This window comes from Gastrolobium bilobum, unplaced genomic scaffold (assembly GCF_033153095.1).
Source record: "Gastrolobium bilobum isolate Gb01-03AN ecotype WA unplaced genomic scaffold, APGP_CSIRO_Gbil_v1 utg27505, whole genome shotgun sequence".
In the NCBI taxonomy this organism is placed as follows: Eukaryota; Viridiplantae; Streptophyta; class Magnoliopsida; order Fabales; family Fabaceae; genus Gastrolobium; species Gastrolobium bilobum.
Genome location: NW_026898864.1, coordinates 452452 through 523681, shown reverse-complemented (window position 1 = coordinate 523681; position 71230 = coordinate 452452). Strand labels below are relative to the sequence as shown.

Genomic DNA, 71230 nt, shown 5'->3' with positions numbered 1-71230 from the left:
AGAACTTGAATTGCTTAGAGAGGAAATTTGTTGTGTCAATTAGGTAGTTTGTGCTGACTTTGTGCAAGTGGATATGGAACCATAAGTTTTGACAGTATGGATGAAGAATTGGTTGATGAGGGGACCAGATTGGGGGTTGATGAGGGTGTGCAATATCAGAACAAAGATGAAGAATATTCACTAAACCCTGAATGCCACAAAATATTAAAACCCCAAGAAATACATAATGACTACTCTCAGATCCCACAAGGTAAGAATGTAGTTGAAGCCGCCACAGGCCATGTCGCAGCGTCAGAACATCTGCGTCCAAGTCATTTTTTGGATGATGCTGGTACCATGGTTGAAGAGTTAACAGTGAAAAGTTATAATGGTTCAAGCCTAGATATTGGTACATCGAACATTCGAGAGCCTATGTATAATAGCCAGAGTCAATGGCGGCACCTTTATCAGCTAGCTGGTGATTCAGCAATGGGAAATTCACTAAGTGATGGTGGGTACAGAAATAGTGTTCAAGCTACATCTAGTGTTCGGGAAGATATTGGGCCGACATCTTTCCCAGAGAGATTAGCTAGAAAATCACTCAGTGATGATCAGAGCAATGTCATGGAACACTTGACAACTGTTGAACATAAAGCTGAGCACAAGGAGGATGCAGGTGATGCTTGTGGAGGAATACGAACGAAAATTATATCCAAATCAGGATTTGCCGAGTATTTTATTAAAAATACATTGAAGGGAAAGGGTATTGTGTGTAAAGGTCCATCTTCTAATGGCTCATGTGTTGAGTCTAGAGATCAGAATCTGATAAAGGCTGGCATTGGCACTCAGATTGATTCTAATGTATCACTGAGCTCTGGTTCAAAGACTGCAAAGTCTCCTCATAATGCTACAGCACCAAGATCTGGTGGGTCTGACTGTGATGGTGTGACTTTGAGAGAATGGTTGAAAGCTGGGCGCCGCAAAGGAAGCAAAACAGAGCATTTAATTATATTTAGAAAGATTGTGGATTTGGTGGATGACTCTCACTCTCAGGGATTTGTGCTGCACAACCTGTGCCCATCTTATATTAAATTGTTACCTTCAAACCAGGTTATGTACCTCGGGTTGCCAATTCAGAAACAGACATTAGATAGTGTTGCGAATTCTGAAGTTCTTCAGTTAAAGAATTCTTTTAATAGAAAAGGGCAGTCAGAGCATGTAATATCTCCCTCTCTTGATATGCGGTCGAAGAAACAAAAATTTAATGAGAATGTGAGAGTTGTCCGTGATTGGAGTCAGTGCCCTCTGAGGTCTGACTTGCATCTTCAAATTGCTAATGATATCAAGGTTAATGCATTTGGATCACAAGATTATTGCAATGAATATAAGGAAGATATCCAATTTTCTAAGCATAATAATTGGAGAATGTCTAGCATCCCTCACATATCTAATGCAGGTCAATTGCCGTTGGCTTCTTTAAATGAAAGATTGGAAGATAAGTGGTATACAAGTCCAGAGGGAGGTTGCACTACATCATCAAATATCTACTGTCTGGGAGTCCTCTTTTTTGAGGTGTGTAGCCTAGAAATTAATTAAATGCAATGTTCATGCGCTCTGTTATATTGTTGATTCCTCAAAATGGATGTGTTTTTGAATATGATGTACATATGTTGGAAACATGCTTCTGTCCGTATGTTGGGGCCCAATTAGCATTAGAGTTGATGATGAAACTTATAAAATTGATAATTGGTCTTTAGGGTTTTCATGTTTTCCTGTTTTAACAGTTAGCTTATACACATCTTTGCAATGGGATTTAAAAGCAGTATCTCACTCTCTAACCTTCCTCTAAAAGAACAGAGAGATGTTTCTGGATCTGAAGTTCATTGAATATTTTAATCTGATTCCAACTTGAAATAACTTCTGGAAGAGATTACTTATGTTTGTTTAGTATATTTAGTGTCAAACATGCTTCTTTGGCATCTTCAAAATTAAATAAATACTGAGAAAATCAATCTTTAATTTACTGTTTCTTTGGCTGATTTCAAACTGTCTTTTGAACATTTGAAGTGGATTGAATGAACTTTGGAAATATTTTTTATTCATTGGTCAAAATTAGAGGTTTGCTAGATAAAATTGGTTATGTTTTGTGTGGACTTAAGTAAAGCAACTATAATAGTTTTTATTGTGATACATCTATATTCCATATTTGTATTGTCCATTTCTCAATCATACATAAATCTTGCCCCCTCATCTGTGTCAGCTATCATTTTTGTGAATAAGCTTTCCCATAATAAAATCTGGATATCTTTATAATGTTTTGTCATGGTTTGAACTGGATGCGGAATCTTGAGTTAGCTAGATAATAAAATAGGACACCCCTCTCTCTCTCTTTTTTTTTTTTCATAACTACACCGGGAGTATTGGTGTTTACCTCAAATCTTTCCAATCAAGAAAATTAAATGTTTGTTATAATTGAAAGAAACTTAATCCATTATATGTTTTGAAAGACCTATTTTATATTTTTTCATTAAATACTAATTCTCAATTAATTCTTACTGATTATATTTAGGTCATTTCTTTCAGTTACTTAGCCATTTCAACTCAGAAAGAGCGCATATTTCAGCAATGTCTGATCTTCGTCATAGGATTCTTCCTTCAGTTTTCCTATCAGAAAATCCTAAGGAGGCTGGATTTTGTCTTTGGATGCTGCATCCTGAAGCATCATCACGTCCGACAATAAGGTAATGCTGAAATCCTGTGTATCATAGTTATCAGATTCACTTCAATTTAAATTTAATATATGTAAAAATGATTTCACAAACATCTGTTATAGAGATCTCATTTGTTTCTTTGATAAATGTTATAAATGCGGAAGAATGTATAATGAAATCATGGCATATCCTCTGGGATGATGTTCAAAGAGCTATGTGTTCGCAGTTTGAATTCTACTGTTCATATATGCATATATATTTTTTAAGGGACTCATTTTACTAAAAACGGAGTCAACAAATTTCACTTCTAGATGCAAAGAAAGGGGAGAGGGGGAGGGGAGGGGGGGGGGGGGTGTTATTTCCCACTGTGAGCTCACATATATTCCAGTTGAGTCGGCAAAAATTAACTAGGCAACTGTCCACTTGCCATACTCCTTCCAAGAGTTCTCAAACTTTTCTGAGTCAGTATCATCATTGGGTTCATCAATCATCTCTTGTATTAATCAGAAACACTTCTATTATATTTTTCTGGGTACTTTTTTCATTCTGGCACCATCCTACTATTAATGATAATAGAATTCATACTTCCTCCATCCCATAAACATTTTGCCATCATCTGTTTATAAGTGCATAATTGTGTATTGTAGAGGAGAAAGAGAGAAGAGAAGGAAGAAGGAAATAAAAATAGAAAAAAATAGGAAGAAGGTTGTAATTGCTTGTTTTTCCAGTAATCAGTTGAATTTTATAGCCGAGTACACATATTCTTCCTGCTTATTGATTGAATCAAATTGATGGCTATCCTTAATTCATGCCAATCACATAATTTGAAATATATCTATTGATTGAGATAAACTAATTGACAATCTCTTATTTGAAATATAGCTAATTGAGATAAATCAATCTCTTATGAGATAACATTTCTTTTATCTTATCATTATTATTATTTGTAAAAAAAAGTGTACTTCTGGAAAGCTATTGCGGATAGAGTTGAATTTTTTGTTCTCAGAGATGTCAAACTTCTTTATTTGATGTTACTTACTACTGACTATAAAAATGGGTGTCTCTCTCTCTCTCTCTCTATATATATATATATATATATCTCTGTGTATTTCAAGTGGATCTGTTCTAAAAAATATAGCATATTGATCTGATGGTTTAGTGAATTTTGAAATTTAATATTCTTCGCTTTCCGTCCTTAAATACAGATTTAGAAAAGTTTCAATTAAACATTCTACTAGTCCTTGAATTATAGACCTCAAGTATAAGTTCTACACTGATAGGCCCCCAATAACATGGGTGTATAATAGAGAAAGGCTGGGAGAAAACTGTTCAGAGAGGTCATGCCAAAAGAACAGGCAGTTAGTGAGGAGGGAAAGGAGAGGGGATAAGAAGACTCTGTATACATGCAAGGAATAGGGGATAAGATGGGAGAATAAGGGGGAGAGAGAAGGGAGGAGGCATGGAAATTGAGTATTAAGAGGAAGGTCACCTTGGGCTCAGATTTTTCTGATCTTTCTGTTTATGTTCTAGATCAATTTTTCTGGTCTTGTAAGGAGGTTTCCTCCATTATTTTCTGTTTCTGTAAGGAGGATTTCCTCCATTCTCTTGTCAGTTCAAGTTCTATGTCTATCACATTCTATTATGATTTCTTAAAGTTATAACTTATTTTGCTTAACAGGGAGATCCTACAGTCTGAAGTGATTAATGGAATGCAGGAGGTATATAGTGAGGAATTATTATCAAGTCTTGACCAAGATGATGCAGAATCAGAATTGTTATTGCATTTCCTCAACCCACTAAAAGAGCAGAAGCACAAAGATGCCTACAAATTGGTAGAAGAAATCCAATGCTTGGAATCAGATATACAGGAGGTGGAGAGGAGACATGACTTAAGAAAATCCTTGGTTTCCTATAGCTTGCAGAATGATTCCTCTTGTCAAATAGAGAGTGCGTCTATTAATGAAGAACCTTCAAGTTCAGAAACATTACTGCCAATATCCACAATTTCTAATGCAAATGAACTGCGATTGACCAGAAACATATGCCAGCTTGAAAATGCTTACTTTTCCATGAGATCCAAAATTAAGCTTCCTGAAACAGATGCTGCAACTCACCCAGATAAAGATATACTGAGAAATTGTGAGAACTGGTATGTGGCCCAAAAAGACAAGGAACAACGTGAAATGACAGATACTTTAGGAGCCTTCTTTGATGGTTTGTGCAAGTATGCACGTTATAGCAAGTTTGAAGTGCGGGGTGTACTAAGAAATGCTGATTTTAACAATCCTGCTGCAAATGTAATCTGTTCTCTGGGTTTTGATAGGGATGAAGACTACTTTGCTGCTGCTGGGATATCAAAGAAAATAAAAATTTTCGAGTTTAATGCACTTCTCAATGACTCTGTTAATATCCATTATCCTGTAGTTGAGATGTCAAACAGATCAAGGCTCAGTTGTGTTTGCTGGAATAACTACATTAAGAACTATCTTGCCACTACAGACTATGATGGTATAGTTAAGGTTTGTATGGCTTGCACATGAGACACCATTGTAATTATTGCTTGTATCATTGGCAGACATTCTTTGCATTATCCATCAGTTAGTTTTGTGGAATATGCGATTCTGACTCAAAATGTAATGGTATACCTTGGAGGGTCTACTAAAATTTCCCCTCGTCTATTGGGCTAAAACTGCCCCTAAGGGTGAGTTTGTTATACCCTTAAAAATGGGGGTGAAACATCAGGAATGAAATTTATAAGAAAAATTGTATTGAAAGCTCATCACTTAGGGTACGTTTGATTTGTTTTTTGTTTTCATTTTCAGTTGATATGTTTTCACTAATAATTACAAAAAGGCCACCTTGTTTTTTGTTTTCAATAATTTGCAAAGGAAATGGTGAAAACAAGATTTTTGTTGTTTTCACCATGTCCTTTGCAAATTATTGATAATAGGAAACAAGGTGCTATAGTGAAAACATATTAATTGAAAAAGAAAAGAAAATACAAACCAAACACTCCCGTAATTTTTCACTCCCATTATTAAGAATATATCAAACTAGCCCTTAGTGGAGAAAACACCTCTAATTTTATCCAGATTGGCAGCCAAGTTTGAATGAGCTGATTAGTAAATTTTAGTACCTTGGCTTTGCCAATTTGTTTACATGATTATCTAAGTTGCACTTAAGATTATTTTTCAACATGAAGATTTTAGGGATGTCCATGTCTAGCCGGGGTGGTTTTATTTTTGGTTCAAGGGTGGGTCGGTCTTTTTACCTCTTTAAAGTAGTACTCTAGGAAGCATAGAAAATTGTACTGAACATGAGTATGTTATGATACATTGGGTCCTATCATGTAGAGTTTGTCAAATCAACTGGATACTCTTACTGGTCTTGTTCACTAACTGAAAATGCATCATGTCTACCCATATATGATTCTATGATTATTTAATATCAAAATAGTGAGGTTGTGAGCACAATAACATCAATACTATCCCCCCGCAAAACACACACACCTGAAAAGAAAGAAATCCTTTGAAAATTTGTGTTTTAGTCTAAAAAACACAACCATTGCATGATGATTGGTATGCTCTGATTTCCGCCATTATTCATAGCTTTGCCTTTGGATGCATTTTCAGCTATGGGATGCTAGTACAGGTCAAGGGTTTTCTCAATTCACCGAACATGAAAAGAGGGCTTGGTCTGTTGATTTCTCTCGGTTATGCCCTACAAAATTTGCCAGTGGTAGTGATGATTGTTCTGTGAAGCTGTGGAGTATCAGTGAGGTAAGCTCTTTAGCACACACATACATGCTTACACTATGGATGTGCAGAATTTGCTTGACTGAAAATCAATAATAAGAAACTGGGGTTACAGTGTAATTGATTGTTGCTTTCTGTCTTTCTCTCGAGTTGTTAATAGCATCTATGTATCTGAATAATAAAATCAAAAGTTTGGTAGTAACTTTTCATAAGCATCATAATCATGATTTACAAATTTTGTCCCTCAAAATCAGGAAGATATTGAATGTAGAAAGGTTCAGATTTTGTATTTCCAATAATATGGTGAAAACCACCTGGTTAAATATTTGAGCTTTCTTTTGCAAAATTATAATGTGCCAGTAGAAACCATCTTGTCTATGAGCCAGGTAGACTGATACAAATGGTCATGACTTTCTAGATTGTAAAGACAGGTTTTCTATCACATTGTCACTTTACTTTAGCTCTAGCTACAGCAAAAAAATATATGATAGTTTATTATTGATCAAGAGCTAATAAAATGAAAAATTATTTTGCAGAGAAACTGTTTAGGAACAATCAAGAATGTTGCTAATGTCTGCTGCGTTCAGTTCTCTTCTCATTCCTCTCATTTGCTGGCCTTTGGATCTGCGGATTACTCAACTTATTGTTATGATCTACGCAATCTTAGAAGCCCCTGGTGTGTTTTGGCTGGCCATCGTAAAGCTGTAAGCTATGTCAAATTCTTGGACTCTGAAACACTTGTTTCTGCATCAACCGATAATACATTAAAGATCTGGGATCTCAACAAAACCTCTCCTGTGGGTCCATCTTCTAGTGCTTGCAGCTTAACCCTGTCAGGACATACTAATGAGAAGGTTTGATTTCAAGTTGTATAGCATTGATCAGAATTTGTTTGTGGAATCTTTAATGGTCTTTTGTGACAGCCTTCTATTTTTTTTAAAAAAGAAAAGAAAAGATCTACACTTTTTTGAGTGTTAGATGGAGCATCAGAATTTGATTGGTGGTCTGGGTAGTGAAAACAAACTTACAAACTCCAAATTGACTTTGCCCGAAATTATTTTGTTAACTGCTGTGTTGAGCAACTCCTAAGGCCGTCTGTTAGAAATTTGACCTGTTTTTGTCATTATGCCGACCCATTTATGTTTATGTTTACTTAATTTAGTTAGCTGAAATCTTCCACCTCGTGCTTTGACAGAATTTTGTGGGTTTATCAGTTGCTGATGGATATATTGCATGTGGTTCAGAAACAAATGAGGTATATATTACTTTCCATTATAATATAACATTTGTTTGATTGGCTTTAACTTGCCAAATACAAAAATGCTAATTCAATTAGTGATTTAGCCATTTAGGTTATTTTGATTGCACTTATGGTGTAATATTGTAAATATTCACAAGCCTCTCTGAAATGAGAGTATACACACACACACACACACTATTATGACTTGTATATGCACAAATTGTGTTATGATATCTGTGATTTGCGAAGCTGCAATACCATAATATATAATACTGAAAATCTTTCAAGGATGATTATGACATAGATAGGGAAGAGAGCAGTCCGGAGTTTTATTTATAAGTTTATATTACATCTATGTGCTTTTCCTTTGGCATGATACCTATATTATCTTGCAGGTTTATGCCTACTACAGATCTCTTCCCATGCCAGTCACTTCGCACAAGTTTGGGTCCACTGATCCCATTTCTGGTAAAGAGACTGATGATGACAATGGCCAGTTTGTTTCAAGTGTTTGCTGGAGAGGGAAATCAGACATGATTATTGCGGCCAATTCAAGTGGATGTATAAAAGTTTTACAGATGGTTTGAGATAAAGTTAGCCCTTGATGACGACTCTGTTAGAGTTTGTGCAATCCTGCAGTTTTACCCTTGCCACTCAGGTCAATCCCATCAATTTGCTCCGAGTGTATCTAAAATTCTTTTTACAACTTGAGCTCTGGCTCTTATTTTGATGTAGAAAGGATTGGGTTTCAGCCGTAATTGGATGGAGAAACAGATTCAAAATTGAAATCCAGATCTTCTAATTTGAAGGTTGGATTCAACATGATGGAGAAGCTTAGGCTTTAAACCAGAATTTCAAGTCGTCATTTGTAGAAAAGGCCTGTTATATAAAGTCTGGACCATCAATTTGAAATCAGGGAAGCAGACTCAGTGTGAAAAAAAAAAAAAAAACTAACAATTCAGAATGGACGTACGTGGCAGGAGTTTCTTACTTAGTCCAAGAATATACCCGGCATATATCTGTAAAGTGCATGTCTGAGCCAACGTAAATTGTGTTGCAGTCCTTTTGAAAAATTTTGCATTATAAAAGGACTAGCAATTGTGAGCTTGTTTGTATTAATAGATGCTTTGTAACGTAAAACATGAAGCAGGTTGTTAACACCTCGAAAGTTTCTATTGTAATATTCCCCGATAGTTGTGTACATTAATTAAAGTGTTATTACAGTCTGACGATGTTAATGTTTTGTCTCTATATAAATGGCCTCCCATTGCTGCCATTTTGCGCAAGATTGTTCTAGACGTGAGGCTAATGACTTGGATTTTATATTGAATTTTAAGTGCAACGCAGAAATTTTATAATAATCTGTATTAAATAACAATTATAGTAGAGTAGCGCACATGATAACTAGAATGAACTCGAGCTCATAGGAACAAAAACTCATGAATGGGGATAGTGGTGGGGCAGCATATGGTGCCAAAAGAAATGGCGTGGCAGTCTGATTGGGAAATGGGAATCCAGATTGAAAACCAGTGGGCAATCACATGGGTTACCGAAACATACGGCGGGACAATGGACCCCATTCCCACATCAAATTGGCATTTTGTTAACCGGCTTCACCGGTTACCTCTCTCCTCCTTTCTCTCTCCCACGCACAGCGCCAACTGACAACTGTAACCACCTTTTAAACCTCTCTCCGCCGTCCCTCACCTCAGCATACGCGCATTCGTTCATTCGTTCCTTCCTCTGAGTTTTGAACCTTCGCTTCTCTCTCTCTGCACGCCTCTTCTGCCACGAGAGAGAGAGAGAGAGACGCTGCAGAGAGAAATAGAATCAATCAATTTAGGCCTTAACAGTTATAGTTTTAGATATGGCGTATCCCAAAAATTCATTCGGATTCGGAGTTGTGGCCATGCTTGCCACTCTCATATTTGCTCTTTCCGTGCCCGCTGCTGTTCATGCTCAAACTCCAGCCCCTGCACCTGCCCCTACCAGCGACGGTATTTACTATTTAACTATTCCTCCATGTTTTTCTTCCCAGATCTAAAGATCAACTTGCACATCCCAGATTCAATTTGACGGATCTGGATATATCTAGTTCTAATTCGATATTTCCTTTTTCTTAAAAAAAAAATAAAAATAAAAAACTGCAAGGATTATCACATCGAAGATTAAGTAATATAAATTCAATATACGAATATTTACTAATAATAATAATTCTTTATTATTCAGGGTCGTCTGTTGATCAAGGCATAGCGTATGTGCTGATGTTGTTGGCGCTGGTACTCACGTACCTCGTCCACTCTGCAGACATTTCCTCCAGCTTCTGAATTTCAAGCAAAATGGCATATGCGTGCTAGCCAGAGGGTATTATGTTTGTTGTTATGATTAAGATGTTGGTGTAATATTGGTATGAAACTGATGTATGATTTATAGGTGGTGTTATGTTTGTTCGTGCCATATATCGGCTAGTGGTTGTGTAGTTGTGGTTGGTACCAATGTCACATTCATTTAAGTGACAAACTTAAATATTCTTGTCAATATTTTTTCTCTTAGCAATATAATGATTATCTTGTTTTCGGCTTTATGAGCGTATCGCTATATTGATTAACAATTAGGCATGAACTGTTGCATCGTAAAAAGTGGGATTTTTTTTTATTATTATTTTTTTTTTTTTATGGTTACAACGTGAGACGTGTGTAAATGTTTCCTCTTGGAAGAATCGGGGATATTTTGCAACTCTGAAATTCTGAATGATGTTAACTATACGATCATTCCCAAAAAAGAAAGAAAGTTGACTATAATGATCAATTAACCATCAGTCGAGGAAAATGACATATCATCAGGCAAACATGAATGTTTTTTCTTCTCCCATAACGATCCAATTATCATTTAAAGCCAGATTTCTATCCGTTATAATGCTAAAGGTTCCATTCATAGTTTAACTAGAAACACATGTATTGTTACGGATCACAAATTCCATACCATCTTCGAAAAGGGTTCTGAATGTTTAAGCTGAACAAGGTAACTGCAAACCTTTGGCTATATTAGCCCCAGGTCACCAACTATGATTTAACGTGTGTAAGAACGCAAACAACTAGCATAACATCCATTGATGAAGGATGCCAGGGAACAGAATTATCAAAAAATTGTCAAAATCAGAATTATTTGTGGATATATGAAATTCATATTTGAAAGTGAACAGCTTCTGCACATCAAAACAGAGAAAAATTGGTCAAAATGGATGAGAGTAATGGGAGGGGATGGTCCACGAAACTTGAATTAGAAGAGACTTGGGAAGCAGTGATACCAATGCATAATTAAGCCTTCTTGCTACTCGATTTAGTTTCCTGTTGTTCCTGTCCAGCTAGGGAAAACTTTTTCACTTTCTGTTGAGGCAGAAAATTAAACCAACTTAATGAAAGCACAAAAAAGGCACAACTATGTTTGAACATCTGTATGCATAAACTCAAATATATCCAGTAACCAGTAATTAAGTCAGAAGATAAAGGCAAAGCCATAAACAATCAACTATGACGTGCATAATTATGTTGCATCCGGTGAGGAAAACACCACCAAATATGCATTCTGATTAAGGTGTTTCATATCATGTTTGAAATGCCAGATCAAGTGCAACTCACATAATGCCATAACTGTACTGCTTTCATATTCTGTTGTTGTGATCACCTAGCTTTATAATAGAAGGCTGATGTGAAAAAAGGAAAATCCAGTACTTATATAAACTTCCATTCTCTAAATGAAAGATAATTAAAAGCCACACGGCAAAGGAATAAAATAAAAAGATAAAAAAAAGAAACTCGTTATCCCCTGCTCTTTACACAAGTTCACCAGCTCCTTAGAAGTTTTCTCTACATAGAAAACCATTGAAATTTACTTCCCTCATCGACATTGAGAAAACATTATTGGGAAAAACCAACATAGAATTACAATGAGCAAATGTGGATGGTATGCAGGCAAGAGAAAATGTCTTGAATTGCATTTTGAGCTTAGATGCAATTATGGGACTTCATAAAGACAAAAAGCAGGCAGCAAGGAAATAATTGAGAGAGTATACGAATGAAATGACTCTTGTCCTAAAGGATGTCAGGCATCCATTCAACAAACATATATCGAAGTTTTTATTAAAAGCTTAAATGAACTAACCCTCACACACATAACAAAGTAAAAATTGATAAGGAACTACTTTGGAGGAAACATAACCCTATCCAGATTCATTGTAGTCAGCAGCCAAGTACTGGTGAATATCTATGCCCTTCAACATTCTCACCAAAAACTCCCTTATTCTTTTCATCCAAACAGAACATCCACTACAACAGAACCTTGTGAATTATAAAGAGGAAAAACATCAGCATTAACATCACCTTTATCCCAAATTAGTTGAGTATAAAGAGGAAAAGGAAAAAAAAAAAGAGTATTTCCCGGAGCTCAACATGTGGTAATATTTATTTAGACAAAGTGCCAAAAAGTACTTGATGTTATAATAAAAACTCAATTTTTGATTTTTTCCAGCATGTAATCTTGTGGTCAAGGGCTACCATAATCGCTTATCGAATATAAAAGAATTGATTCAATGCTTAAGAAATTTCCTTAACAGATTTTCGTAAGACTCAAAACTAGCTCTTATATGACCAGTTGACTGAGAGATTCGGGAGCTCTTAATCATCAACAATCGCAAATTAAACCAAAGGGACATAAAATATATTATAGAGAGGAAAACATATGGTTAGGGGAAAGAGGGGGTACCTTGGCGAGCACGCACTCGCGCAATGAATGCAAAAGGTGGAGGCATTTGTCTTGCTCAAACGGAGATTCAGTTACGCAATTCAGCAGATCGAGGGCTTCTCGTGCACACACGGGTTTCGCTCCACCTTCATCCATGCTGTGCTATGCTATGCTCGATTTTTAGGGTTTTAGGGTAAAATGTAAAACTTCAATTAAAACCCTTCATAAGGCGGCAAATTGGGTTTTTGTGTACCATTTTCGTTAAACCACCGTTATTTCTTCATTTATTAGTATATTACTCCTGTGTGCTCCTGCGGTTTCTTACCACATATTCTCTTACTCAACTTTTTAATACTGTGTTCTCCGAAAAAACGTAAGCGTCACGTTTTATTATTATTTGTCAATATTTTTAATTTGTTTACATTTTTTTTTAAATTTATTTATTATAAAGAAAAAGTGTTTGTCATTTTAAATGACAGAAAATTATGTCATTTTAAGAGAGATACAGACACAGAAAATTTGAATTTTAAATTAAAAAAAACACTCACTTTCTCTCTCCCATGATTTCCGTTTTTCTGTGTCTATCTCTCTCCTAAAATAACATAACTTATGTCATTTAAAATGACAAACACTAAACCCTTATTATAATGTTGAAAGTAATTAAGTTTTAAATTATATTATTCCATATGAAATTATCTTCTCCCAAATCATATTTGTAAGTATCAAATTAGGATTCAATTTAATAAGACAATTGAGTTGAGTCATTACTTGAGTTCACCAATGTAAATCTGGGTAAGACTACTAAAATATGATACATATATTAATAAGGATACGCTGGCAGATCCTAATTTTTTTCTTTTTAAGAATAGGTGAGTCTCATTTTTTTTTTATGTCCGCGCATAAAAAAAAGTGATACAATGACCCCCCCAAAAAAAAAAAAACCTATTTTTTTGTGTGTGTGTGTGTGTGTGTGTGTGTTTGGATAGAAGTGGCACTGAAAACACTCCCATCCCTTTAATCCTTACAGAATATAGGTACCATCCTCATTTTGAAACTTGGAACTGAGCCGTTCTCATTTCTAAGCAAAAATTTGACTTGGTCAAGAAGAAAAAAAGAGTCTCCTAATAAACGCACAAAGCTGGAAAGGTAACACTAATTTTAGTGAGCACTATTAAAAGGGTACCCTCAATTCAATCCCACCTTTTGGTTCAACCAGCCCTCATCACAAGTTAATGAATAAAGCAACACAAACACGAGTTAAGGAATAAAAATGGCCGAGAAAATGCACTTGAGTTTCTTCGTCTTTGCCATGATTGGCTGCATTACATTGGATTCTGTGAGTTCAACTACAACTCACATTGTCGGAGACAATTTGGGTTGGAATTTGCCCCCACACCAAGGGTTCTTCGCGGACTGGGCCAAGAACAAAACCTTCGCTGTTGGCGACGTACTTCGTATGTGTTATCTCTTGAATTCTCCTACCTCCTTTACTTGCTTGCTGCTTTTTCTTTGATACATTGGTTTTGATTTAATTCGGTCACAATGTTTGTTTAATTTAAAAAGGGGCAATTATACTTAGTACCAATTTAGTCTTACTTACCTGATTGAATTTGAAATCAATAGTTAAAAAATAAAAAAGATTAGCTGCTGTTGATTTTAAATTGATCCAATGGTAATTAATTAGGTAATAACAATATTAACATTAAAATTCTAGTAAGTATAACTTTTTCCATTTAAAAAATGAGTTTAGTGTTTATAGGAGATAAAATTATCTCTTACATATACATAAAAGTGTACGAAGGCTCATGTGAAAGAAAAAAGAGAAAAAAAAATGAATTTCGTATACTTTTATGTATGTGTTCCGGATGGCCCCAACCGGTCGGTCCATTAAGATAGGCCCAAATCCCTCTCACTCATCCATGTCAGTCCTGCTGAACAAGAGTTACCAACCCTCCACCCTTTCTGTCCCCATATATAGGATAATGTTCCCGAGGCTGAGACATCAAAATGTCTTGCCTTGGAATACTACCTTCTTCATGTAGCCTCCCATGTTGCCACAGCATCGGTAACAGACGCCCATCGCCCTCCCCAAGGAGAGTTGACCTGACTCCCCCACCCCCCATGCGAGTAGGGCATCTTCTCCCCTATAAATACCCTTCCATCACCAAGCAAAAGTGCATTTTATGTGTCGTTACTCTGCCATTCACACCCCTCATCTTGACCTCATACTTGGGACGTCACCGTTTAACTTGGTCTATATCTCGGTCAGCAGCAACACTTTGGGCTTGCAGCTCTCAATGGTACATTATGTGTAGAAAATAATTTTATCTCCTACAACATGAGAACAATAAACCCTTAAAAAATAAAATATATTAAGCAACCACAGGAAAAGCCATTGTTTATAGCTATGTTAAATTGGTTTCATAATTTGCTAAGTAATGAAGTATATAAAAAAAATGCAGTTTTTCAGTACAACCCTGGGCTCAACACCGTGGTTCAGGTGAACAAGGAGGACTACGATAATTGCACTTCAAAAAATACGATGTACACATACTTCAAAGGGAATTCGACTGTTACTTTGGAGAAGCCAGGGGACTATTATTTCTTCAGTTCCGTGGGCAAGCATTGCGAGGCAGGCCAAAAGCTTTGGGTTAACGTTCCTGAGGGAAAACCCCCCTCGCATTAATTGACCAGTCTATGTCATTAATTTGTCCAAGTCTGCAGCCTACAACAGCGATGGCCCATGAACTGTATAGATATATCTATACATATAGGTGGGTTTGTGTTCTGTATATTTTAAATTGTTTCCCGTGTGTATATTTTGAATTTGTCCATATTGTATGTTCTGAAATCTGAATTGCCCTTATGGTACTCATTCGTCAATAAATTGTATAGCTAAAGATCAGAAAAGTAACAGTTTTTTTTTCCATATGTCGTAGCTAATGAGAGATATAGCCAATTCAAAACCGATTTCAACAAATTCAAAACAATTAAATTAAGGGTTTGTGTTTTCTAAAATTACTTTAGATAATTTTATCTAATGTTCACCGAAACGACGTTGTTTTAGGACGGAAATTATGATATTTTAATAATTTTAATTTATTTCAGGGTTATAATAGTCTTTATCATTCTAATTTTTTAACTTCAAAACGACGTCGTTTTGATGAACATTAGATAAAGTTATCTAAAGTAACATTAGATACTTTTTTCACTTAAACTAATTCAAAATCTAAACTGGTTCAGTTTTGGATCAAGAAATGGAACAAATAATTAATAAGGTTTTGAGTTTTATTTTGCAGATTTGTTGAACTTGGAAATTAAGAGCTAATGTCACAACAACTGTTATATATAATACAACATTTATAATTTTAATATTCAAAAATAATAAAATACCTTATTATATATAGAAAGATGTCCCATATTTCAAATAAAATATTTATTCTTTTAAAAATAGCAATAATTAATTATTCATTTAAAAAGTTAAGAATATAAATATGAAACAAAACGAAAAAATTTAAAAAATTCATGAGCGAATAAGTCGTCATAAATACTAGTGCCAACGAGGCGAGACTTGCCTTCATTTTCATAATTTTTCTTTATCCACTGTCATATTCAACTAAATAAAATAATTTTAAAAATTCAATTTTTATGAATTCAATTGGTTTGATTTTTTATTTGGTTCAATTTATTTGAAACTTTTGCTTACTCCTACCTGCAACTGCAAGGTACTTGAAAAGAGTCCCAATTTGCTTGCGGAAAAGGTATACATGGATTAATTGTACTTTGTGAACAAAATGAATGGTATGTATATGTAAATAGGAATGCAATCATTGTTTTTTTAAAAGGGAAGTTTAGTGTTACGAATTAATTATTATTATTTTATTATAATTTTACTTAGTCTAATATATGGTAATTATTTTGATTATTAGTGGTAGTAGCCTAGGATGTTAGAGCAAGTGAGCAACTATGGGTTCACGTTGATATTTCTCACCCTTTGTCTATTTAAATTATCATTCTATAGATTAAAATCATCAAATGAATTTCTTGAAAAAGTATTATATATAAAAGATCAAGCTTCTTCAATAAAATTACCTTACCATCCTATGTATGTAACGACTTCGTATCATAGACACGCATCAGGTATAAATAAACGGTTAAAAAAATTAGAAGACGTAGTTCAAGTACTATCCATTCAATTGAAGAATATGTCCATCCAACTCTAAAATAGGTTAGATCTTCTCGTACCATGCACCAAACCACAACCTCACACCTATTTCATTCCTAAGTTTTCAATGACTTCCACATTCAAACATTTCTCTCTTTCTCTCTCCACCAAACAAGAAAACTTCTCTCCCACTCAATTATCTTCCACTCAAAAAACCTAAATTATTGTCTTCCAACTCTTTATTATGCAATCTTATGAACCATTTTTACTTGAACCCGAATTGGGATACTCCACATTAGATTCGCCGATTGGTATTCAAAGAAAATCAAAGGCAAAAGGGATCAAGTTTCCACTACATTGAGACTTATGCTCTCAACCAAGGATGTAAGAAGTTCTTAATCTATGCCATGATGGAGGGAAGCGATGGAGATGCGAACATGAATTTGAAAAAAGATACAATTATGTGATCTAACTCTTGAGGACAAGAATAATTTCTAAAAGGAAGGAAATGTTACAAATTAATTATTATTTTACTTAGTCCAATATTGAGAAGTTATATAGGTAGTGGCAGAGGCAGAATTATAGGGGGCTAACTGGCTAAGGTTGGCCACCGCCCCCTAAAATTTGAAGGAAAAAATTATAATATAAAATGGCATTTTAAAAATTTTATCAGATTATTTGCCTTAAAAATAACGAAGTGTGTTTGAGTGGGTACTGACATGCATGAAGAAGAAGCAACTGAAGAGGAATGCAAGCCACAAAATCTCAATGGAAACTTGTGAAAATTGTTCAACCTGCAATTGCAAGAGAAGGCAACTAAAAAGGAAGCACAACAGCACAAGCCATAATCGATGGCTACAAGAACGTTCTTGAAAGAGGTCTGATGGTTTGTCATGTCTTTTTTTATTATGCTATTATTGTGTCAATTTGTTGTCAAATTTCCATTATTTTTTATTAACTGAATATCATTGATGAAACTCTGAAATGGATCCTTTTTTTTACTTATTTTAGTGAGAGAGTATATTCATTTTTAAGAAATGCATAAACTCTCGCACCTAGGTTTGAAAATATTTTTGGCAGTCAAGCAAGGTTATTGGAATATATTAAAAATGTCCAAAAGAACCAAACCAATCCATAATCAAACTGCTCCACAATTAAAAAATTGGTTTTTTTAAAAAATTGGTTTCATACAAAACTGTATTTTATTTTATAAACTAGTTATTTACCAAACCATAAAAATCATTGGTTATCCATAACCAAACTGCTCTACTTTGCTTCAACGTTTCTCTATGCACCGATTGGTAGGGTTCCTTTTCCAATCTCTTCTCTCTCTTTTTTCTATTTCTCGGTTACTTTTTGCATGTTCGATTGTTAGTTATACTTATTATTTACAATTTACAAGATTATTTACTGGTAAATATTCCTTTTTAATATCTAAATTCCTTTTTAATTTACAGCATTTGAATTTGGAAACAAGGAATATCAATAAAGGTTTTCTCTATGCACCGATTGGTAGGGTTCCTTTTCCAATCTCTTCTCTCTCTTTTTTCTATTTCTCGGTTACTTTTTGCATGTTCGATTGTTAGTTATACTTATTATTTACAATTTACAAGATTATTTACTGGTAAATATTCCTTTTTAATATCTAAATTCCTTTTTAATTTACAGCATTTGAATTTGGAAACAAGGAATATCAATAAAGGTTTTCTCTCTGTGAGATATTTATCAATTTACTTTGCTAATTGATATAATTAGTTATGCTTAAACAAAACCTTTTGACGAAGGAATTCATCTTGGATACTTAACTTTGTGATTTGGTTCTTATGAATTTGTGCGATTAAATAACTTTTCTATTAGATACTTAACTTTGGGATTTGGCTCTTATGAATTGTTGTTAACAACGAAAAAATATATTTTCAATATTAAGTATAAACTCTTGTAAAAATTATTTACTGGTACATTATTCAAAATTTTGGATTTTAAATTTGTTATAAAACCGGTTTTGAACTTGATAACCGGATTATAGTTTATAACCGGTTTTGATTTAAAACCGGTTTTGAATTAATACCAGTTTAAAATTAGTTTTCAATCAAAATCGGCTATGAACCATAAACTGGTTTTGAATTAAAACCAGTTTAAAATCGGTTTTCATTGAAAACCGGTTATGAACCTTAAACTGATTTTGAAATCGGTTTGAAAAATTAAAAAATTAATTTTAAAAAGGAAAACTGGTTCAGTTTGAAAATCAAACCGTTTAAAATTGGTTCAATTCGATTTTTGTCAAAACCGGCTATGAACTGCTCCATACACACCCCTAGTAAAACCTGTGAGCACTAAAAAACCATAGTCATCAACTATTTTACCCTTCTATATATGTAAGGTTTAGGTGCAAAAGGATTGTTTCGTATAATAAAACATGTCACAAACGATATATTGTTTAAGGGGAAGGATCCGCTTACAATTTTTTTTTATAAATTTTTACAAATTACACTATGTACTCCCGGGAGAACATAGTGTAGTTTGTAAGAGTTTGTAAACAAAAAGTTTATAAATATAACCCTTCCCATTGTTTTTTTTTTTTTTTTGATAACACCCTTCCCATTGTTTAATAGGGAAGGATATTGTAACAACCAAGTTGTGTTACTACCATGTTACTACCAATCAATCTCACCGAGTCACCGTTAGATCGATTATGTTGATCCAACGGTTATATTTATTTTCATCTTTGTGTGGTTATGATTTCCTATATTTAAAGTGAAATCATTAAATATGGGAAACCATAACCATACAAAGGTAGAAATAAATATAAAGTATTAAATTTGACAAATCGTGACCATACAAAGATGGAAATAAATATAACCGTTCGATCAACATAATCGATCTAACAGTGAGATTAATTGGTAGTAACACAAATTGGTTATTACAATATCCATCCCTTTGTTTAATAGTATAAAATGTTGATTTGGATGAATGGGTTTGCAAGATAAGAAATTATTGTCTGTTATAAAAGCAATATATGATCTAAAAAGGGTAGTATCTTTTGATATCGGTGTCAAACTTTAAAATTTGACACTAGATTCTAACCGTTGATTTCTGCTAATCACTGTTATAATTTTCGTCAATCAAACTTATTAATTAAGAAAAAAGTGTGTGTTATTTTGAAGGATGTAAAGTAGTGTTATTTTAAGTGAGAAAAAGAGATAAATATGGAGGAGAGAGTGGACAAAAAAACAAAGTGTGAGTCTCACTTCTTTGTGAGAGTGGAATGACACAAGTTGTGTCATTTAAAAGGACAAATAATTTTTCACTAATTAATCATTAATTCTAAATAAATAATAATCGTTGACTGGCGAAAATCAACGATTATAATTTGATGTCAAATTTCAAAGTTTGATATCAATATCAAAGAATTCTATCCCAATCTAAATTTATGTGGATCGTAAAATTTATTTCAAATATTTCATAACAGAATCTAAGTGGTTACGTACTTTCGCCTCTGGGTGTGATTGAATTAGTCGCAAGGCGAAGTTTTATTTATTTTAATTTTTTTTTGCGATTATTAATTGTGGAATACAAATGAGGAAGGTGTTTTGGCATTTCCCGATGGTGTTATATATGAGTTGCTGGGTAGATGTAGCTTTGTGTTGCTTGAAAGAGCAAATTAATTAATCAATCAAAAGGAAGTACCCTTCCTGAAACAAAGTTCTGTGTATTGTATTTATTGCACATATATGATACGATAATGGGGTTAAATGCAAACATGAAAAATGCATAGACACATAACACACCTAATTGCAAATGGTATAATATCACGGTGGGGACCATATCTGCTTTGATAAGATGGGAGGGGACAAGCACTGCCTTGGCCCTTAAGCACCAAGTGGGCTTACTGAGTTCGAAAAATCCCAGTTTGTAAGTTAAACTATATATATGCGGGCCAAGCCTTTTTATATGACACGTCAAACAGGAAAAGACATGTACGTAGAGTTAGAAGATTATGTGTGTCATTTTGATCGTTAAGCCATAAATTTCATTTGATATACAAGTTAGGTTATATTTATAAAAAAATTTTTTACAAATTATACTATTTTCTCTTGGGTCCAGAAGAAGATAGTGTAATTATACGTAGTGTCCTTTCTCCTCTGACTCTACTTTTTGTTCCTTGAAAAAAAAATGGTAAACAGCATGGGAAAGGGAAAGCTTATAGGACCGCTAATCCGCGATTTCACGAGTGAAAAAAGAACTGCATCTAGTTCAGTTCTAAATCTTAATGGTTCACAATTTTTAAAATCTGTTTAAATTTTTTCTCTCGTAAAACATAACAATTTCTAGAGTTAAAAATTGTCTACGCTTATATTATCGTATCGAATATGTGTAATAAATACAATACATGGAAAAATGTATTGTATTTATTATCCATTTCTGCTTTGCCATCAAGTTAATGAAAGTGCCATGAAAAAATATCTACTTATCTTGCCACTTGCCCCCTCTGCTTTTGTCAGAAGTCAGATTCAAAAACGCATTTTCATGTTTCCGTAATAGAAATTGTTAAGAGTAAAATATTTTTTTTTCTATATTATTAAATAGGATTTAATATTTTTATTTTTACTATAATTTTTTTTCTGTCACATTGGCATAAATTTAAATGAATTTCGATATAAAGAAAAGAGAAAAAAAATATTAATAGAATCCATTTACTTTTATATAAATGTGACAGAAAATATTTTTATGCGATAAAAGCATAAACATTTTTTCTTATTAAATATGTATTATTGTAATTATAATATTAACAATATGATAAGTGTATAAGATATAATCTATATAAGGTAGTATAAAATTAGTGATGATACAGAAAATAATAATTTTCTCACTCTTCACCAGCCAAGAGTTTTTCCCCGCAGATCGAGCTCAACCTCAATGCTGATTTTATCTGCCACTTGACATCTTAAAGATCTTGTCTGATTTTTTCTTTTGCTTTTTTTCTTGGAAAGATGGGAACAAGCCTCAATTTGGCCAAAACAGAAAAATGTAAACGGAAAAGCAGCTTATTAGTATGTCATGTTTAATTTGGCTTTTAGTTCGAGAGAGGCAAAAAATCTAGCCCTTTTCTTTTGATTGCTTTAAGCATCGAAAAAACCGGAAAAAAAAAAGTACCAGAAATAATCGATAGAGTTCACTTTCTGGATTTGACTCTCTAACATTTTTCTTTTCCGTAAGATCAAGACGAGATGATGAGTTTTTGAGAACCCAATGAAAATTCTTGTTCTTCGTTTTAATCATGAGTCTACTAACGGACGGTCTCTGTCAACACAAATTAACCGGTGATAATTCTGGTTTTACCCTAAGTCCTGAACAAAACCATCCCCAAGCAAATTATAATTGTTCCCTACGTTTGAATATTGGGTGATGTGTGTAGCTGAAAGCATTAATATCGCCCGAACAAACTCCACAAAAAATTAAATACGTTAAAAAAATTCACGAGCACATGAACTGCACGCACAATAAACAGCTTAGGTTAATTAGGTGGATGGAACAACGTTGATGCTAAATGCTAATGACTCATGATAGTTAATAAACTTATATTATATTAGAATTTCTCTCGTTACAAATACCACCATAATGAAAACGAAAATAAAATAAAATAAAATAAACCATTAAACCATTTGATTTTGGCCTAAAAACAAAAAACTAATTTCCCGCCGATACAAAACTTGCCCATTTTTGTTGACAAAACAAAGACGAGAATCGTGTTTGAATCAATCAAAGAGCGACAAGGGGATCCGAAACAAACAAATCCCCAATATCTTTGAAATTATCATCATCCATATGCCAATTTGTGAAACTGAAATCGAAACTGTCGCTAGAAGTTACGAAGATTTCAGGAAAATCATCGGCGAAGAAAATGCTTTCTGGTGCGGGAAACGTGCTTTGGAAATCAAATAGCATATCGCTTGGAATAGGAAACATTGACTCGGATTTGAACTCATCAGAGGAATTCCCCGACACGCATGAATATTCGCATTCATCGCGAGATTCACTCGTAGGAATATCGACAACATCGTCTCTGGCGGTTACAGACTCAACTTCCTCCGATAACGAACAACACTGAAGAACCGAAGTCGGAGAAAGCAAGCTGTTGTTTCGAGAACCTTCGCCGTTGTCTATGTTCTCCGCCGGCGGCATTATGAAATTGGTGAGCGCGTCGGCACCACGAAGCTGAATGGCGGCGTTGTCATACACAATGGCAGCTTCTTCAGCAGTATCGTAGGTCCCCAACCACAACCGCACGCGCCGCGAAGGGTCCCTTATCTCCGCCGCCCACTTCCCCCAAGGCCTCTGTCTCACTCCCCGGAATTTCTTGCCGGAGCACACTCGCCGACTCGCCGGAGCTCCTCTTTTGCCGCCGCCGGGAGTTCTGGACACGGTCCTACCCCTGCTTCTTTTCCTAGAAACAACGTTAATGCCTTCGTTGTCGCCGGAGCAGGAGTCAAAAGTAATCTCGTTTACAAAGTTTTTCACTCGGCGGCGCGTGGAGGCTTCTTCTTCGTCGTCGCTGGAGGAGTCCGTGGCATCACCGTCGGTGACACGTATTCGTACGAGTCTAGGATACGAATGCTTCATTGGGGATTCTTCGACTGGTCTAGTGACCAGTTTGGTGCGGTTGAGGTGGTGAGTGTGCTTGATGGAAGGTGCAGCCATACTCAAAAGAGCATAAATATAGAGAGGTTTATGTTATCGTTGGGGATAACATTGAAGGCCAAAATGGTGAAATAAAGAAGGTGGGAAGGAAAGCAGAGAACACGTCAGTGGTCAGAGACAAGCTTAAAAAGGGGAGAGAAATCTAACATGAATATGGATTAAATATTGGTTCAAATGTTCTTAAAGAACGAGAAACTTCAAGCAAAGTTACGTTCAAAAGCAGAGAATAACAGAGTGCATGCGTGGAACCAAAGAGAAATAAGAAATTTCTCTTGCAGCAGATGAGAACCCAGCACAAGAGCATATGTAGACTCTGTGTGTGTGGGGCAAAGGAAAAGTAGTAATTTTCCGGGAAAGTTGAAAGGTAAAGAAAAGATAAAGTATCTTCACCGGAAAAAAAGAAAAAGTAGTAAATGTTTTCCGAAATCAAATAATCTATGCACAGCAAGTGTTTGTTAATCGCCGTACTTCCTTACCGAAAGGAAGTAAAAGAGTAGAACTTAGCAGAAGAAAGAGTACGAAAGTTTGGCCAAGGTTAGGTACACTCTCAACTAGAAAAACAAGTACCGTTTCTTTGGTTCCCCGCAACCTATTTTATAGGATCTAAACCCGGTTCAAATCCCAGTTAATCTCCCTAATTTAGCTTCTTCTTCTTCTTTTTTAATTAAATAAAATTGTTTTTATTTTTTTGGGTTATCGCTTTGGTGAGGTGAGATATAGATACGAAACATAAACGAAAAGCAGCAGTGAAAAGGCAAATAATAAATCGACACGTGGGTAGACAGAAGGCATACCAATCACGTGAGGTGAGACACTTTGGATCAGATCAGTCCTCCTTTGACTGAAAAGAAGTAAGCAAGCTGTAAAACTTTCAACTTACCTCGAATAACATCAACTAAAAATTGAATACCCACTGAATTACTTCTTAATTATCGACTACATTATAGCACTTTTCTGTTTTGGTCGTATTAATAAGTGGCCATTACTACGTTATAACTTGCCAATTACCACTGAAACCGACTTGGTTACTTTTTTGGTATAGTATAATATGTGCCAGCTACCAAGAAATTTTCCATTAGGAAACATACGTGCGTTTCTACTTTTATATGCTTTAATTCCAGGGTGACTTTTTTATACTCTGTATTTAGTAGATAATAAACATATATTTGTTATAAATAAAAAATTCTTCCAGAGAAAATATTTCTTATATTGTTAATTTAACTTTTGTTGTTATTTATATTTATAGAAAGTACAACTCACTTGCGACTTGTGAGAGTAAAATATTTGCAGATATTATTACTCTAAGGAGAAACACATGATTCACTGTCATCAAAAGAATAAATAAAAGAGAGGGACTTAGATGATACACAGTACACGGTTGGTCGGACTATAATTAATTAGCTCTAAGAGATTGAATTACGGTATCCGTTGGCTTGGAGTTGGGGACAACATGGTCATGTGGATGAGTAAAAACATTGAATATAGTATTAAATTATGTTGCAGCTTTCTCGATTCTGTCCCACTAACGAGAGCCGTACTAAACACAAATGTCATAAAAACAAGCACCACATGTATTCCAGGAGAAAATTTTCAGTGCAATTGATGTAGATACATACAAGTTAAAAAAGAAAAAAAAAATTGAACTTAAAATAAATCAGAGAAGGGACGAAGGTCTCAACTTAAAAATTGAACTTAAAAATGGAATTTTTTTTATTTTTAATAAAAGAAAATACCGAATTCAATACTTTGCAGCATTTAAAAAATTTCCGTATCCCAAGCTCGACATTATATCTTAGAAGAAGGGACGAAGGTCTCAACTTGTAAACACAAAAGAAATTGCTTATATATAGAATATGGAGTCATGGACTACAGTTAATTAATGCATTGGAATTATTCTTTTATTTTATAGTTTAATTAGGGGAGAAGTGGAAATAGAATCTCTCGCATAAAAAAAATGACGTGATAATGTAAAAAATCATAATTATAAAAAAATAAATCAACGATTATAATTTTATAGGTATCTATTTTAATATATTTTTTATCTCCTTTTATTATTATTGACTTACTTTTATATAATTATAATTTTTCACATGAATATATCGGTGTGTTTTTTCACCCAAATTCGAGAGAAGGGGTTGTACTAGTAAAATTTGCATGCCTTGAGCCACAAAAGAGAAACAAGCTTTGTTATCAAAAAAGAAAGAAGCTTCGATGCATGCTATTTTTTAATGTAACCGTACTCATATGACTGCTTATTGTTGAAGTCAATGGGCGCTGTAGCCAAGGTGTATTCACGTGCTTTGTTTAGAGAGTTACTAACTTATTATCATTACATTATCATAATGTCTGAGGTACGGGGAATAAATATGTTTTCTTAAAATTATTTATGGAGATAAAAGATTCTTCTCCATTTTTAAAATAGAATAATCACAAAATTCAAATTTAAAGTAAAATTACAGTGAAGGAGCCAATCCCTAATAACAAGTAAACGGCCGGCGCATGCGATATATAATATGATCAACTTATACCAACGTAAAATATAATAAATTTTATATTTAACTTAAATTATTGATCCACCTATAATTCACATATATACTGATGTGTTTATGTAAGAGAATTAGGTCTTAATGGATAAAAATTATGAGGATGCTCTTAGATATAGTAGTATGGACTATGGACCAAAATTTTTGAAGGAGTTACCGTAGGTGTATCTTCGGTATGGCTCGAAGGGGAGAAATGTGTAAGGGCTCTTTATTTCAATATAGAATAACAATTTATAGGGGGATAATGACTAAAGGTCACATTTTTTTTTAAATTACCTGAATGTCACATTTTGTAAATTTTTTTCTTCAAAATGTCATATCACTTAACTTCCTACAACACCTAGCGAGTAGGGGTATAAATGGGTTAAGTTGGCCTACAGGGACCTATGGCCTAGCTTATATTAGGCCAAATTTAGCCTATTACAAATAGTAAAATATAACAGGCCTAGGCTTTCAAAAAAATCTATTTAAAAAACAGACCATAGGCTTTTTTGTACATGTCGGGCCTATAGACCTACAGGTCGGCCTATATGATATTATTTATTTTAAATAAAATAAATAAAATTATTATTTTAATAATTTTAAATGATATTATTTTGTTATTCTTTTAATTGTTGAATGTTTAATAGGCTTAAACAGGCTAACAGATCTAGGCCAAAGCTTTTATTTTTTAAACATAGGTCAGATCACACCTGTAATTTGGGGCCTACACATGCTAGGCCAAATCTAATGTCTTTACACAAGGCTAGTCTATTTAAGCCAAAACTTAGCCTAGCCTACCCTATTTACACCCCTACCAGCGAGATAGGTGTTGACACGTGACAGAAGTTGTATGGCCACGTAAGCCGCTGCGCAGTACAGCGAGATTACGTGGCATCAAACATGCTATGCAACATAGCATGTTTAGTCATCTTTTCTGACACGTGGCAAATGTGTTATGCAGCATAACACATTATGTGTGTCATAAAATTAATTAATAGTTATAAAATAATTTAAATTAATTATTTTATTTTAATTCAATCTATATTAATTTAAATTATTTTATAAATATTAATTAATTATTTTTAGGATTGTTAATTAATTTCATTTAATTTAATTTAAGTTATGTTAATCTTTTTTGAACTGGTAAGTAATTTAATTTAATGAAGGAGTGTTAATGAATTAAATGTAATTTATATTTGTTAATTATTTTAATTTTTATTAATTTAATTTATTTTATAACTATTAATTAATTATTTTTAGCAGTGTTTTAAAACTCCTTTCCAACCCCCGTGTTGACCCGGGTCAACCCTAACACCTCTCCTCCGAGGGTTGGGGTCACAAGTTGGACCCTATATGCACATCGACCCATCTGACCCCTAAAACCCGGCTGAGTTTAAGTGACTCCCGGATCAGAGGGGTCAAAAGGGGTCATTGCATGCTTTTTTTTTTTTTAAAAAAAATTCCATGAAACAACTTCATTTTATTAAAAAAAATAAAATAAAAATGTTTGCAAAAAGAGGTTACAACAAACGTATTATAATTTATACATACATGTTTCCAAAAAAAAAAATTATACATACATTAATTGTTTATTTTCTTTTAGACAAATATATGTCTATATTTGTTGATGTTGAATATTGGAAAAAATAGGAAGCACCAAAATTATGACGCAATTAATTTGGAAACAATGGATGCTCATTCTACTAGTTGGGTTTTTGAGGAGTCACCATCATCATTAACCGATGAAGAGGCAAGATCTTTGAGGAATAATACCATTGAACCAATTATAGATAGTATTGGTATGTTTCTTTATGATTATAATTCTATTGTTTAATTTGATGATTTGATCATGTTATATTATTTATTAACTTACATATAATATGTTATTGTAGATGAATTGAATTTAGATGAGGATGATGAAAAAAAATTTGCAAAGCGTGGTGTTCAGGTAATTTTTTGTAAAAAATGTGGCACTTTGGTTGTTGTCTCATTCGTAGAAGTATTATATGCAAGATTCATCTTTAATGAGTGAAGATGGATATATATTGGCAGAGAATATTTCTTAACGATAAGAGATAATAGTTATAATGTTTGACTACTATCTTACTGTTGTGAGCTATGTTGCACCGACACCGACACGGAACACAGGATACGACACGACACGACACTCCGACACGTTAATTCTAAAAAATGTTAAATTTTGACACATTAGAACACGTTTTGATATTATATAATATTTTTAATTTATGTAGTGTATATTATATTTAGTATTCAATAATTTAACAAACAAATAAAGTTAAACTTATAATACCCATTAATTTTGCAAAGAAACATAATATATCTCAGATGTTTGTATTAAACTTAATAAAATTGTAATCGTAACCTAACGAATCTAATAGTTGGAACTCAAAATGCAATGCAACGTAACCTTTGAACATTTTTTGAGTCTTTGCAACGAGTATTGAAGTGTCGGAGTGTCGGTAAGTGTCGGGAAGTGTCGGACACGACACGTCAAAATTTTTGAAGTGTCAGTGCTTCATAGGTTGTGAGTGAGAGAATACACCACCAACATGTATTTGGTGAGTTGTAATTTTGGGGAGGTCAATAATTCTTATTATGAAGAGGCAAGAAAGTGACCCCTTAATGGACCTTTAAGTGCTAGACGTTGATTTTAGAATGTGAACACTAAATCAGAGTTATTAAATATAAATAATATCAACATATAAATATAAGATGATGATGTCCATGTATATGATAAATTTGCTCGAATCTTTTCACATTCTAGTTACTTTTTTTTATACAATAATATCAAGTGGGTACATGTTAAAATTTAAAAATAAATAACTTTAAATAAAAACAAAATGTGCTAATTTTTGTATTTATTAAATAATATATTATTAGAAAAAAAATATTTCTCCGATCACTAATCTAGTAAGCTTAAAATGGCGTCGTTTTGGGTTTATAAGATTAAAAATTATAACGATTAAGATTAATATAACCCTGCAATATATTATAATTACAAAAATACTTTGATTTTCCTTTCAAAATGACGTCATTTTGGGCTCATCAGATATAACTTATTTCTGGAGAAATCATTTACCCATATTTTTATCAAGTATTTCTTATTTGTTATTTTTTAAAAACACTTGTCAAGACTTTTTTTTTTACTAAGATTTATATTTGGCATTCGATAACAAATTTTTATGTTTAAATTGTTGTTTCAATACAGGAATACTAGAACTAGAAAATATCACTACTAAGTCATTAGAATTGGTCCAATAGTAAAGGATTTGAATAATTTGCATAAATTCATAAGTTTGAACCTCGGTAGTATTATTAAATTAAAAAAAAAAAAAAATCACTACTGCGATACTGCCTATTAGCTCTCTCGTCTGATGAGAGGCGGATGTTTTTGAATTACTCAATCTTAGTTCAAATTCTAAAAAAAAATAAAATCCAATAACTACTATAATAATTTATTTGACTAATGACTCGGACGAATGGGAAAAAATGAAAAAAAAATTATCGACCTTTTCAGGCTATTTTAATATCTTATTACATATATATACATATAATTTAAATATATGTAGATATTAAATACATAAAAAAATACAATAGACATAAATAATATCAAATTTAAAATTTAAACAAAATAATTGTGGCCATTGATTAACATGACAAATACCTCATGTTGTAAGTTTGATCTACTCGTAAATGATCTTTTATGTCTTTTTAGCATATTTTGTCTTCACTCATATAATTTTTGAAAAAAATTTGTAGGAGGTTACTCATCTCATAATTACTTTAAGTTAAGCACGTTTAACTATGGAGTTTTTTTGTTTCATGCTATCGAAAAGTAAATCCATCTTATTAGTATAGGTAGTAGTATCAATTAATTCTTATAAGTTATCCCCAATTTTACCCCCTCTTTTTTTAGTGTTGATTCGATTTATTCACTTAACCCACTGTAAGATTTAGATTGGACATGAACCGCTTATTGTCCGTGCCTCTTTTGTACCGACGGTTATTCCGTGCCCTTGTCAGCCCTTGGGATGTTACAAATTTTTAAATGGATTAATGGCCAGCAATTAAGATAATTATTTTCTCTCCTCTACTCTATGACTTTTTATTATCAAAATTAGAATCGTTGATTTTAAATGAATGACCAGATTTTTCTCTTGAGTAATGTTAAAAATATGAAATAATAATTTTTTTATATTATATATCGATTTACTAATTATTAGACTAATTCGATTCAAAACAGATAGAATCACGTAAGCAACAAAACTTTTAATACCAAATTTTAACATAACGGCATTCAGAGGGATTATGACACTATTTCGATATTCTCATATCTATCCCTCCTCGTTTTACATATTATCTCTACTACTTGTTTTAGATCATAAAGTTAGTTTGTTGACCCGATTTAGGGTGTCTATTATTACATTATCAAAAAAAAAAAATCTCAATTTTTAATTCGGGGAACCAAAATGGTAATGCATTTAATAAAATCGGTTTAATTTTTTAAAAAAAAAACCGGTAGTTCTTTAATATAAATTAAATGAAAAAATAAATAACTTTTTTTTCGAATTCTTTGTATATCCAAATACATAAATTGGAAAAAAAATATATATTTGTTTTTATCTCTAGAAATGAGGCTAGAAAGCACAATGGTGATGCATATCCTAATTACTTGATCTAATCTGATTTTTTCTAATTTCTTATTAAAAAAAATTCCGTAAAGCATTTTTATTAAAGAACTGAAATACACTGCCACCAGAATTCATATTCTTTTAAGAAATGAAAAAGACAAAGCAACAAAAATTTAACTCATATCAAGTGTAAAACATTTCCTGGCTTTGTCAAGTGACTTTAATAACCTAGAAACCGACAGCAGTGCCATAAAATTTTGTAGTGATAGAAAATTGTGAGAGTATTTCTTTTATGAGATTTGCATTTATCATTTAACATGATAACATAAAGTTTCCTACACACAACATTTTGTGGGACCTACATGTTTTGAAGAAGAAAAAAAAATTACGGCACGCAAAACGAATTTCTATAACATAACACAATTATTTTTCCTACAACATAACTCTTATAAAAATAAAACCATTCTTTTATAAGTTATAATTATTTATATGATAAAAAAATTGAGATATACCCAATGAATGTGGTTGAGTTGGCAACATAGATTGAGTAAATCAGTAGAAAACTTGGATTCAATTTCCACAAAATAAATGACTCTAATTAGTCTTCTGACTCAAAGAGTTAAAATTTACGAGGATACATAAAGTATAACTTGCCTAAAAAAAAAATTAAGATTAGTAAAACAAAAAATTAAAGATAGTGCGCCAAATTTGTATAGGAATGTTCGGTGAACCTAAACATGTTGCACATATTCAGGTTTCTCTTAGGTGGTGTTTGGTTGAGGGGGTTTTCAAATTACCCCATGCAAATGAAGTTGGCAATCTGCTTTGCACTTGTTTAGTAGACAGAGATTTGGCTGATTCCCCAGACAACCATGATGCATAACATTTTCAATTTTGTGAAAGAATGCTAGACTTTGGCACTGTTTAGAAAGCATTGTTGGAGGTGGTTTTTGCTTTGATAACCGGCTAAACCACATGGCCCCACAACATCATGAAGGATTGGGAAAATGGCATCAGACCATAATATCCTCATCATCATACATGCACATCGTCAGAGCCAAACGCCGCCTTGCTCCGATCTTCCTCCACCACCCTCGATCCCAAAAAGCGACTCTGAGAGTAATAGAAGAAATACCCAGAACCCTTTTTTTTTTCCTTAGCTGTAAAGACACAGTGTTGCCTTCACGTTCTTATTTGAATCAGTGGGTGTTCCATTCGTGCTCCGCTCCTTCCATCATTTCTTGCCTCCTTATAATTCGTTCTTCTTTTTTTCTGCTTTTCCCCTTTTCTCTTTTCTCTTTTCTCCTTTTTTTTTTTGGAATTAAGAGGCAACAATTTAGGTAAAAATGTTGTTAGGTTGGTAGAGTAACGAGGGAAAAGAAGGTCTTTCCTTCCCTCAGCCATGGCTCCAGCTGGAATCTTTCTGGGTTTCGTCGAGAATGGAAATGAATGCTATTTTAAAAATAGGGACATTTTTGTAATTGCAACTTATTTTTTCATCTATATTTTATCTCAAACCAAACATAGACTTTGAATCTTACCTAATTTACCCGGTTAATTTTTTTTCCAACCAAATAAATTTTTTTACATTTTTCTACCAAACTCACTTTCCAACCATTTCCCTATCAATTACATTTTCCTAGTATTCAAAAAATTTCTCCTCAACCAAACATCCCCTTAACGATTTTGTGTTAAGTTTACTTCCAATCAGTTTATAACTGGGATTCGTACAATTCCTTGTATTCCCATAGATACTCAAGATGCTTTGTTTTTCGCCAACCTGTTCATAATAATGATAGTGCGCAACGGTTGAGGTGCATTAAACGGAAAAAGGCAACCACAGACGACTTGATTGCTGTCAACACTATCAGATACATGTCGCAAGAAAGCAAATAATGACCACTCACCTTAATCACTAGTCCATTGTTCTTAAGTATTGCATTACTCAACAGTGTAAGAACAATCAGCATAATGTGATTCTTACTCTGTCTCAATGTAGGGACAATAATTCAGGAGGTTTTATTCAAAGTTGATGACTAACTTAGTCTAATAATTAGAGATAAGGAGGCCTGATTTTCAGGTATCTGTTGTGCACTGTTCCTCTGCCGGAGGGTCGGTGGGAAAGATACGGTAAAATATAGTATATAATATGGATTTATATTAACAACCCGTGCTGAATGCTGAATATGGAGTCCAAGTACAACAGAGTTGATGGACATATAAGATGACACTACACAAGGGTCGCCATTCTCCACGCACCATCGATATATTATTTTATGAGATTGGTTACTCAAGTAAAAAATGACACTAGTGCGCTTCTTTTGTTTCTTATTTTATGTCATACATTTGGATGTACAATTATTGAATACCTGAATGAAAAGATAAAGATAACAAGTTTGGTAAAGAATTAGACTCTTAATATTAAAGACTTGCATAGTTGTTAACTGAAGTACTAATATATTAATTAGTAACTCACTTGCATAGATGCAAACATTTAGTCACAGAAAGAAAAAGACATAATTTGATACATAGTTATATTCACTTTAGTTTCAAAACTATAATAACATTTTTTTATTTTATCAAACAAATATCCCTTTAGTCTTCCTTCGTATTGCTTTCCGTACTATTTGTATGTAGACTGAAATACAGAAACAATCGGGCTAGGCTAATCATTAATATTCATGCACAATTGTTAAAACAAACATTTAATATTGAACTCTTCAATTTTCTTTTTCTTCGGTGAATGAAATGGTAATAAGGACATATTATCGATTAGAACAACAATGACAAGCTTAGAATTTCAAAGAATATAAAGAGGTTCACTTAAAAAGAATATTGCATCTTAAATATTCATTTAAAGGTTTTCTCCAAATATAAAAAAAGTTTTATCCACATGAAAGCTATGAACCCGTAACCCTTAGGCATCGAAGGATTTCCTTGAGAAGAAATGACCTCTTATCTAGAAACTTTAAACTGGTTGTGCCAACCCATGTTAATGTTGAACTCTGTTTTATACTTAAGTTTCTCATTTCTGTCTCAAATGTGTAAATAAACATATTAATCAAATAAATTCACAATTCATTTAATTAATTAACCTGAAGGAAGTAGTTTTAGATGTGTCGTGATTCTACCAGCCAATTAGTTTTGGAGCTTTATGCATGTCCTTAGAACACTATTGGGCTAAAAAATACTGAGTACAAGCTAGTGCAGCAGAAAGATTAAGTGGAACAACAGAAGCTCTCCATTAATTGGTTTCTGCTGGACCATGTGCGCAAGCTGCACCATCTGCCATCTGCACATCAAATTGCAATATCTGTAAGCACTACTCGGTTCTGTTCAAAATTAAGCATGAAAACATATTTTCTTTCTATAATAGAATTCAATTCCACACATTGAGTTTCATCTGTACTCGATTGGATTACTTAAAATGGACAGCATCTCTTTGGTGTTAGTTTGAAGTATTGCTTAAACAGCAGCTGTACTGTCTACTTTCCCCACGTTTAGGTCAGACAAATTGTAAGCTTTCACATGACTCCACTGCACTTCAGATTAGTCACTAATCAGTTACGCGGTCCATCTAATTTAATGTCCTTACTTTAAAGAATATCATTTTAAGCACAACATAAATTTTTTACTTCATCTAGTGGTAACAAGTTCTTTTGGGGACTGGTAAATTTTGATGACGAATCACAAGCTGTTTTGCTTACATCTTAACAATCTCCCTCCCTCCTTACACTGAGTCTTAGTAAGTTGTAACAGAAGGGAATTAAAGGCTTGAACGTTCAGCACATTTACTATGAAGTATCCTTCTTTCCCATACATAATCTCATCTATTATAGTTTGTCTCAAACATTCAATAATCAATACCATCACTTAATATTTTCTTAAGCATCGATCATAGTCTATCTCACAAGTTACAGCCTTTAAAAATCGGAATCATATATATCTGATTTTTATTTTTATCTCTTCAATTGGATGATAACAATTAATTTAAAAAACTGATAATTAACAAAAAAAAGTATTGCAATTTAAAAGTTGATATTTTTATTAAATTGTCATTATTTAATTCAAAAGACAGAAAAAATGACAACAATAGATTTGAACCCCAATCCTAAAAAATACCGATACTTTTTCCTTTATCTATTCCAAAAATGTAATGGGCAGCAAGATGGCATGGACACTTTTGGTAGGGCAATGTGTAAAAGCTGATCAGTGGCTGGTGAAAACATTTACACACCTTTGCGACTCTTCAACAAGTTAGGAAAAAAGATTTAACATGACCCAGGACGTTAGAAGCTTTTGACCAGAGTAATAAATAGAAAACTGAAAACATGATCTATCTAGCTTGACCGGATCCACTACCCAAGAGTAGCTGTACTCACAATTATTAAGACAATCTTTGCCTGCATTTTCATTATTTTCACAAGACTTGGAATTTCCTTTTACTGCATATCAAACCCAAAAAAGAAGTTGGAATTACCGCAGTCCACAGTGCACGCTCTCAACTTTTATGGAACGTCCTTAATTTGTATATTCAGTTTATCGTTAAATAAATTTATTTTCGTTCTAGACTTCTATGGCAACACATCATCAAATAGGGACATTTGCTACAATCCAAATTTTGTATTCCGAGGTCTCCCCTTGTTAAGTTTCTTATTTATTATTGTTCACAGGCGAGGCACAGCTGGAAGGCGTGATAAAACAGAGAGAGAGCCCTTTTTGTTTTTTTGGGTTTTTGGGACACCCTTTCTTTTTGTCAGGAGAGAGAAAGCCCCTCTCGCGGTCACTGACTAACGGCTATGCTCACTGGGCCAGGGGTAAAAGAAAAGCACTGAGTTGTGATTTGGCTATCAAGCGTAACATAAAATGGCCATGGGTTGTGATTTCGCTGATTTGTGAAGACCTGAGGGGAAATTGAACCAAAGAGCTAAAACAAAACAACCAGAGCCTAAGCTAAATTTTGGACATCAGAAGATTCAGAACCCAGCGTTGCAGTATATTACATATGAGGTGCGGAGGGGAAAAGGTGGCCTAGTAAACGATCGAACCTCCAGTATCAACATGGTCTGTGTCAATTGAGTTATAAGCACGTTGACTGAACCATCATTCACATTAGCAACTTCTTGGCACAATAAGCATCTCAAAATCATCACCCTATCCCCAAACCCATGAAGTTGAAAATTGTATTGCAAAATCATATAGTATATTTTGAGAGGTTTTCAAACACAGGCTCATAGGAGACCCGTTGTTATTAAAAGCCTAAAAACCAAGATGGATACAGAAAAAAAAAGATGTACTTTGCCCCTACCATTTGTCGTGTTAAGCAAATCACCTTTAAGAGTTATCCAAGCTACGTTAGAACCTTAGATAATATATAAGGACTAGAGAATTTTGTTAATCTTTTTAATGTGGGATGTTATGAAATGTGAGTGTTCAACTATTATCTTTTCAAGATTTAACCTGGGGCTTTGAATACACCTTTGGATGTCTTTGTTGTAGACTTCCGAGATTAATGAATTGTATCCTTTTAGTCTCTATCTCTATTTCTTCAATGTATTCCTTCCATGTTTCTTGAGTTCCACATATTTAATAAAGACGTTAGTTTTACCAACTATTCTCAACATCTATGAAGATCTCTATCCAAAGGTAATGTTCCTACACAATTTAACAATGTGTTCTTCTTCGGAGGGAAGAATTTGGAGCTCTCCAGAATCCAGATACTACTAAGTAGATAAGTTACACACTTCCATTTGACACGAAATATTTTAAACGCGAAGCCCTCCCATCACCAAGAGAATTGAACTAACCCATAACGTATTTCTGAGTCCAGCTTCTTGCAGTCGACTCGTACTTACTCCTGTCAGATTTGTACATGTGGGCTATCTCTGGCACCAAAGGATCATCAGAATGAGGGTCTGTTAAGAGTGAACAACTTCAGAGCAAAACCTGAGAAGACAAAAAACAAAAATTGTATCCCCTTGTAAGCCAGTAATTGCAAGTTTACAAACTAGAATGAAAAGGATGGTACAAAGACAGGCAACATTTCACAGTTTCAAATTGCCAATAATAGCCATGGCAGATGTTTCCTTAATAATAAGACTTGAAATTGCTCCTCCAACAAAAGAGGTATTTCCTACATAATATTAAATTACCTCATTTTGTTTTCTAACGTTCTGCAGCGTTTATCAATTTCTGCATGCATTGTGTTGAGCCATTACGATACAAGGCAATTTGAGGTCAGAATGTATATTATAGAGTGTTGACAAAGTGACAATGAAGCAACTCCCCTAACAGAAAATATTTTGTTTAAAATATTTAAGTTGCATATCTAGCGAAAGTAATAGAATTCCTGATAGATGTGGAATCACTAGGCAACAAAAATCCAAGAAATTTTATACAATCAATTTTGTTATTAGATCATATTCTGCAAAAATATTAATAACCCCACTGTCACTGGAAAGTTAAATCTAAAAGGAATCATCTCTAAAATACTACGCAGGCATTATATGTAGCAAGAGACATTCTGAATAAACCTCTGACATGGTCAGTGCAGGGCCCAATCGCTCCTTCAATATGTCAAGGCAAATGCTTCCATTGCTGTCGAAATTGGGGCGAAACACCTTTGTCCTGAAAGCAACCTGACAATTAATCCATACAATATCTCAAGTAGGAAGACAAGGGTCAATAAGATAGGAAACACTTAGCAATACTATATATACAAGCATATAATAAATTTTCAGCTTTTAAGCACATCAGAATATAAAGGTAAGTATAACACCCTTATCGCATAAAAGGAAGCTACATTTAACTGTCTAGAAGCAAATAAATGCTCAAAACGACAGTCAAAAAGATTCTGCAACATTATAAGTTAAATATCCACACTATATACAATAAAAACATGTCACACGTCGGATCCCTAGCAGGTAGGATGTGGCCTACAACGTTGCCAGGCTGTGCTGGCCTCAAAATGGTTACATACCCAAAAGAGTCATCTTTTGCCATCACTTGTTACAGCTATTTACATATATGCATCACAAGAAGGAAGTATAGATGATAATTAAGGTGAACTCCCAAAAAGTGGTGCTCCAACATGACTACATACCATGTCTGAAAATATAAGCGACCACACGGTGGCATTGGAAACTGAAGTGGAAAAAGCAGTCTGCAATGAGAAGCACGAACCATGTCATCTCTACAATCTCAGGTCTACCTACCTGGATGATCACATAAACAGACAGATGAGAAATAAACCTTTGATAGTTTCTAATTATAACCTCACCCAGCCATGACTACACGGAAGATTCACCCCTCGTTAGAAATACTACATAAACTTTCAGCATATAGAATGCATATACATACATTGAACTGTAGATCTGAGTAAAATACTTTTCATGTTATAGTAGCATAAGCCATATCAGTTTATGTCACTCAATCTGTTTTACTGGAGCCCAAAACTCTAAGGACAATGCTACTTTATTATCAGATAGTCAAACTGTTTGGCATCAGTCATATACAATCAATAAAACTTACCCAGTTCTGTGGGTTTAACTAATTAAATATGAATTACTGTACCCAAATTTGTAGGCTTAACTGAAAGAATCTGAACCCAATTTTGTGGGCTTAACTGGATAGATCTGATAAACTATGCCTAATTCTGTGTGTTGCCTGATTCTGTGGGTTGTTTCAATTTCAAACAATCTGTTTTCAATTTGAAGAGGGCATTTTAAACAAACTTGGCATGTCAAAACTTTTTCCCCTGTGGGAACTGAAACAGACAAATCATAAGGCAAAACTAATATGGGTAGTTTCAAGTCTTGAGCACAAGATACAAAAATGAAAGAATGAGAGGCACCAAAATCAGAGTATAGTTAAAAGAGAATCCTGAATTAAACTCATACCTTGAACCATGTTTTGAGCCTAGACCGCTTCTTGGCCAATAAGGGTCAAGACCCTTCCTCTAGTCTGTGTCCTGGTGTCAGGACATTGTCCCACCGTCAGAGGACACTGTTGTACCATATGACCTGGTTTACAACATTTGTAGCAGACTCTTTGGCCAGCCAGCCACTCATCGGTGTGTCTCTTCCCACACTTTGGACATCTGGAGAACCAGTTACCTGTCCGAACCTGTTTTTATCTTTCCTGAACTGAGCCTGAAACTGCTTGCTTTTAGGCCTACCATCATCCCTCTTCCACTTCCACCATTGATTCTTCTCTTTATCTGCCGCAGCCTCTTTCATGCTTTCTTCAATGACTTGGCATCAACCCCAACTCCTTTGTTAGGAGCAGTATTCTGATTATTGAGTTGCTCTCGCACTTGCTCCATAAACAAGTGAGTGGCTGCAGTCTGGTCCCTAAGGGTATCCGCCACTCTAGCCAATGCATCAACCATAGGGTCTACAGCAGCATTAGAGGTTGAGAATGTACACCAAATATCTGCCATGAATAGATTGAACATTATAGTGATTCAATTAGCCTTATTACTCAATAATCAAAATAAGCATGATTTATGTTAGTATTATAGGCTACGCTAAATACCAGCAAGGCATAATTATTGTAAGACTCTGCGGGGTCATCCTCCCTGTATCAGATCTGTCATGCACTGATCATAAACAATATGATATTATATACTGCTGTAAACTGCTATGCTTGCTAAATGATAATTTACAATACATTAAACTAAATCTGTATGGCAAGCTCTGCTTGCTAAATAGAATAACTGGTGCTGCATTAAAACTCAATCTATATGGCAAGCTCCGCTTGCTTAATGCAATATACACCATAGCACGATATACATCATAGCAGTATTTAAATCATGTCTGACAACATAAGTTCCCTTTTTGCAAGCTCAGCTTGCTCAATAACCCTGCAATAAAATATGTCATGATGACATGGCAAGCTCTGCTTGCACAAAGAGATTCATAAAAACCGTATCATCATGTAATACTCAATATGGTTCTCTCGAAACTGACATATTCATTAAACAAGTTCACACTCTCTACTTGAAAGAAACCTCATGAATATATCTTGAAAAATTGGTATTTAACTTTAACAACATCTTAAAATCACATTCCGTGGGTTATTCAAAAGTCAAAACCTGGGAATTTTCGCGAACTCATTCAGACCAGCATGTGCTTCTCCCTTTTTACAAGTTTATTTCGTTTTATTGAGTGAAACCATCATGATATGTGGGTATGTAATTTAAGGCATTGCCCCAACAAATACTTATAGTCCCTTGACATAGTGATTCTCATGGGTACTATCCCCACATCATAGCAAACTTCAAATAATTATATCTCAGCAATTTGAAAGCACCACCGTACACTTAATATCATGCAATGAAGGAATTTTCCATCTCAATATTCCACCTAAAAATGTCAGCTTAACAGTGGGCACTCATAACCCCTCAACCCACACAAGGCAAGGAAATAGCACGTATTGGGTTTATGGCAGGGATTTCTATCTAGCAACCAAAGTAAACTTTCAATCATTATTACAAAGCCAATAGCATATCAGCAACCAACAAAAAATAGAGAATATAAAACACTTAAAATTACCTCTTGGTGTATAAATCCCAAGAGAGAGCACTTTGATTATTTCCCTATGATGAGCCTTGTTCCCTTCGATACAGCCTCGCTATTATCAAAATCAGCTTCTGTTTCTTTGATCAATCCAACATGCAGGAGAAAAAGGAGGGTCAGTGAGCATTTCTGATACTACACCATCGGCAAAATCACAGTGCGTCAATCTCTCCCATGAGAAATTGTTAGAGTCGAGATTCGTGAAAGCGCAAAAGCTTACCTTAAGCATTGGTAATATATTATTTGTTTTGATCATTGTTTTAAGTGTTTCACTTCTCTTGCTCTCGAGAAGTTATCTTTTGTGAGACAGATAAAATGAGAGCTATCAATTTTATAAAATAGAAAAAAGAAAACACATCTTTTTATGTGAGTGTAACATGAGAGATGAATAACACGTATTCCTTGTTTTAATTATTTGATCTCCGATGAACTCTTTTAACGCCGTTTCGCCCATATCAGAATAATCCGTTATCCCCTTTTCTTTTCTTTTTTTAATTTAAGTCAGCAGCGTCAAAGTCATGTTTTAATTTCATAAAATATTTTTTTCATATTATTTTATAAAATTTATCAAATCACAGCTTTTTAGGTTTAACTCAAGTCAATTTTGACTTGACTAATCACAAGCAGGGGAAAAGTAGTAGGCAGCACGGACCCATACAAATTTCCCTCGTTCAAGTTGGGCATATAAGAATCATGTTGCAGAAACGATACTCTTTATTTCTGTAACAAGGATTCGGCAACGTATTTTGAGGATATGATGTCGTATCTTGATTTTAATTTAACTTTTTTTTTTAAGCGTGGAATCCACACTTAATTTGTGTGTGTAAAAAAATGATCTTGTCATGTAAGTCGAATCCAATTTTAAAACAATGAATAAGCTAATTAGTAAGTATGCATTTAATAATATATGTATTATTATATAATAAAACATTTTAATGGTTGAGATGATCTGCTGTTTAAGTACAGGTTAAAGAATAAGGATGTTCAAATTGTATTATTTTTATTTTAAAAAATATTGTTTAAAAAACTATATATTACATTTTAATTTATTTAAATGTAAACAAGTTTTCTGAGCAACTACAAACAAGTTTATTAGAGATAATATTTTTCTCTAATATCACCATCAACTAATTTATTAGTGGATGAAATTAAATCTTAAATACATTTATTATTGGTTTTAAGGCATCGCCTAAAGATTTTATTTGATTTTTTAATGTCTCAAAATTAATAATAAAAATCCAAAACTATAACTATTAATGACGTTAAGAGTACAAAAATCATATCTAAAAAGTTCGTTTAGATTAAAAAAGATTAAGTATAATATATTTTTTTATCTCTTAATAAAATATAGTATATAAAAATATAAAAACTTTAATGTTTTTACAGTGAATGTAAATAAGTTATTTATGTTTGTTCTCAAAAATATATTATTTTGGATTAAAAATTAAAAAATTATAATAAAAAAAATTATTATAATTCTGAAATAAATTATAAGGATTTTATTAATCTACTTTCACATAAGATAGTTATCTTACGTCGTAGAGAGAGAATAAATGGGTCCCACCAACCACCATTACAAGAAAAAAGAAAGAAAAAAGGTGGGTTGCAAAAATTGAAGTGAGAGAACATGAAATAAGTTATGTTATATGAAAGGACCAAATTATAATCGCCGTAAGAAAAGCGAATCTAAATATAAAATAATATAATTTACGCGTGTCTCGTGATTCCGCCGAACATTTTTTCAAGACGTCTGAAAAGTCAAGGGCTCAAAACATTTTTTCCTCGTGCTACGTGTTAATTGTTTTTGTAATCGTTTGTCCTATTATATTTTCATATTCATCTTAAATTTCTTATCTTACAGAGAATGATAAAATGGAAGTCTCACGTCTTATTTTCATATGATTATTCACAGATTAATGCTCAATAATCAAATTGATAATTTTCCTTTACTGCATGAACTTTTTCATTAAAACTTTAACTCTTGAATATATATACTAATAATTTTATATACATATAAAAAACATATTTTTGGGATTGACTTCGCTTTGCTTTTCCTTTTCTTATGGAATTGGGGGCTGAACCATTATTCCGTTTTTCTTAGACCTCTCAAAATGACAAAATCACTATTTTTCCATTTAGGCTGCCTGCTGATGTTACATTTTTTTTTTAAATAATAATAAAAAGTTCTCCTGTTAAATTCGGAATGAACCATTTAAACAAGCCTACAACACTGAAAAGTTCATAGCACATTGATAGGTCTTCCACCAAGGGAAAAAGGTCCATCTTGTTGCTAAAATTAAAAATACCTCACAAATAATGATTTAATGTGTCTCGTGTTATATTATAGGAGATAAAATTATCTTCTATACATAAGTAAAAGTGTCTGAAGCTCGTGTCGGGCCATGTTAAGAGAAAAAAATATGAATCTAACACATTTTTATGTATGTGTAGAAAATACTTTTATCTTCTGTAACATGAGATAAACTAAACCCAATATATAATCTCAATTAACCGAAATGTTTCACATCAGGCTAGCAAGGTAATAAACCACCTGATTGTTGCACCAATTCACGGTGCTTCCATTTACGCAGGGTCAAGTAATAAGGATATGTTCTCTTATGCATGCTGAAAGACCAGCGCCAAAATTAGTCGACCAGTCAATATTTAACCAACTCAGGCAACTTACACAGAGAAAAAATAGTAATCATAATAAATAATAATCATGCTGTTGTTCAGAACAATGAGCAAAACAATAACAGATACACTCAAATCAAATAAAGGCAATGGCTTTCTTTCATTCACTTCCTTTTGGGAAGGGGGAGGGAGTAGAAGGGGAGTTGTCACTGTCATGTTGAGGTAATTTAGGTTCTGCTTGGTTCTCAGATGATGGCTGAGGAGTCTCTGTATCAATTTGCCTCACATTTTCTATCATCTTCACGACTTCAGACATCTTAGGTCTCTGATCAGGCATCCTTACCACGCATGACATGGCTATCTGTAACATTTCCACCATCTCTTCTTCTATGTTTGGAAATCTCATAAGCTCCAAGTCAAACACTTCAGCTGTCCACTCCTCACGCACAACTGAATGAACCCACCTCACTAGGTGGATGATTTCATCACCACCAGTTGTGTGGATAGGGGATTTCCCTGTCAGAAGCTCTAGTAACACCACACCAAAGCTGTAAACATCTGAAGGTTGTGCTGCTTTCCTTGTGTCTGTAACTTCAGGTGCACGGTAACCAGCAGCTCGTGAGATGGGTATGGCAAGCGAGCTCATTATGGTTGCAAGGCCAAGGTCAGATACACAACCATACTGTTTAGTATTGAGAAAGATATTTGAGGACTTAATATTGCCATGTACAAGCTTCCCACCATTCTCAACATGGATACGAGCAATGCCTCTTGCAGCTCCTAAAGCTATTCTCAGCCGAGTATCCCAATCTAAAGCCACCCTATCTTCTCCTCTTTTACCTGAAATTCTCAGAAAGAATATTTTTTTACACAGAAGGACAGAATGTAGATGTGGTTGCCTAAGGTGTAGAATGTACTAAAATGACATTTTCAATACAATTTGTTTTTAATTGATTATTTATTTGCAAAATTTGAACCTTGACATCTCTAGCTAAACAACAAATGTTGTGTACAATGTACTCTAGGCAAGAGTGTGGAATTCAAAGATTTTTATCTTGGAGGCGTTAGAGTCGTACAAGCACTCCAGTATCGGACATCAGATAATCCGCACTCAGGAGGAAAGCAAATAATTTTATAGCTTAAGAACGGATGATATTATCTAAAAATGTAAATGATCCCAATGTTGCTGAAAACACTAACATGGAAGCCAAAAACTACATTTCAAACTTCAAAGTTAATACTGAGTGCCCATTCAAATGTCATGGTTGGATTCGGAGTAAGACTGAAGATTCATCAAGAGACAACATTTAGACTTCTCTGAGAAAGATCATAAACAATTGAGTAATAAAATTAATTTTTAGGAAAATAAATCTAATCATCCCCCAGGAGAACATAGCATGCATAATGTTCTTCAAACCATCCTCGTGTAAAAATGGCACTTCTAACAGATATATATTTAGCTAATATTTCTTCTCTCTCTCTCTCTCTCTCTCTCTCTCTCTCTTCCAATATTTTCAATCATCAAGCATTATAACATAACAAGCAAGCACAACAGAAATACTAACACGGATAGGCATACTTTGTAAATAAAATGAAGCTTAACAGTCATTAGCTTATCAAATACGCAATACACCCTATCACAGTTTCCCTTACATAACATATGTAAGTAATTTATTCCACTCATGTAACTATATGCTCAAGGTTTTTATTTTTTATTTTTTGGTAAACATATGCTCAAGGTTTAATATATAAGAGGATGGTCAGTGTAGTTTTAATTAAAATTAGTACAAGAAGGCCTCGTATGTATGCAGCTACATATGCTTGCCAGTAGCTACAACTAAGCTAACAAGCTACGTGAAGAAGCAACAGATCCCGTTTCATGATGAACATCGCTTTTATCTAAAATGGTAAATATGAGCACATATCTCTCTATTTGTATTTGATTTAAGCATCCTACGTGCCCAAACATTTGGAAGACATATAAGATTGCAATGGGCTAAAATAATGGTACATACCATGCAACAGAGAAGAGATGCTCCCTTGGCTGTAGTAATCATACACCATCAGTTTCTCGTCTTTGGAATAATAATATGCCTTAAGCTCAACCAAATTCTCATGCTTAAGATTTCCTACAATCTCCATATGTTGCTCAAAATCCTTTTTTCCAACTGCCACCTCCTTTAACCTCTTAACAACAACCGCGGTTGCATCCTCTAGTATTGCCTTGTAAGCAGTACCAAACGTTCCCTTTCCCAGTACCTCAGCAGAAGCCCTCAACAAATCCTCCAAATCAAAGGCATAATTACATCCCTCAAAGAAAACCAGTTTATTATTTGCATCCTGGTTCCTTGAGACTGCTTTTTCAGGAGACATTTCTCCCTTCTGCAACTTCCCTCTGAAGGCATCATCGTCTTCATCCCTTCTTCTCGAGCAGCACACAAACATCAAAAAAGCAAACGCTACCAGGCCTAGAACAGCACCGGCAACAATAATTCCCAGCAATGCCGTTTCACTGAGCTTTCCACCTTTCTTAGATTTGGAAGATGGCTCATGAACCGGTGCCTCCACAGGGGAAACAGCAGGAGAACTTGCAAGAGAAATGTTATTTCCAAAGAATGCTGACTCAGGAAACCTCTTGAGGGATTTAGGAACACTTCCCTGCAAATTGTTGTTAGACAAATTCAGCAGCTGCAATCTGGGCAAATGGAGATCAGGGATTTCACCAGAAAGAGAGTTGTTTGCAAGGTTCAAACCAGCAAGCTCAGACAAATTGGAAAGGGAGAGAGGAATGCTGCCATTGAAATGGTTATTGGATAAATTGACAACAGTAAGATTCGTCCAAGCTGAGAAATCAGGCAAACGACCCGACAAGTTGTTGAACTGAAGATAGAGAAAAGATAAGTTTTTAAGATTGGAAAAATCAGAAGGAAAGTTCCCAGTTATCACATTGGATCTGAGGCTCAAAGTTTGAAGCTGTGAGAGGCGGCTAATGGTATCAGGTGGAATGGTTCCATGAAATCCAACCCCTGGTAATCGAATGGCTATTACTCTGGACTTATCTTCATTGCAAGTAACTCCAGTCCAAGTAGCACACACGGAGGAACTCTCATTCCAATTCAGAGGCCGAGAAGGAGGGAACTTGTTCACAAAGTCAAGCAAAGCCTGCTTATCTTCAACAGGTTCAGCATTTCCTTGCCAGAGAATCAAACTCAGTAGATAAATGAAAGAGAAAATGCGTAGAAATTCCATTTTCAAGTTTTCAACTTCCACGAGGAGCAGGGAACGAGGTGTTTCCGCTTCCTTACTGCATAGACTGAAATGAATCACAAGTATGTTAGTTTAAACAAAAGATACACAAAGCTTCCCGCTTGCCAAATCAAAATGAAAGAAAGGAGAGAGCTTGAGACAAAAGGGAAAAAAAAACTGAAAAAGAGAGAAAAGGGTGGAAAAGGAAATCTTATTCCTAGAAGATTGTCGATGAAAGTAGAAGCGGACACTGAGAAACTTGTGCATAAAAGAATGAGCTTGCAGGTTGTGTTTTTTAAGTCTTTTTTTTATATATAAAAAAAGGAAACATAATTTAATCTGTAAATAAATAAAAGCAGGGCGTTCCAACTTCTACCAGATATTGTGCATCTTTTCTCTTTTTATTCCGTAGTAACTTTTCAGTAAAGATGGGAAAATCGAGAAAATTCAAAATTTATTGGAAGTAAAACGTAGTTGAAAGCAAGGACCACTCACTTGGCTCTTATTTGCAGATCTAACCAAAGAATGTCCTCTCTGTCCCGTAAAAAAAAGAGAGTTAAAAACACCCTTCAACCTGCTCCTATGCTATAAACTGAGATAATACAGATAGAGCCCGTGTGAGATAGCAGAGAAAATGGGTTGTGTTTATGATTTCAGAAGTAAATGTTACTCAACTGGCTAAAATTAGCATCCAATGCAAAAGAAAAAAGAAAAAAACAGTGAGTGAGTATTAGCTTTGGAAAAACAGTGCAAGATGTGATTTTGTACTAGTTAAGAGTTAGAGAATAGAGAATGTGAGCGGAAAATAAAATACCCAGTGGCTGCCATTGGAGGTGAACACGAGATTTCAACGGCCATTCCCAACGGCTCTATTTGTTGCGGTGGCTGTAACCGAAGCTGCAGGCGTGAGAGAAAAATGCTGGATTGGAACGTCTCTTACACACACTAAGGTGAGTGAATGTGAGAGTGAGAGAGAGAGACCCAGAGAAAATAACGGTGTACAGTTGAAACGGAAAATGCTGTTCATTACCTCAGGGAAAGGTGGGTTCATTAAATGGACGTGGTCGTGTTGCCTCTTGCCTTGTGGGTCCTTTTTATGTGATTAGTTTATGTCTCTTATTAATATCATATTATCCAATACATCTTTTCTCATTTTTTATTTTTTTAGGAGAGATAAACAAATCGAATTCATTTTTTCATTTGTATTATTTTTATGAGACAAATAAATCAAATTCTTCTATTCTCCGTCGCACGGATAATTAATTAGTATAAATAAATATGTAAACTCTTTTAGTTTTATTTTATTTTTATTTTTCTTATAAAATGGGAAGTCCATATATTTATTCTATAAATAAAATAAAATTTCTTCAATAATATGAAAAAATATTTTCTATTATACAAATAAACATCGTCAATCCCTCTTGCCTTTGATTTTGGATTTATTTATAGGGCAAATGATTTTTACTTTTACTAAGACATAATTCATCCTCTTTTTTCTCTCATTATTTTCTCTCTCTATTATTTTATCTCAGTGGCATAGAAAATTTTTTATGTCACTGAAGCAAAAACCATTTGTCCTTATTTTTATATAGTTTAAGAAAAAAGTTATTTCTTCTCAAAAAAGAAATAGGGAAAAGTTATTTTTAAGTGTTTTCAACACTCAAGTTGTGTGAGTTTTAGAAATTAGGAATTGATAATTATTTTTACACAATACAAAACAATATAAACGTTTTGTTATTCGAACGTTAAGAATTATATTACACGTATTATAAACTTAAAATAGATTACTATCAAGTTTATTATTAACAATTAAAAGGACAAGGGGCTTGAAGTAGATCTATTTATTAGTTTACATTTTTTGGAGAATAAATTTAAGTTTGGATAATTTTAAATTATAAATATATTATAAAATCTAATAATAAAAAATGTATCAAGTTTATCATTAACAACTTGAGCGTATAATCATACAACTAAATATGAAGTAGATAGAATCATTAATTTACATTATTTTGGAGAATGATATTTGGGAAGGTGGGGGCAATGAGTAGCAGGTTTAAGTGGCTGGTGAGTGGTGAAATGATAAATAGCACTTTTACAATAACGACAAACAGTCAATGTTGTCAATGGTCCAACACAATAAAAAGGCTTGCACAACTACCCCAAACACCCAGTCATGATTATGCATCATTAACCATTAATAAAAAAATGGGGCCAGACAAGTTAATTTCACCAAACATTGGCTAATCTAAAAAAATTGCATGATGAAAGAATTGGGGAGAAACTCCTGAAATTGGTTTAAAATTAATGAAAAAAATTAGTTTGAAACGTTTTTAATTTTTTTTTATTTAACTAAAAAACCTTTTAACTAATTAAAAAGTTTAATGTCTAATTACGAAGACACACGTATATACAATTATTACTATTAAAACCTTTTAACTAACTAAAAACCCTTCACAGGAATTCACTGGCCTAGGCTCTTAGGTTGTTCTTTCTTATTTTTTCTGTTTGTTTTTATATTTTCATCTTGTATCCAAAAAAAAAAATTTATTACTATTAAACTCGTTATTAATAATTTTTATCCTGTAAAACATATAATATGATTATTTTAAGTTAATTTAATTTTTTAACTAATTTATTTTTTATAATTTTATATTACTTTATTACTTAATATTTAATATATATATATATATATATATATATATATAATGGTTTATTGTTTGTAGCTAAAATTCTGTCCCGCAACTTAAAAATTGTTTTGGGTTGTAAATTTTCATTTTATTTATTTGTTAATATTAAAACTTTTCATTTGCGTTCAAATTTTCATTTTATTTATTATAATCTATTTATGTATTTATATTCCATTAAAAGTAAAAGTGTTAAAATAAGTAACTTTAAATACTCAATAAAAAAAGGGAAATCATTATCTCCTTCTACATGAGATAAGAACTTTTTCCTACACAAATTCGTTTTTCGTGCTAATTAATTTTTCTTTTCTTTTTTAATTTAAAATGTGGGATCCACATTTAACTTATCTCTACTTTTTTTCTCTCCTACTATCTTACAACATAAGAAAATATGCACCCATAAAGTAATTGAGCTGGACAAACAAAATTGAAATTTGAACACGAACGACACAAATTTTGTTTTCTCCCATCCAAAATGGCATAGATTTTATGTTACATGATATAATATTAGGCAACGTGACATGACAAACAATAAATTCATATATATAACAAAATAATTTGTAATGTAACTACATTTAAAGATTGGTATATACATATATATATATATATATATATATATATATAAGTTTAGTGAGTGTACAGTGATCGGATACAAAATTCGGTCTAGTGCACTAAGTTCTCCCGTGAGAATACAATTATAGTAACTATTATAATTATGTTCTCCCGGAAAAATACCTGGAGAACACCATTATAATATTCAGTGCACTAAGTTCTCCCAGAACTTAGTGCACTGAACGGTCCAGTGACTGAATTTTCATTTTTTCATATATATATATATAATTATAATATTTTTGAAGAGAGAGAAAAAGTCATATACCACCCGTAGTATATAGTGTAACTGCACCAATCCTTATATACAATTATTGTACATCCGACAAACTTATATATATATATGGAAAAAAACATTTCTCTGGCAACTTGATAAAAATTTATCTTCCACTATTTAAAACTATGTCGTTTTGTTTATTTATTTACTTATATTAATTTATTCACCTTTGAATGATTATGATTTTATTTTTTTCTCTCTTCCTTTATCACCATTTAGGGATGGCAAAGCGGGCTGCCCGGCCCGCCCCGCCCGTGCGGTCATAAGCCCGCCAAAAAGTGCCGTTTGGGCCAGCGGGGCGGGCTGCCCGCCAAGCCCGTGAGATTTTACACTAAAAAAGAAAAAAAAAAATTAAAAAATTCAGCCCGAGCGAGCTAGCGGGCTTGGCAGGCGGCGAGTTTGGAAAACTTAGCCTGCCCTGCCCTGTTTGGCAGGGCGTCCTGGCGTGCTGAGCCCGTTTTGCCATCTCTATCACCATTTATCCACCTTTGTACGGTTATGATTTAGTAACCGCCTAACCGGAGATAAAATTATCTCAACCAGCTTGAGAAACGATAAGCCATATATATATACAGGGTTGAGTGTGTATAAAGTGACTGGATGTAAAATTTGGCCTAGTGCATTAAGTTCTCCAAGAGAACACCATTATAATATTTTGTGCATTATGTTCTTCCGGGAGAACTTAGTGCACTGGACCATCCCGTCGCTTTATTTTTCATTTTATATATATATATATATATATATATATATATATATATATATATATATATATAGTCATCACCGGTTGGATCACGGTTTTCACTATCGTGAAACCGAGCAAAGATTTAGTGGTCCGGGAGTAAAAGTAATGAGGTGAGAGAAAGAGAAAAAAAATTGAGGAGAGAGAAAAGAAAGAAAAAAAATTAATACACGTGTCAATATTTGAGTGAAAGGACCACGGAGGTCCTGGAGTATAATAAAAAATTCCCATGAAACCAATGGACTGTTGGTTTTATCAGTTCAATAACCAATTTAGTTTTTAAAATATTATTAGGTAGAATTGCATGAGTAATCTCATTGAGTTTAATATTTTTAAGAATTTTTTGGGAAAATTACATAAACGTACTACTATAATTTATTATGTCATTATCAATAACGCTGATGAAAATATCATCCTTTTAAAGGAACACGGTGTAAGATTTACTAATTTTTCGTTGATCTTGTGTTTAGAAAACAAAATAACCACTTGTTAGTCTTAATTGGGAAAATAATGTTAACGGTAAATTAGTAAATTTAGTGTGAATAACGTGATAGTTGTTCCTATGATATAATTTTTAGAATAATTTGAGACTATTAATAACATAATGATGGGCTATGATTCAATTGGTCAAAATTATTATATAGTTTAAGGGGTAAACAAGATAATATGGTGATAAATCAGAACAACTGAACAAATAACAATTTTTATAAAACTTCTGTAGGGAATCGTGCAAAATTATATAAAAGTTTTTTAAAAACTGAAAAAAAAAACTCGTTTAGAACAATTTGCTTGTGTGAATAGCCAATTTTATACAGGTGAGAACAATATTATTAAATTCTTATTGGTAATTAACTTGGCCAATTAATTTATGACCGGTTCGGTTAAATTAAATTAATATAGAATTATATAATAGATATAATAATAGAATTCTTTTAACGATAAAATCCTTATAATCTATAATAAATGTTGCTGGCAATCATAAACAAGACCTGGGTTCTATTATTTTATTTTTGGATTACATTCGGTATCTCCACAGCCGATTAAATTAAATTAATTTTTACAGGTGAGAACAATGTTATTAAATTATGATTGGTAATTAACTTGGCCAATTAATTTATGACCGGTTCGGTTAAATTAAATTAATATAGAATTATATAATAGATATAATAATAGAATTCTTTTAACGATAAAATCCTTATAATCTATAATAAATGTTGCTGGCAACCATAAACAAGACATGGGTTCTATTATTATTTTTTTGGATTACATCCGGATATCCTCACAGGCCACCGTCGATAGTCATGAGACTAATCTCTCGTCCCGGATTAGCGCACAAAACGGTAAAAAGCTGGCAACGAAATGCTTTCTATTCACAAGAGTTGGGGTTCGAATCCCTAACCACTTGCTTAAGAGACAAGATGCTGAACCATCACGCTCATCCACGTGGTTACATGGATTCCATTTTTGAATACTGCAAGACTTAAAATATTTTAGGCAAAATTTCAAAAACCGTTTCATTCAAAAAAACGATATCGATTGAATCGCAATTTGTAACCGCCACCGGTTAGTCTGATCTAGTTATGATAGAAGTGGGTACGAGGATAATTAATTTCAAATTTCAAGTCCAATCCCTAAGTTAGGAATGATTTATTTTATATTTTTTTATTGAAATTGTTAATACATTGAGCTTTTTTTTAATAAATTTAAATTTATGATTAAAAAATGAATTGTATAACTATCATGTCACATGAACAAAATTTTTTTATCGTGGAGACACAACCTACCATAGAAGAAAAAGAAACTAAAAGCTAGAAAGAGAAAAGAAAAGAAAAAGACTAATGAACCCATCCAAATATGTGTTTGGAGAATTTTTTTTTTTACTCATATGACATAATAGGTATATAACAATTAAAAAATTATGAATAATTTGTATGCAGAATTTTTTTTTTAAAAGAAAAAAAAAAACTAAGCTCTTCGAACTTTTGGACGACTGGAAGAGTATATAACTATATAACCAATCAATATAACGTTGACAATTATTTTTGGTGCGATTCCTTGTTATAGGTAGGTGCCAAGCAGTCTCAACATAAACTTAATATCAAATAAGAAAGAGAAGTCACATAAATCTTGTGCTTCCGTGGCAGATAAAGAATTAGTCTCGTAAATAGTAGTTCAAGTTCTAGGAAATAGGAATCGAACAAAAAAATAGTTTGAGAGGTAAATTCCGTGGCAGATAAAGAATTAGTCTCGTAAATAGTAGTTCAAGTTCTAGGAAATAGGAATCGAACAAAAAAATAGTTTGAGAGGTAAAGAACTTTGGGATACATCAGCTCAAAAGCTAGCTCAAAGGGTGGGAGTGTTCAAGGCCTTATAAACTCCACATTAGTTGCACATACAATCAATGAGACTATATATCTCAACACGCCCCCTAATGCAAGAGCCCTTTGGGCTAGAAGCTTGGATATTGTACAAGTTCAATTTTTGGTTTACTTTTTATTTTAATTCCACTTTAAAGTGGGGACGGTAAGTGGGGACGGTGAGCTCTGATACCATCTAAAGAACCTTGGGATACACTACCCCAAAAGCTAGTTCAAAGGGAGTGCCCAAGGCCTTATAAACACATTAATTGCTCGTACAACCAATGTGAGACTATATATGTCAACACACCCGATCCCATTGGACTAGAAGCGTGGATATTGCATAGGCCCAATTTTTGGTTTACCTTTTTGTATTTTTTATTTTAATTCCACTTTAAAATAGGAGGTGGTGTATCCCAAAATTCTTTACAAGTGTCTTTATTTTGTTTGCTCATCAATGATCAAGAATGGCTATCGTTAGTTTCCAAAATAAAAAAAGAATGACTATCGTTTGTGAATTGTGATTTAAGAGTAATAAAAAAAAAAGGATAAGGAGAAAAATAGTCCGCTTTTTGCAGTGTCTTTCTCATCCAACAGCCAACGTTAAAGTCTAAAAACCTTTGTCCTCTTCGATGGTTATAATAGCAAAGGCTTAACAAAGAGGTCATTGTCCATAAAAACCGTTGGTCGTGAAAGGGAATGTGTATTGATTTCTCATTAGGATTGTGCAATGCATAAAAGAAAAAAACACAGAATAAGGATGTGTTTGTGCAGGGGAGAGAGGCCCTCACAGAATGCAGCCCTCTTTTTCTGACAAATTATATTTTGTCTTAGCGTAAGAGGGGAACAGTAAAGTAAATTGCATAATGACTGAAATTCAATTTTGAACGGAGCATTTCTCAAAGGATCTAGTGCGTCTGCCTCACACACTTTTAAGTTTCGAAATTTTATTGTATGTATAACAATCATTTTTCTTTCATATATTAAATATAAAGAGTCACTAGGGTTAGCCTAGTGGTATGGGGTGTGTGTTAAGAGTGTGTGTAGTATAGAGTGTTGTGTTCAATTCCTTGTAACCTCCAAAATATATATATATATATATATAAAGAATCAATTGTTTGCAAGTTTCTTGAAAAAGAGAAATTTTTTAAATGTCATATTTATATGAGTTTGTCTACTCTCATGTTGTAGGAGAGATCATATCTTATGCTAAGACACAAGATGATGGGACCCACCACTTAAAAAGAAAAAAAAAAGAAAATAGCAGCACACTTATCAAAGTGTCTATGGCATAAGATAGTACTCTCATACAACATGAGACTACTATTTCGCTATATATATATATATAAAGGAAAAAGTGTTTGTCATTTTAAATGACAGAAAATTATGTTATTTTAAGAGAGATACAGACTATGAAGCACCGACGCTTCAAAGACCTTGACATGTCGTGTCCGACACTTCCCGACACTCTCGGACACTTCGACACTCTCCGACACTCCAACACGTATTGTAGAAACTCAAAAAATAGTTCAAAGGTTGCATTGCGTTACGTTTTTAGTTTCAACTAATAGCTTCGTTGGATTACGATTATAATTTTATTGAGTTTAATATAAATATTTGAAATATCTTATGTTTCTTTGCAAAATTGATGGGTATTAAAAGTTTAACCTCGTTTTTTTGTTAAATTATTGAATATTAAATATAATATACACTACATAAATAAAAATATTATTTAATATCACAACGTGTCCTAACATGTCGAAATCTAACAGTTTTTAGAATTAACGTGTCGGAGTATCGTATCGTGTCGTGTCCCGTGTCGGTATCGGTGCTACATAGGATAATACAGACACAGAAAATTTGAATTTTAAATTAAAAAAAAACCACACATTTTCTCTTTCCTATGATTTCCGTTTTTCTGTGTCTATCTTTCTCCTAAAATGACATAACTTATGTCATTTAAAATGACAAACACCAAACCCATATATAAATATTAGCCTCATGTCATAACAAAATATGAATCCAACAAGAGATATTTTATCTATTATTACATAACAAAATATAATTCCATATATATAATTCCTCTAATAATGCAGATGTTAGTCAACTCCTTTTAGGGAATGCCTTTAATTATTTGACTGCTTTTAAATACTGAATTCTGTTTGCAGTGTCTGAGACTCTACTGTTTGTAAGTTTGTTTGGTTATATTGAGATGTGGCCCGTGTGGGGAAGACATACAGGGAATACTTGTTCTTGTTCGTATGCAAGTTTCAATACTAGTTCAACCTTACCGGCACCTCAGGCAACATCATGATGAATACACCCACCCAAGGATCTTTGGTAATGGTAGGGCATCTACCCGTTTTGTCTTTCAACTTACACAATTTTTTATTAGTAAAACAAAACAATCTTTTTTGCAATGGGTAAAAAAAACAAAATGAATGGACAAGCCCATATGTATAACTACAGGGAGGTTCCATCCAAATTGTCAGGGCTCTTATATAACACCCAGTGTAATCTATTGGGTTGGCCATCAGACAGAACACGTGACTGCAAATTGCAGAAGCCATTCCAACTACTCTTTCATACCTGATGCGGAAGTATTCACGTGGAGGCCAAAAATCAAGATGTTAGTGAGGGAAATGCAATGTTAATATGTTCAGCATGTGTAGCAATTGGCTGAGAAAATTTCGTGATGTTCCAATCGATACACATTAATTCGTGTTATTTTGCATTGCTGATGAAGTGATGAATATATAGTCTTACATGTTGTTGATCCGGACCAACTTGGCCGCATTTATGTTGGTCCGCTTCTACTGAGCCCATTTTAATTGGGCCAACTCCTACTCCCAATACATCCAAGTTTGATAGTGAATTTATTTTTTATTTTTTTTTGTAATAAGTTTGATAGTGAGTTTACCAACAAAAAAAAGAAAATTTGAAAGTGAATTTGGCATCTTAAGATTCCTTATCTTTTGTTTCCAAAAAAAAAAAGATTCCGTATCTTTTACATTACGTCATTATGATTCTTTTTAATTGTTTTCAATTATTTAAACGTAATTTTGGCAATGACCTTGGAGTCCAGGGGCACCTCGTGGTATACTAGGTGGGAAGTTTGATCCCCTTTCGAGGAGCGAAATTAGAAGTGGAACTTTTTACGTGTAAAAGTGGTCTATTTGATCACAATCATTTATTTAAAAATTATACATTTTTTTTCTTTCTTATCTTATCATCAATGAGTGGTTGTGATCAACTAACATGATCACATGATCACTTTTTCACACGAGAGAATTCACTCTCAGCAAAATTTGTATTCTTCAAGAAAAATTTGGTGGGATTGAAGGGAGAGAAAGAGATAAAAGGTTGAGGAGAGAAAGGAGAGAGAAGGACAAAAAAAGATTGATCCAGGTGTCAATTTTTTAGTGGAAGAACTATGACGATACCTGATCATATTAAAATTTTCCCTTTCGAGCTATTCTCCCCTCGCAAGTCGCAATTGTATTTTTTATTTTTAAATAAATTTCCCCTTATTCAGACTTTTTTTTTATACACCCTTATTCAGACTTCTTTGTTTCTATTGGAAGATTATATTAGGACTTGTTCTAAACTTATTTTGAAGTTTTACTCTGAATTAGATTTTGTAAATTTATTTTTTAGTACTTTAAGAAAGTTTAATTTACCAAAAAAAAACAAGTTTAGAGCATTGTTTTAAAACTTGGCACGATAATCGACTCGGTCGAGGTATTTGGGCATTGGTTCAATCGGTTTAATTAAATTTATATTAAATTATATAATAAATATATTATAAGGTACATTTTGACCAATAATTGAGGGTAACCTAGTCGTAAGTGGTAACAATTTTTACTCTCAGACTGACTAGTGGTAAGTGGTAACACGACTAGTTTGATTCCCGTTGCCACTATCAAAAGTGAAATATTTAATTCAATTTTTAAAAAGTTTGTATAACGGAGAAAACAACTTGACCCACGAGTTACTGGGATTCGGTCGAGTCAACCGGTCGAAACTGGTTCAACTGCATGACTGATCAAATAGTCAGCTCGAACCAATACCCTCATCAGGTTATCGAACCCCGGGTCAACCCGATCGGTTCGATTCGAGTTTTAAAACACAGATTTAGAGTGATTTAAGCTTTAAAATATGAGATATGATATTGTTACTATCAAATAATATTACTACCAATGTTACACTATATCTTAACCGTTGATTTTCGTCAATTAACGGTTATTATTTTTACAAATCAAACTCATTAATTAATTATTAATTCACAATAAATGACAATCATTGATCGACAAAATCAACGATTACGATATGGTAGTAACATTATTTGATATTAAAAACATATTATCCCTTATCTTATTGTTAAAAGACAAAAGCTATTTAACTTTTAACTATTGAAGCCCATTTGTTCGGGCTTTTAGAAAAAAAAATAATTTTTATTTTTTTTTATTTTAGAAATATTTTTAATAAAAGTTAAAGTTATTTATATTTTTATAAAAGAAGAAGTATATTGTAATAATTAATTAGTGTTACTATCAATCAATTTCACCATTAGATCGATTATGTTGACCCAATCCACCGGTTATATTTATTTTCATTTTTGTTGATTTTTCATATTTAATACTTTATATTTATTTTCACTTTTGTATGATTATGATTTTACATATTTAATGCTTTTACATTAAATATGGTGAGTCATAACTATATAAAAATGAAAAAAAAATATAATCATTGGATCAACATAATCGATCTAACGGTAAAATTAATTGGTAGTAATATTAATTGATTGTTACAGTATCCTACCTAACATAATATTTAATTCATAAAAATTGATATCCGTGATATATATAATATATAATATTATTTTTCTAACGTAACAGTTAGAAAATATTTTTTTTTTCTGTTTTTATGCACAAAAAAGAGCTGATAGTTGTGGCAGGGTGACAGTGGTACGCATCAACTCCAATCATCGACGAAGTAGTTTCCGGCGGATCTTCTCCGAAGGGTGTGAGAAAATGAACGATTCCGATGTCTCCAAACAAATCCAGCAGATGGTGAGGTTTATACGCCAGGAAGCTGAGGAAAAAGCCAACGAGATCTCTGTCTCTGCCGAAGAAGTAACTTCCATTTTCTTCACTTTTTATCCTATCAATCTCTTTTGTTTGGATCGCCATCGATCTGATGCTCTCGAATGGAATGGTATTGTTTTCGTGCAGGAATTCAATATCGAGAAGCTGCAGTTGTTCGAAGCCGAGAAGAAGAAGATCAGGCAAGAATACGAGCGCAAACAGCGCCAAGTTGAAGTTCGGAAGAAGATGTAAACTTACTTTATACCTTTCTATATCGACATTCATTTATTGAAATGGTTGAGATTTAATTCTGGAGATTAATTCCCACTCTAAATCCCTATTTTATTTATTCAGACAATAATTCTGGCGATGTTCAATTAACTTTCAAACTATTGGCATCTGTGGCTAATTACTTGAATTTAAGGTTATTGCTAGAATATGATGAATGGAATTATATTTTTTTTATTTTTAAAAAATAATGAGTGAGATTGAGAGTTTAGTTTTCGAGGCTTAATTTATTTCATGCTGTGAAATACTGTCTATTGCGGTATCGTCCTTCTAGCTTGCAAAAACAGTGCTGGTTGAGATGGTTTAAGTTTCGTGGCACAATTGTTTGTTTCAGTGAGTACTCAATGCAGCTGAACGCTTCTCGGATTAAAGTTCTTCAAGCTCAGGATGACATGATTAATTCCATGAAAGAAGCTGCATCCAAGGAACTTCTGAATGTGCATCATCATCATCATGTGTACAGAAACCTTATTAAAGATCTCATTGTTCAGGTCAGTTTAAATTTGAATATTGTATATGGTTTGGTCTTTCAGTTTTGCTAAGTATCTTTATCAGATTATTGTTTACATATTTTGGTAGAGTCTTGTACATAGACAACCAGTGCTGCTGTTATTATTTGTTATGTCCTAATTTTGTATTATTTATGATGCTACCATTGTAGGCTTGTAGCTATATCTAATGTTTTTATTACAATTATCTGGTGTCACCAATGAATCAATGTCATTAATTGTTTCAAATCATTACTATTTCATGACATGGGATGTAACCTTGGTGTTTACAGTGGTGTGTTTAATGTCATGGGTTCAATCTCTGCCCCGTCCCCTTACCCTTCCCTCTTTCCTAGGTCTACAAGGCCTCCTTCAGTCCTTTGTAATTCTATATATATGTCCTTGCAAATTCTGATTTTGTTTTATTGACTACTTTCTATTATGTGGACTTGGAATATAATATACGGATTGTATGCTACAGAGTTTGCTAAGACTGCAAGAACCTTCTGTCTTATTGAGATGTCGGAAACATGACCTGCACGTGGTAGAGCATGTGCTGGATTCAGCTGCACAGGAGTATGCTGATAAAGCAAATGTGGATCCTCCGGAGATCCTTGTTGACAAAAAGGTCTATCTTCCACCTGCACCCAGCCATCATCATGCCCATGATCCCTACTGGTAATGTTCATGTTATAATTAAATGATTAAATCATAAGTTACTTTCTGACTCTGTTAATCAGGGCATTGCTTCTTGCCCATGCTGTACCATCTTTCTCTTGATTAGTTGTAATGTAGCATTATCTTCAGGTAAAAAAGAATCAAGAGTTTGAAATCTTAAGATTAACTTGCTTTTAGTGTTCGTAGTTGATTGAGGATGCTTCCTAAAATTGTATTATCTGTGTAGCTCCTTTTATATTTAGATATCAATTTCAGCAAACCTGATTATATTTGTTGATTTTCAGCTCTGGCGGGGTGGTGTTGGCTTCTCGAGATGGAAAGATTGTTTGTGAAAACACTCTTGATGCCAGACTGGATGTAGTGTTCCGTAAAAAGCTTCCAGAGGTAAACTTTTTGTGCATAACAATTATCTTGTTCTGTGACTTGTATCCTCTTTGTTATATATTTGCTGCTTGATTGTTTGTATTGTTGGCTTTCATATAATTTTCAACTAGAAAGGTATTTATTTTCAAGATGTTGGAACTTTGACACTGGAATAAAACACTTCTGGCGAATCATACACATTGTGATGGACAACTAGGACAATTAACCGGAATGAGTGTTATGAAAGGGTTGGGAGCCGGAGGGGACTTAAGGATTAAGGTTTTACTGTTGAACATGGGAAAGAGATAAAGTTCTTCAAACAAAACTCTGTGAACTAGCTGCTACTGCTCACTGTCAGATTCTGGCATTTATGATTCAATTTCCTTTCTCAAGATATGTATTTTCTTGGGTAGTGTTGTGCACTTCATTCCTCAATATTATACACTTTCTGTTTCTTTTCATTAAAGTTAAAACCTACTGCAAATGACTTTTGATTTGGTTTGAAAACTTATAAGATTTTTTCCCCTACTTTGTTTCTGTGCCTTTGTATTTGCTTCACTGGTCAAAATATCCTCTTAGCTAATTGTTCTTCATACTTTCTTTCTCCTTCCAAACGAAATATACCTTATTGCCATTAATCCAATATTTCCTAACTTTCGGTCTATTGTATATTGTTGACTTTGTAGGATTCAAATTTCCTTATTTTTTGGAGTGTCATGTGTCTTAATGCATATTGTGTAATTTCATTTATTGGTCTTAGTAGGTAATTTCGTCTCAGCATGAAATAACAACCAAATATGTAGATGAACTAGTTGCACCTGAACCTCAAATGGTTGGACTAAATGGGATTTGGGTATAGGTCATACGTTAAGTTCAAGTTGTACTAACCACTCATTGATTTTTTTATTTTTTTTTATTTTTTATTTTGGTTTTGGGAGAAGGGGGGAGGGGGGAGGGGTTAAAAAAGATGAACTGGTTAACCATGTCCAATAACTAAATTCTAATGAAGTTTCTTGCTCCTTATTGCAGATCCGAAAGCAGCTCTTTGGACAAGTTGCAGCTTAAAGATTTAAAGACTCTTGATTTTATTGTTTCATTTCCCCTGGAATATTTATTCCCTGAAATAAAATCTTGTCTTTGACCTGAATATCTATCCTTCCATTGCTTATGTAGTCTCAGATTCTTATTATTCTCCGCGAAATAACTCCATTTTTTTGTCAGTCCAGTTGTTCCCATGTCATGGGGACATGCGGCCTTCTAAATTTTTTTTACTGATGAAGTGTTTACACCTTGATGATAACTGTTTGCTCCAGCTCTTTGCAGCTCTGGCAATTAATAATATATTGAACATTGCTGTCAGCGTTGGGATGGGAATAATGGTGTGCTTAGTGCAGTAAAAGCTGAAAAAGTGGGTGGATAATAAGTGAAAATTGCGGTGGATGTAGTCTAGATACATCATCAATTTTCGTTCTTAGTTTTTTTCTTCTCCCCATTTTTACTTTGCTAAGCAGAATCGTACACTGCTACTGATGAAGTATTGAGATATACTTCTCATTTTACCAGTTCACGTTGCTTTATCATTTTATCGTCATTGTAGGCATTATGGTACTTTTTTTGGAAGTTCTCAGTTCTTGTTATTATTTTACAACATATTTTCTTGTTTTATCATCATTGATGCAGAGTGCAGTGGAAGTATGTTGTCTTCATCGTACATTGTTAGATATATTTTTGTCCAGGGCAGTACTAAGAACGCAAAATATTTTTGGTGTCTTGAAATAAACAAGGTGAAACAAACAGAAGGGAGTAAGAGTTGCTTGAATTTTATTATTTTCATTCACTGAAGTAGAACAAACAGAAGGTCTTGCTTTCTTTATGAGGAATATGATTGTATAATATTGAAATGCAAACATTGATTCTCATTTAAAATTTGAAACATTAGATGGAAAAGAAGGTTGGGAAAGGTGTTCTGGAGCTCATTTTTCCTAAGATCCATATGAAGTCTTAACAAATGATGCTCTGTTTCCATATAACAGAAAGAATGTTCATTTTTTTTTAGTACAAAGAAAAAATGTTCATTTAGTAAAGACAAAATACAAAAAGAGAGAAAATGATTTCCTCTAGTTTTAAGTTATATTTTATACAACCACGATTGATCTTTTCTATTCGTTTCATGCTATATTGCTATCAGATAATTAAACAATTTAAAAAAATTGCTTCAATGTAAGGTAGGAGAAACATGTTACATACGGCGCATTCACAAAACAAAATTCTCATATGTATTTTACTATTTTTTTAAACAAAATTTAAGATTAAGTTTTGATTCATTGTCAATATAAATTTTCTTACATCATCATTTAATTATATATTATTAATTTTAACTATTAAAACAAGGACTTATAAAGTCTAACTCTTTTGATGATGGGATAATGTCTTATTGAATAAGTATAAAAATTTATATTTAAATTTAAACTCTAAACTTTATGTGATGTATGTTAGTTTATAAAAACAAAGTATAAGCAAGCTAAGAGTGTCTCAAAATCAAGCGTAAATCTTAACCTACACGTTTCTTAGGTTATTTTGGAAGTAATTGATAAGACCCAAATAATAAAATAAAATTCAGTCATTATTATTCCCATTTCTCACACCCATTACAATCTTGCTCCAGGATCTAAAATTTAAATAGACATTTGAGTCGCAGTATAAAAATGAGGTTAAATGATTTGTTGGCAACTGAAACGCAGTCGTTTGATCGGGAGTGAGTCACAAATGATTAATGAACGCACGCATCTTTGGAGGCAACGACCTCCACGGCACCTCCTCGTTGGTGGTTAAGTCACTGTCCCTTCAGTCCCTCGACGAGTCCGCCACCAACCCCCATAAAACAAAATAACACAACCCACAGCACAGCACAGCACTTCTTAGTTCTTCCTCTCCTACTAAACTAAACGCTAAATACTATTTAACACTCCCCAATTCTATTAGGATAATAATAATAATAATACATTTATTTATAGACTCACTCACTCACTCACCCCTCTGTCTCAGATCACCTACCATTCATTCCCTTTCTTCCTCGCTCTAATCTAATCTCACTCTCATCCTTAGGAATATGGAGTCTGCAGCTTTATCGCGCATAGGCCTAGCGGGCCTTGCCGTCATGGGCCAAAACCTAGCCCTCAACATCGCCGAGAAAGGATTCCCAATCTCCGTCTACAACCGCACAACCTCCAAAGTAGATGAGACCGTAGATCGTGCTCGCAACGAGGGTTCCCTCCCTCTCTTCGGCCAATACAACCCACGCGATTTCGTTCTCTCCCTTCAACGGCCCAGATCAGTTATCATCCTCGTCAAAGCCGGCGCCCCCGTTGACCAGACCATCGCCGCCCTCTCCGACCACCTGGAGCCCGGCGACACCATCATCGACGGCGGCAACGAGTGGTACGAGAATACCGAGCGCCGAATCCAACATGTTTCCGAAAAGGGGATCCTGTATCTGGGTATGGGTGTCTCTGGGGGCGAAGATGGTGCTCGAAATGGACCCTCTTTGATGCCTGGTGGGTCCTACGAGGCCTATTCCAACATCCAAGACATCTTGATGAAGGTCGCTGCTCAAGTCGAGGATGGCCCTTGCGTCACTTACATTGGCGAGGGTGGTTCTGGAAACTTCGTCAAGATGGTTCATAACGGTATTGAATATGGGGACATGCAGCTTATTTCTGAGGCTTATGATGTTTTGAAGCACGTGGGTGGGTTGTCCAATTCTGAGCTTGCTGATATTTTTACTGAGTGGAACAGAGGGGAACTTGAGAGTTTCCTCATTGAGATTACTGCTGATATTTTCAAGGTGAAGGATGAGGGTGGTGATGGGTATTTGGTGGATAAGATTTTGGATAAGACCGGCATGAAGGGTACTGGGAAATGGACTGTGCAACAGGCGGCGGAGCTCTCGGTGGCTGCTCCTACCATTGCTGCTTCTTTGGATTGCAGGTACTTGAGCGGCTTGAAGGAGGAGAGAGAGAATGCTGCCACCGTGTTGAAGGAGGCAGGGCTGAGTGAGGAAATAGGGTTGAAAAGTGGGGTTGATAAGAAGCGGTTGATTGATGATGTGAGGCAGGCTTTGTATGCTTCCAAAATTTGTAGCTATGCTCAGGGGATGAATTTGTTGAGGGCCAAGAGTGATGAGAAGGGGTGGAATTTGAATTTGGGTGAGTTGGCAAGGATTTGGAAAGGTGGGTGTATCATAAGAGCGGTGTTCTTGGACAGGATCAAGAAGGCTTATCAGAGGAACCCTAACTTGGCAAGTTTGATAGTGGACCCTGAATTTGCGAGGGAAATGGTGCAGAGGCAGGGAGCGTGGAGAAGGGTTGTGGGGTTGGCTATATCATCTGGGATAAGCACTCCAGGGATGTGTGCTAGTCTTGCTTACTTTGATACATATAGGAGAGCAAGGCTTCCTGCTAACCTTGTTCAGGCTCAGAGGGACTTGTTTGGGGCTCATACATATGAAAGGGTTGATCGACCTGGCAATTTCCATACGGAGTGGACAAAACTTGCTCGCCAGACCGGTGCTGGAGTTGGTGCTCTCAATTGATGTCTTTAGCGTGGTTAGTTTTTTGGTTTGTTGGTCATGCAGCATTTGAGCTTAAATTGTATGTTTATTGGAGGATCCTTGCTTAGGCAGAGCAACTATTATTTACTTATTATAGCTGTTTTTTTTGCTTTTAATAAAAGAAAGGCATGTCATTTGACTTCCACAGGCTTTTACTTGTTTCAAGTTTGCTTCCTTAACAAGACTCCAGATTGTTGATGTTTTTATCACGTGAATATGTTTCCAATTAGATTTTTATAATTACCTGTCCGAACTACCGTTGCATTTTGTTTGAAAGAGTATAACATGAATTTCTTGACAAAATATAATGAGAACTGTGTTGAAAGTTTATCTATCAACAATGGTGGAAACATCCTTCCAGGCTTCAATAGGTTTTGGTTTCCTGAGCCTTACATTACAGGTGATCTTGGATTATGTCCCCAAGGATTTCCTCTTTTTCTTTCTTTGTAACTTCAATGTGTATCCAGTTTTGTCTTGCATACATCCGCGTGCTTGTGTGTTTGTAAGTTTTTGTGCTTCTTGTTGATGCCTTGATGGCCAAGTTTTTATGGTTGCTTTTTCTTTGGGCAACCTTCTGGAGTAAAGACTCATGACTGCTTTTGTGATATTGTTTTTTTAGCTGGATTTTATTGGAGTTTACGCTCCTTTTCCGGCTCAGATATCAAATTTAATGGCCTACACTTTACAGTTGTATGAGGCTAATTAACAAATGCCAATTGCTTCATGCGATTGAGGAAGGTGATTATGCGTTACTCGTGGCATTTCTTCTACCTGAGAGAACATTTTCTATGAGACTAGGCGAGTACCTAGTCCTAGAGAGTTAAGAGACTGATAATAAGGCGCAATCTTGAAATATCTACGAAACCATTCCTTCATTTATGGTCAAAATACACCTTGTCATCATTGCACAGAATGGACTAACCTTGTTACATATGCACTGATAAAAAAAACTATTAGTAATGTGATAAGTGTAATTGGACAAAGGATTATATGGGAAAACACAATGAACTACGGAAAGCCGCTCTCAAGAACCGGCTGAGTTCTTGTCACTTCTGCGGAGGGCATTTTATTATTGCCAACCCATCTACTTTCAAGAACCAGATCTTCGTTGGCATGTTTTTCCATGGCTCGAATCCTTTTGGTCTTGAGAAGTCTCAAGGATGAAAATCCCGCATACCCCACTGTAATCAACCCAAAAAATCCAAGCACAAAACCAATCACCCGCAGATACCATGGTCGCCTCTTCTTCTCCAATGGGAAAACAATCGAAAAATGACCCTGGTCTCTCGCGTAACACATACCGAGAGAACTCATCTCAGTAATTTGAAATGCTCCATTAGCATTGAAAGCTACACATCTCGCCCTTGAGTTGATACCATCCGTAAATGCAACGCTGGGGAATTGAATAGATATAGGGTGACCCATTGTGTTGAGAGTGAGGTTTCTGACACTTGTATCTGTTACATTGGAGGCATCAAAAACCATGAAGCCAACAACAGAAGAGATGAGTGTGTAACCTGGCAAATTGTAGTAATGAGAAGACCAGTTGCCCAAGTTTTGGTACACAATAGCCAATCTCCTGACGTGGGGAATGGAGATGGTTCTTGGTGGGATCCGGAAGTAGCTAAAGTTAGCACCTTTGTTCCACAGCCTTCGGCTTCTAAGACGTACTACTGAAACGTCCATACCAGACAGGTTCCGCGGAAGAAGAGCATCATATAGAGCACCAGTTTGAGGCCGGTGTTTGACAAGTGACCTGAAAGCAAAATCTTGAACCAAGGAATTCAATGATTCAGTGGCAGTGTTGTCCAAGCTTTGCACCACGGAGCAGCAACACAGGCTGAAAACCAACACCCACACGTTGGATCCCATTAACAGCAAAAAAGAACAATCTATACAGGTTTTTAAGGAAAGAAGAGTGTCAATGCGGCGTTCTGTTTTAGGTCTTGTTGGTTTCGTTTCGCTTCGTTGTATAGAACTGGTCATAGATGTTAATAAAATACAGCACCGAGTCCAATGATAGTAACTTTCCACAAAGAAGAAGCATGCTCAGGTTTGGGTCCCAACCACGGACTCCAGAGGGAAAAGAGACTCAAAAAGTCGCAATTGACTGACTTGGGGAGTTCTGATTCCATCTGATGGCTTGGTCTGTGTAGGAGAGAATCTTTGTCACTACAATGCGAGAAGCAACTTTAGCATGCGTTGATTGCTCATTTTCTCTCCTCAATGGGAGGCAAATTTCGCTAATGATATTATGAATTCCACTCAGCAATTACAAAATTCGGAAAGCATGATGTCCAAATTTGGCCCGGCCCATAAGGAAAGCCCGTCCAGCTAGGAAGAGACATTTTCAGGGGCTTGTTAAACTTCCAGGCCCAAACTTGGACGCCAAGCCCGGCAAAATTTCAAAAAAAAAAAATGACATTAAGGTACGAGATTTTAGATTTCGTCAGCATAAAAAAATAGAAATAAAGATTATTTTCGCCTTACAGTTCCTAACGGGTTGGTATACGTGATATGTTTTGTTGAATATTGGAAATTGAATACGTTGAATTATTAATAAGAGCGTAAATCCAGTTAAAGTTATTGAAGTTCAGTTTCCTGATTAGATGATTGGTGTTATAATGGCTTCTATAACTTCTAATCGTTCGAGGGTCTTGATAAATGAGGTGGCTTCGGATTGCATAGTTCCTCAGAGATGAATTCGTCAAGGGGATCCAATATCTCCTTATATTTTTGTGTTGTGTGTTGAGAAGCTTTCCCACTTGATCGCTGAAAAAGTGACTATGGGTTCGTGGAAGCCTATTAGAGTCTGCAGAAGAGGGCCGAGTGTATCCCACCTTTTATTTACAGATGATATCATTCTCTTTGCGGAAGCAGATATGGAGCAAGCTAAGGTGATTATGGATTGTATTAATCTCTTTTGTGAGATGTCGGGGCAAAGTGTTAGTGCAAATAAATCTTTGATTTATTTTTCCCCGAATACTGATACTCAAGTTGCTACAAGGATTGTCAACAGAATGGGCTTTAAGCGCACTTCTAGTATTGGCAGATATTTAGGCTCTATTGTTAAACAAAGGAGATATATTAAAGCAGACTATGGAGCTATCAAGGATAGGATACGTTCAAAACTGGATGGTTGGAAAAGCCATTGCCTTTCTTTTGCTGGTCGAGTTGCTTTGGTGAAATCGGTCATTGCTGCAATCCCTTCTTTCCATATGCAGAATGGTCTTTTACCAGTAACGTTTTGTGATGAAATTGAGCAGATACAAAGGGCTTTCATTTGGGGAGATCAGGATAGCAGAAGGCGGGCTCATTTAGTAGCTTGGGATCAAATGTATAAACCCAAAGATAGAGGTGGTTTGGGAATAATTAACCTTCGAATCCAAAATGAAGCTTATATTCATAAACTGGCGTGGAAGGTGTTAACTAAGAAAGATGATTTATGGGTTAAGATTTTAGTAGCCAAGTATGGTAGAGGTCAAGACTTAAGGAGAGGTATAAAGGCAAAATCATATGACTCTAAACTTTGGCGTGATCTTGCTAAATGTTGGAGTAATTTCCTTGCTGGTCTTAGATGGGAAATAGCAGATGGTTCTGAAGTAAAGTTTTGGACTGATAACTGGTTGGGATGGGAGGAAAATTTGCAGCAGTTGTCGAGCAATCAGGTGCCGTGGGAGGAGAGTCAGAAATCAATTGCAGATTACATGGTGGATGATGGTTTCCGTCTTGAAGTTGTTCATCAATTTCTGGAGTCAGATTTGGCTGATGCAGTAACAAATCATCTCAGGCTTATTCCAAGGAATGGGGAGGATAGATTAGTTTGGATCAATAATCATCACTCAACTTCTTTGGTTAAGGTCGCTTACGGTAATCTTATGAACTTCCCAGCAGATGTTCACACTAGCTTATGGAAAAAAGTTTGGTCGTGGAATGGACCAGAACGAGTGAAAGTGTTTATGTGGATGACTTTGCTTGCTAAACTTTCAGTGCGCAGCAGAACCAGTAAGTGGAGCGGAGGTTCAAATGTCTGTCCCAGTTGTCCAAATCATGAGGAAACTATTATTCATGTTCTTCGTGATTGTAGACATGCTAGGAAAATTTGGCAATCTTGGTTTACAGGTTCGATACCCAATTCCTTTATGAATTCGAATTTGCAGGATTGGTTGACTTTAAATATCGATAACGTGTGGTCCTCCAATAAAGTGAAGGACTGGAGGGATATTTTCTTTACTACTTGTTGGTTTTTGTGGAAGTGGAGAAATTTGGAGATCCATGAAGATCATTTCTGTCATGATGAGCAATCATAGACTTCAATTTGGATGTTTGTCCAACAGATTCTGCAAGCCCGAATTTATCAGCGCCGTGGTGATTCCAACGATAGCGTTTGGACAGCCCCCAAGCAAGGGTGGGTTAAGTTGAATTGTGATGGAGCTTTTTCTAGTGGCATGAAAAAAGCTAGTTGTGGTGGTATATTAAGAGATCACAATGGATCCTTTTTGGGAAGCTTCTATTGTAATTTAGGTTCCTGCAATCCTCTTGATGCAGAATTATGGGGATTACTGAAAGGTTTGGAACTGCTTTGGGGAACAGGATTAAAAAGAATAGAGCTAGAATGTGATTCTAGACAAGCCATCCAGATGTTAAAGGAGCAGCATGAAGATCCTAGGGACTCTCAAGTCACTAGCAGATTGAGATTATGGTTAAAAGCAGATTGAACTATTCATCTTGTTCATACCAAGAGAGAAAACAACAAATGTGCTCATTGGTTAGCTAAAGCTGGGCAGACTAATAATCTCCATTTCAAGATTTTTAAAGATCATCCTCCTCAGTTGATGGAACTTATAGTTGCTGATGCTAGAAATATGTCTAGCTTGTTAGTTTCTGATTTGTAATTTCTTTCTGTTTCTGGGGCTTAGCCCCTCTTTATTTACACAAAAAAAAAAAGAATTAAGATGATATAAGTGAGGTCACGAGAATTGGACTCGTGAATCTGTGGAGGTTCTAATATCATAATAAATAATTATTTTATTTAAAAACTCAAGCTGTTAAGTAAAGGTTAATCAATAATTTTTAATTATATTTCTAACATGATAATAATAATTACAAATATTGTTGTTGATTTAATGTTTTTCCTATAAATTAAAGATCAAATTGTTTTAAACAGGAGTGGATGTCAGTGAGGAGAAAAAAGATAAAAAGGTGCTCTATCATGCTGGGAAAACATCAAACTTTATTGTTGTTACTTGTTAGGGTTTATCATCTATCATTTAACATGACCACAAAAATTTTCCTACACACACAACATTTTGTGGGGCCTGCAGCAAAAAAAAAAAAAAACTTCGGCACGCAAAACGAATCTCTATAACATAACACAATCACTTTTCCTACAACATAACTCTTATAAAACCTTAGTTATTATTAGTGTAAAATCATATAAACAAAGCTACACGCTAATCTGTATTCTGTACTATGTAGCGTTATCCTCGCAAACAAAAATTAAATAAATAATGAAGTTTTGCAAGCTCCATAGCCCATCACATCTCAAGGCTCAGTATTAATCTTTGAGCAAGATATGCCATTAAAAATAAACTTGATGGGATGTTTATATTCCATTTCTGACTTCAAAGTGAGATTAAACTCCACGCATCACTATGCGGACTATATTGATACTGCACTCTTTAATTTCTTTTCGTTAAATAACTGGTATATCCTACATATCTTCGGCAACAGGTTTCTGTAATTGATGATTAAAGGACTTGTTCTTTATTCCTGCTCCATCTTTCAAAATGCGGCATCTATAATATACTAATTTTTTTATTTGAAAATAAAATTTACACATTATTTATAAACAAAATGATATTAGAAAAATGTTACGCAAATATCACTCCCCTTTAAAAGCATACCCTAGTTCGTTAAAATATATATCGTAAATACATTATTTAAAAAAATAATATCCAAACAACCGGATGAGGTAACTGAGGGGTTAAAAAGTGAACAAAAACTGATTAAATAAACAAAATCCCAAACAAAGATGTTGGAGAAAAATTCCAAAAAGAAGGATATTCTTACTATCAAAATCTTCTACTATCAACTCACTACTTATCTAATCATCATTGGATCAACATTTTTTTTTTTTCAAATTTTTTTTAACATTCTCTCTTTGATTCAATGGTGATTAGATAGGTAATAAGTTAATAGTAAAAAAAATTTGATAGTAAAAATATCCTTCCTCAAATTTCAATACATTAGGATTACTGAATTCCGTAGTCTCTTTTATTAAAAAAGAATTTTTTTATCCATATTTTTTCTTTTATTCGATGTTTTTTTGTTTTGTTTTTTGTAATAAAAGAGACTATTAAATTTGGTGGCGTGCATTGAAATTTTTCTGTGGATGTTGTTGACGCAATGAATAAGGATTATACACATTACACAGAGACCATGCCATGTGAGCAGGTGTACAGATGATTGTGGGAGAGCGCGTTGCGACTCAGAAGCCACATATAATTAGAGAGAGAAACGGGCAAATTGAAGAACCACAAGGTCACTTCATAGAATAATCCCATTTATCGAAATATATTTTTGAAAAGCAAAAAAGAAATACAGGAGATCGAGTGGGCTTACATTTTATATTAACTATTGCAAAACTATTCATTCATTTATTTGTGGATTTGATATTTCTCAATGAGAAAAAACTATTTTCTATATATAAAAATAGGATTTATCATCTATCATTTAACATGACCACAAAAATTTTCCTACACACACAACATTTTGTGGGGCCCGCAGCAAAAAAAAAAAAAACTTCGACACGCAAAACGAATCTCTATAACATAACACAATCACTTTTTCTACAACATAACTCTTATAAAACCCATAAAAATATGTGAGACATTATGTATGAGACTGTGAAAAAACAGAAAAAAAAATATGTTATATATATTTTTATGTATATATAAAAAATAATTTCATCTCCTGTAATATGAGAGACTTTAAAATCTTTATTTATTTCAGATGAAATATACTTTAGAATAATTATTTTCTAATTAACTTAATTTTTGTCAAATTAAGGTATTAATGACCAAAAAAATTAGTATTTGGTGATGGTCAAAAAGTAATTTTATAAG

The 71230-nt window shown here is 34.1% G+C and overlaps 8 protein-coding genes and 1 long non-coding RNA gene across 12 annotated transcripts in view; 5 read left to right on the top strand and 4 right to left on the bottom strand.

Annotated features, from left to right (window-relative positions):
- LOC133284790 (protein SPA1-RELATED 2-like) overlaps positions 1-8941 on the top strand; it is a 9408-nt gene extending 467 nt beyond the window's left edge. The window contains exons 2-8 of the mRNA XM_061481870.1: positions 1-1551; positions 2563-2720; positions 4369-5209; positions 6323-6469; positions 6982-7299; positions 7641-7700; positions 8081-8941. The exon at positions 1-1551 is cut by the window's left edge and continues 7 nt beyond it. Of these exons, the coding sequence (XP_061337854.1) occupies positions 97-1551; positions 2563-2720; positions 4369-5209; positions 6323-6469; positions 6982-7299; positions 7641-7700; positions 8081-8272 (3171 nt within the window). The 5' untranslated portion in view covers positions 1-96 and the 3' untranslated portion in view covers positions 8273-8941. The remainder of the gene's footprint in view (positions 1552-2562; positions 2721-4368; positions 5210-6322; positions 6470-6981; positions 7300-7640; positions 7701-8080) is intronic.
- A 389-nt stretch (positions 8942-9330) lies between these two features.
- Positions 9331-10269, top strand: LOC133284800 (arabinogalactan protein 41-like). Its single transcript, XM_061481903.1, has 2 exons — positions 9331-9682; positions 9915-10269. Exons 1-2 carry the CDS (start codon positions 9553-9555, stop codon positions 10010-10012), a joined length of 228 nt encoding a protein of 75 aa, XP_061337887.1. The 5' UTR covers positions 9331-9552; the 3' UTR covers positions 10013-10269.
- A 3426-nt stretch (positions 10270-13695) lies between these two features.
- On the top strand, positions 13696-15111 carry LOC133284782 (mavicyanin-like). The gene is made up of 2 exons (XM_061481860.1): positions 13696-13879; positions 14888-15111. Exons 1-2 carry the CDS (start codon positions 13696-13698, stop codon positions 15109-15111), a joined length of 408 nt encoding a protein of 135 aa, XP_061337844.1.
- Positions 15112-22350: 7239 nt separating this feature from the next.
- Positions 22351-23289, bottom strand: LOC133284781 (ethylene-responsive transcription factor CRF1-like). Its single transcript, XM_061481858.1, has one exon. It carries the CDS (start codon positions 23287-23289, stop codon positions 22351-22353), a length of 939 nt encoding a protein of 312 aa, XP_061337842.1.
- Positions 23290-36002: 12713 nt separating this feature from the next.
- LOC133284762 (uncharacterized) lies at positions 36003-40291 on the bottom strand. Of its 3 annotated transcripts, XR_009747941.1 has the most exons (6): positions 40021-40291; positions 39002-39065; positions 38365-38899; positions 37569-37680; positions 36619-37093; positions 36003-36412 (listed from the first exon to the last, which is right to left on the bottom strand). It is a non-coding gene; the product is annotated as an uncharacterized LOC133284762 (long non-coding RNA). The 3 variants fall into 3 exon arrangements; XR_009747939.1 differs by having other exon boundaries at positions 36003-37093; XR_009747940.1 differs by lacking the exon at positions 39002-39065 and having other exon boundaries at positions 36003-37093.
- A 2544-nt stretch (positions 40292-42835) lies between these two features.
- On the bottom strand, positions 42836-46446 carry LOC133284789 (probable inactive receptor kinase At4g23740). Its single transcript, XM_061481869.1, has 3 exons — positions 46420-46446; positions 44694-45991; positions 42836-43518 (listed from the first exon to the last, which is right to left on the bottom strand). Exons 2-3 carry the CDS (start codon positions 45925-45927, stop codon positions 42839-42841), a joined length of 1914 nt encoding a protein of 637 aa, XP_061337853.1. The 5' UTR covers positions 45928-45991; positions 46420-46446; the 3' UTR covers positions 42836-42838.
- An 11056-nt stretch (positions 46447-57502) lies between these two features.
- Positions 57503-60714, top strand: LOC133284794 (V-type proton ATPase subunit E-like). Of its 2 annotated transcripts, XM_061481897.1 has the most exons (7): positions 57503-57725; positions 57825-57925; positions 58300-58456; positions 58935-59131; positions 59238-59239; positions 59416-59515; positions 60524-60714. In XM_061481897.1, the coding sequence occupies exons 1-6, from the start codon at positions 57624-57626 to the stop codon at positions 59490-59492; spliced, it is 636 nt and encodes a 211-aa protein (XP_061337881.1). In that variant the 5' UTR covers positions 57503-57623; the 3' UTR covers positions 59493-59515; positions 60524-60714. The 2 variants fall into 2 exon arrangements, with proteins under 2 accessions (XP_061337881.1, XP_061337880.1); XM_061481896.1 differs by lacking the exon at positions 59238-59239.
- A 1509-nt stretch (positions 60715-62223) lies between these two features.
- Positions 62224-64325, top strand: LOC133284763 (6-phosphogluconate dehydrogenase, decarboxylating 3, chloroplastic). Its single transcript, XM_061481828.1, has one exon. The coding sequence runs from the start codon at positions 62604-62606 to the stop codon at positions 64083-64085; it is 1482 nt and encodes a 493-aa protein (XP_061337812.1). The 5' UTR covers positions 62224-62603; the 3' UTR covers positions 64086-64325.
- A 786-nt stretch (positions 64326-65111) lies between these two features.
- LOC133284780 (uncharacterized) lies at positions 65112-65975 on the bottom strand. Its single transcript, XM_061481857.1, has one exon. The coding sequence runs from the start codon at positions 65973-65975 to the stop codon at positions 65112-65114; it is 864 nt and encodes a 287-aa protein (XP_061337841.1).
- Positions 65976-71230: the final 5255 nt, after the last annotated feature.

What these genes read in the sequence shown, in the direction of transcription:
- LOC133284800 (XM_061481903.1), top strand. Translation starts at nt 9,553, where the DNA reads ATGGCGTATCCCAAAAATTCATTCGGATTCGGAGTTGTGGCCATGCTT. An exon ending in ACCTGCCCCTACCAGCGACG is followed by an intron (nt 9,683 to 9,914) that starts GTATTTACTATT and finishes TTTATTATTCAG; the next exon opens with GGTCGTCTGTTGATCAAGGC.
- LOC133284782 (XM_061481860.1), top strand. Translation starts at nt 13,696, where the DNA reads ATGGCCGAGAAAATGCACTTGAGTTTCTTCGTCTTTGCCATGATTGGC. An exon ending in CGCTGTTGGCGACGTACTTC is followed by an intron (nt 13,880 to 14,887) that starts GTATGTGTTATC and finishes AAAAAAATGCAG; the next exon opens with TTTTTCAGTACAACCCTGGG.
- LOC133284781 (XM_061481858.1), bottom strand. Translation starts at nt 23,289, where the DNA reads ATGGCTGCACCTTCCATCAAGCACACTCACCACCTCAACCGCACCAAA.
- LOC133284789 (XM_061481869.1), bottom strand. Translation starts at nt 45,927, where the DNA reads ATGGAATTTCTACGCATTTTCTCTTTCATTTATCTACTGAGTTTGATT. An exon ending in CATCTCTTCTCTGTTGCATG is followed by an intron (nt 43,519 to 44,693) that starts GTATGTACCATT and finishes TGAGAATTTCAG; the next exon opens with GTAAAAGAGGAGAAGATAGG.
- LOC133284794 (XM_061481896.1), top strand. Translation starts at nt 57,624, where the DNA reads ATGAACGATTCCGATGTCTCCAAACAAATCCAGCAGATGGTGAGGTTT. An exon ending in TTAAAGATCTCATTGTTCAG is followed by an intron (nt 58,457 to 58,934) that starts GTCAGTTTAAAT and finishes TGTATGCTACAG; the next exon opens with AGTTTGCTAAGACTGCAAGA. An exon ending in CATGCCCATGATCCCTACTG is followed by an intron (nt 59,132 to 59,415) that starts GTAATGTTCATG and finishes GTTGATTTTCAG; the next exon opens with CTCTGGCGGGGTGGTGTTGG.
- LOC133284763 (XM_061481828.1), top strand. Translation starts at nt 62,604, where the DNA reads ATGGAGTCTGCAGCTTTATCGCGCATAGGCCTAGCGGGCCTTGCCGTC.
- LOC133284780 (XM_061481857.1), bottom strand. Translation starts at nt 65,975, where the DNA reads ATGGGATCCAACGTGTGGGTGTTGGTTTTCAGCCTGTGTTGCTGCTCC.